This window comes from Mya arenaria, chromosome 13, assembly GCF_026914265.1.
Source record: "Mya arenaria isolate MELC-2E11 chromosome 13, ASM2691426v1".
In the NCBI taxonomy this organism is placed as follows: Eukaryota; Metazoa; Mollusca; class Bivalvia; order Myida; family Myidae; genus Mya; species Mya arenaria.
Window position 1 is genome coordinate 19,826,307 of NC_069134.1, and position 65,290 is coordinate 19,891,596.

General features: G+C 36.0%; 6 protein-coding genes across 7 annotated transcripts in view; all 6 read left to right on the top strand.

Moving 5' to 3' along the window:
• LOC128215514 (serine/threonine-protein kinase NIM1-like) overlaps positions 1-4,775 on the top strand; it is a 23,213-nt gene extending 18,438 nt beyond the window's left edge. The window contains exon 5 of the mRNA XM_052922197.1: positions 35-4,775. Coding sequence (XP_052778157.1) covers positions 35-799 — 765 coding nt within the window. The 3' untranslated portion in view covers positions 800-4,775. The remainder of the gene's footprint in view (positions 1-34) is intronic.
• Positions 4,776-12,816: 8,041 nt separating this feature from the next.
• LOC128214309 (deleted in malignant brain tumors 1 protein-like) lies at positions 12,817-20,638 on the top strand. The gene is made up of 7 exons (XM_052920704.1): positions 12,817-12,949; positions 15,115-15,141; positions 18,678-18,900; positions 19,156-19,280; positions 19,566-19,803; positions 20,172-20,297; positions 20,538-20,638. Coding segments are annotated over exons 1-7 (789 nt in total). The 5' UTR covers positions 12,817-12,900; the 3' UTR covers positions 20,539-20,638.
• Positions 20,639-27,646: 7,008 nt separating this feature from the next.
• On the top strand, positions 27,647-31,472 carry LOC128214308 (glucose dehydrogenase [FAD, quinone]-like). 2 transcript variants are annotated; one of them, XM_052920702.1, is made up of 2 exons: positions 27,647-27,754; positions 28,091-31,472. In XM_052920702.1, the coding sequence occupies exon 2, from the start codon at positions 28,123-28,125 to the stop codon at positions 29,908-29,910; it is 1,788 nt and encodes a 595-aa protein (XP_052776662.1). In that variant the 5' UTR covers positions 27,647-27,754; positions 28,091-28,122; the 3' UTR covers positions 29,911-31,472. The 2 variants fall into 2 exon arrangements, with proteins under 2 accessions (XP_052776662.1, XP_052776663.1); XM_052920703.1 differs by lacking the exon at positions 27,647-27,754 and adding an exon at positions 27,787-27,908.
• Positions 31,473-32,502: 1,030 nt separating this feature from the next.
• LOC128214178 (glucose dehydrogenase [FAD, quinone]-like) lies at positions 32,503-36,012 on the top strand. The gene is made up of 2 exons (XM_052920516.1): positions 32,503-32,582; positions 32,843-36,012. Exon 2 carries the CDS (start codon positions 32,875-32,877, stop codon positions 33,838-33,840), a length of 966 nt encoding a protein of 321 aa, XP_052776476.1. The 5' UTR covers positions 32,503-32,582; positions 32,843-32,874; the 3' UTR covers positions 33,841-36,012.
• LOC128215098 (ecdysone oxidase-like) lies at positions 34,451-43,708 on the top strand. Its single transcript, XM_052921820.1, has 2 exons — positions 34,451-34,650; positions 42,916-43,708. Exons 1-2 carry the CDS (start codon positions 34,451-34,453, stop codon positions 43,706-43,708), a joined length of 993 nt encoding a protein of 330 aa, XP_052777780.1.
• Positions 43,709-43,785: 77 nt separating this feature from the next.
• On the top strand, positions 43,786-59,715 carry LOC128215099 (oxygen-dependent choline dehydrogenase-like). Its single transcript, XM_052921822.1, has 5 exons — positions 43,786-43,905; positions 44,434-44,572; positions 53,145-53,614; positions 53,962-54,138; positions 59,428-59,715. The coding sequence occupies exons 1-5, from the start codon at positions 43,786-43,788 to the stop codon at positions 59,713-59,715; spliced, it is 1,194 nt and encodes a 397-aa protein (XP_052777782.1).
• The last annotated feature ends 5,575 nt before the right edge of the window (positions 59,716-65,290 follow it).

Genomic DNA, 65,290 nt, shown 5'->3' on the forward strand with positions numbered 1-65,290 from the left:
TTTTTTTCTAAATTCAATTTCATTTTATTTTTAGCACAGTCAAAACATCATCCATCGAGACTTAAAGGCTGAGAATGTGTTTTATGCAGGAAACAGGTCCGTGAAGATTGGTGACTTTGGTTTTAGCACATACACTATGCCAGACTCCTTGTTAAACACATTCTGTGGATCTCCACCCTATGCAGCCCCTGAACTCTTCAAGGATGAGAGTTACATTGGGGCGTATGTCGATATATGGGCCATGGGAATAATGTTGTACTTCATTGTGACAGGAATCATGCCGTTTAGGGCTGACACTGTGGCCAAGTTGAAAAAGTGCATTCTGGATGGCAGTTACATTATACCGTCCTATGTGTCGGACAGCTGTCAGTTTCTGATACGAAGTACTTTAAAGGCTGTGCCCCAGGATCGCTTTACAATCCAGGAGATAAAAGACTCGGAGTGGCTGGAATCCCAGGATTTCCCACAGGCCCTGGAACCATTCAGTGTGTACCCCAGTCTTTCCGGTGCTAATATCAGCGATGAAGAACGCGATGCTAGAAAAGTGCTCAATGACTTGGGAATCACAGACACCCATTTTAAACAGAACGGATCTCGTGACTCTCGATCTAGTGTTACAGGAACATACCGGATTGTGCTTCACCGGATACACAAGCGTAGGCTGGGAATTAGCGAGAGTAGCTCTTCAGAAAGCTTCAAGGCTACAGGAAACCAAACCTACTCTACGTCCGGCCGTGTCAATCATGCATCTGCTCCTCCCGTTTCCAAACAATCGTCTAAATTGTGTACTATTTTGTGATCAAACTTTCCTGTGATAGTATTATTTGTTTTTAATATGTTTTTTAGATAATATTTTTGTACTACTGGGGTTAATCAAAACTTAGACTAGCATTGTTTGTTTCGCCTTGTTTTTTATCATGTTTACTGGATAAACATATGGATTTTGTATGATCAAAGAATACTTTTTAAAAAGCAATAGCTGTTTGTTTTAATCACGTTATAACCATCTTGTTTTGATGGTGCAAGCTTGCGAAAAGGATATAATGGTTTTGATAGCTAGAACAAGATCAAAGTTATGCAGGATAATTCAATTTGCGTAGAAAGAATTGTGAATGCTGTATATTCTGGTTTTTACAGTCTATCTTTCTTTGTTGCATTTTTATATTAATGTAATCAGTTGTTAAAAGAACTATAGTTCATGGAACTTTGTCGATGTGATGAATACTCATATATATGCATATTGGTGAGTGATATTAATTTACCGGTGTGAATTTCACAATATGATATTTTTCGATGGTTTAAAATTTTGGCCCACTTTCACTTCCAAATCAAATGTCAGTGCCCACAGAGTTGGGATGCAAATTCAACAACATAATTGCCAAAAGTTATGTTGGCCCACAATATGGTACACTTTTCTGAAAAACTACAATTAACTGTCAATTTATTTCCTTAAGACATATTTTAAGTAGTAAAAAATTGTACGTTTGAGTGTAAGGTCGCAATATATTTCACCCCTCGAGGCTTGATAACGTCTAAAGTAAATACTTCATGTGGCTAATTGCTAACTGGGTGAATTTTATTCCAATCTTGCACAAAAACAAACAATTTATTGACAGGTTGAATGATATAGCACCTGCATTTGAACTATTACATCCTTGATGCCTGCTTGTCACTAGTTTTATCTTGTACTTGTACTATTTTATCAGTATTGAAAATATTGGACGTAAAGTTATCTTTATTATCAAGAAGATATGTCATAATAAGACAAAAGACTTATGTCTGCTTGTAAGAGAATCATGTTGAACTGCGTTTTAGCATTCATGTCTTTTTGTTTTGTTTTATATAAAATATATTATCATATTCTTGGTGTTGTTAATGATAAAAAGGATTGTACTTACAAAAGAAAATTAGTGTGCAAAGCCTGATCCTGTTAGAAGAAACTTATGATTGCTTGAGATTGGGGCTAGATTTTTTTTAAACATCAACATGGACCTTGGTAGCCATGCTCAATGCTACATTACATATACAGATGGGTGACGAGTCTCTTACCAAGGGTAACATATTTGATGAGTTAATTTAATGTCCTTTGAAAGACTCAGGAAGTCAGAGGAGTGTTGGCATTTGCTTGTGGTCTTCTTTTTTTCGTTTGTTATTCAATGCTTGTATCAGTTAATGTTTGTTAAACCTGCCAAACAGGTTATTGTTAAGTTTCATTTAAGTGAGTAATTAATATTCAATGTTTGTGACTCCATGTCTAAGAATGCTCATGCGAGACAATGAAGTTTGTGTTTGTTTTTTTCTGGTATATATTATTTGTTTTCTTTTATAACAGTTTTCAAGAAACATTGTGTGAAAGTAAGTTACTGATAATGTCCTTAAAAACAAATCCATTTAAGCTAGAAATAGGATATATATGCATCCATAAACAACTGTTAATGAACATTGCATTCAGGTGATGTTAGTAACATAATTGTGTTTTATGTTCTCAGTGTTTCTTGAAGATATTTAATCCAGGAATATGATATTTGTCTGATGTTTCAAATTGATTCCATTAACCATCATGTTATTATTGTGTTGATGCCCGAGAACCGGATATAATTTTGGTATCATTAAAAGGGTAGTGCATTCTGATTACTAATATTTAAAATACATTTCAGATAAATATATTGAATTCTGTTACTTTAACTGAAATCAGACAGAAAATGGCTTATTTGGCGCTTTTTTCAAAGCCGAAAAAGTTTCTTTGTAAAATTATTCTCACTTAAGTTTTTACATATTCTCTCTTTTTTAAACATTAACCCCCTTTAAATAATACCAGAATAATTTGTAATAATTGGGCATCAAATTTCATATGACTAATGATCTGTCCTGTTTTCAGGGATTTATTTTTTCGTATAATAATGAAATTCATAATAGATCCACACATAATGCCGTTAATAAAAATGATCTTAAAAAATGAACAAACACACTTAGTCATGAATAACAGTATTTTTTCAGATAATATATTTGTTTTACAATTTTGAGAATTGATGTGTATTAGGACTTTCATTTGTTTTTCTGCCTCCCAATTTTTATCTTTCTGTTAATTGTTATGAACAACGTCGTTATGTAATTGCATCTATTTAGAGCTTTAGATGTTTGATTAGAATGATGTGTGTTTTCAGTTTTGTTTTCATCCTAATACCGTATTCTTTCCTAGACATCAACTAAGCTAAGCATTTATTTGGCATGATCTTACCCTAATTTCTTGTAATTTCATAAGCATAATATAAGCTTACCTTGTTTTTAATGAATAAAAAACATTTTATTGTGGTTATCAAAAGGATTATTTCCTTTTAAAGTCTGAAAAACTCTTAAGATTGTAAACATTACACAAATTATACCAGAACAAACAAATAAACATAATGTGTCTGGCTTCATCTATTATTACAGACTTGAGATGTTTCGAGAAATAGGGACCTGAAGATAGTCCCCTATTTATCCTAACATCTGCAGCCTAACAAACTCATGTATATTATTTCAATTAGCCAAATTCTGTACTTAAATTTGATTACGAGTAAACATGCATATCCTTGCCTAGATATGAACTTTACAGAATGCTTTTAAGATAATCCAAACCGCGTGATTAGTCTAGAAGGTTCTATTCAAGCATGCTATTGATTAACTTTATTAAAGAAAAAAAACATGTTTAATTATAGAAAGTTTGTAAAACTTGGAGATTTTGACGTGAAAAATTGATAATACCCCCAAATGGAATGAATACAAAAATTGTTGCCTTGTACCAAATCATGGTCTTTGTCTCAGTTCTGTGCATAACACATTGGTATATTTAGTTATAAAAACAGCTATACATTGAATTTAAAACCATGTATATGTGCATCATTACTAGTTTGCCATGCAATGTAAGTGCTATTGTTTACAGAGTAATATTTCTACATTGTACAAGTCTTACATGTATCTAAGAGACAAACTACTTATCATTCTGCATGAGCCACCTGGAATTATGGCGTCAATGTTTATTTCATTAGCATCATGACACAATTTTCTTTAAGCTTACTACAATAGAAGTTATTATATGAAGTATAGTTGTGATGATAAAAAATTGATTGTTGACAATTCTGTAAACTAGATATCAGTCTAGAGCTGTATAACCTGGCTGTTATCTAGATATCAGTCTAGAGCTGTATAACCTAGCTGCCAACTAGATATCAGTCTATAGTTGTATTGCCTGGCTGTTATCTAGATTTCAATCTATAGCTGTATAACCTAGCTGCCAACTAGATATCAGTCTATAGTTGTATTGCCTGGCTGTTATCTAGATATCAGTCTATAGCTGTATAACCTGGCTGTTATCTAGATATCAGTCTATAGCTGTATAACCTAGCTGCCAACTAGATATCAGTCTATAGTTGTATTGCCTGGCTGTTATCTAGATATCAGTCAATAGTTGTATTGCCTGGCTGTTATCTAGATATCAGTCTATAGCTGTATCGCCAGGCTGCCAACTAGATATCAGTCTATAGCTATACCATCTGGCTTTGATTTTGATATCAGTCTAGCTGTATCACCTGGCTGTGATCTAGATATCAGTCTATAGCTGTATCGCCTGGACACAAATTATACCTTTTAATAAAGCATGTTAAGCATTAGCAATATGTTGTTAATAGCATCCAGCGATTTGCCATTTTTATTTATTTAGTATGTACTTTTGTTGATTATACATTACTTATATAGATGATTCGGATGATTATGTGTTCATTTCAGTGTTGACAAATAAAAAAATAACAATGAAAATACTTGACTTAAATTTTAATTTCCACATTGTAATAGAACATATCTCGTACCTCAAGTTCATGCATTTGAACTCATTTTCGCAAGGTCATAAGCCAACTCTAAAAAGGTATTCTCTTACGCAAGGTCCTAAACCACTCAAAGGGTGTACCCTTTTTCAGGGTCCTCAAACCATTCAAAAGGTATACCCTATTGCAAGGTTCTAAAACCACTCAGAGGGTACACCCTATTGCAAGGTCCTAAAACCACTCAGAGGGTATACCTAATTGCAAGGTCCTAAAACCAATCAGAGGGTATACCTAATTACAAGGCCCTAAAACCACTCAGAGGGTATACCTAATTGCAAGGTCCTAAAACCACTCGAAGAATATAACTTATTGCAAGGTCCTTAGACTACTCAAAGGGTATACCCTAATTCAGGGTCCTAAAACAACTCAGATGGAAAACTATTGCAAGGTCCTAAAACCACTCAAAATTGGAATATCATATTGAAAGGTCCTAAAACCACTCAGAGTGTACACCTTATTGTAAGGTCCTTTAACTTCTCAAAGGGTATACTTATTTCAGGGTCCTAAAACCACTCAGAGGGAATACCCTATTGTAAGGTCTTAAAACCACTTACAATGGGAATACCCTATTGCAAGGTCCTAAACCCCCTCAAAATGGGAATTCCCTTCTGCAAGGTCCTAAAACCACTCAAAAGGATATTTCTTATCACAAGGTCCTAAAACCACATAACAAAATATACCCTATATGGAGCTCCTGAAACCACTCATAAGGTATTCTCCATTGCATGGTCCTAAAACGTCTCAAAAAGTATTCCCTATCGAAAGGTCCAAAAATCACTTAAAAGGGTATTCGTTTTCGCATGGTCCTGAAATCACACAAGCAAGTTTCCCCCATCGCAAACCATGTTGAGGACAACGGTACTAGGCTCCCGAACAAAACTATACTGTACTAATAACAATACTAGAATACCAGTATATTGCGGATTTCAAAACAAGACGACCAATAACACATCGAACAACGGCTATAGACTTCCCTATCTTAGCCATTAACGGCACTAGACTTGCATATCGAAGCCAACAACGGTACTAGACTGGCTTATCGTATCCAACAACGGCACTGGACTGCCCAATTGAAGCCAGTAACGGCACTAGACTTCTTTATCGTAGCCAACAACGGCACTCGACTTGCATATCGAAGCCAATAGCGGCACTTGACTGGTTTATCGTATCCAACAACGGCACAAGACTTCCTTATCGTAGTCAACAACAACACTAGACATCCCTATCGCACTTTACTTCATTATCGTAACAAACAACGGGACTAGACTTCCCTAACGTAGGCAACAACGGAAATCGACTTGCATATCGAAACCAACAACGGCACTAGACTGGCTAATCGTACCCAACAACGGCACTAGACTGGCTAATCATACCCAACAACGGCACCAGACTGCGTAATCGAAGCCAGTAACGGCACTAGACTTCCATATCATAGTCAACAACGAAACAGTCATCCCTATCGCAGCCAACAACGGCACCAGACTTCAATAACGTAGCCAACAACGGCGCTAGACTGTCCTATCGTAGCCAACAACGGCACTAGACTGCCCAATTATAGCCACTAACAGCACTAGACTTCCCAATCGTAGCCAACAACGGAACTAGAATTCCCGTTGTATATCCTTAAGCAATGGCACTTAAATATCTTAACATAGCAAGGAACGGCACTTAACTATCCTACCATATCAAACAACGGCACTTGAATATCCTACCATAGCAAACAACGGCACTTAAATATCCTACCATAGCATACAACGGTACTAAAATATCCTACCATAGCAAACAACGGCACTAAAATACCTTACCATAGCAAACAAAGGCACTGAAATACCTTACCATAGCAAACAACGGCACTGAAATGCCTTACCTTAGCAAACAAAGGCGCTGAAATACCTTACCTTAGTAAACAAAGGCACTGAAATACCTTACAATAGCAAACAAAGGCACTGGAATACCTAACCATAGCAAACAACGGCACTGAAATACCTTACCATAGCAAACAACGGCACTGAAATACCTTACCTTAGCAAACAAAGGCATTGAAATACCTTACCATAGCAAACAACGGCACTTAAATATCCCACCATAGCAAACAACGGCACTTAAATATACCACCATAGCATACAACGGTACTAAAATATCCTACCATAGCAAACAACGGCACTAAAATACCTTACCATAGCAAACAACGGCACTGAAATACCTTACCATAGCAAACAACGGCACTGAAATGCCTTACCTTAGCAAACAAAGGCGCTGAAATACCTTACCTTAGTAAACAAAGGCACTGAAATACCTTACAATAGCAAACAAAGGCACTGGAATACCTAACCATAGCAAACAACGGCACTGAAATACCTTACCATAGCAAACAACGGCACTGAAATACCTTACCTTAGCAAACAAAGGCATTGAAATACCTTACCATAGCAAACAACGGCACTTAAATATCCCACCATAGCAAACAACGGCACTTAAATATACCACCATAGCCAACAACGGCACTGAAATACCTTACCATAGCAAACAACGGCACTTAAATATCCTACCTTAGCAAACAACGGCACTGAAATACCTTACCTTAGCAAACAAAGGCACTTAACTATCCTACCATAGCAAACAACGGCACTGAAATACCTTACCTTAGCAAACAACGGCACTGAAATACCTTACCATAGCAAACAACGGCACTTAAATATCCCACCATAGCAAACAACGGCACTGAAATACCTTACCTTAGCAAACAAAGGCACTTAAATATCCCACCATAGCAAACAACGGCACTGAAATACCTTACCATAGCAAACAACGGCACTGAAATAACTTACCTTAGCAAACAAAGGCACTTAAATATCCTACCATAGCAAACAACGGCACTTAAATATCCTACAATAGCATATAACGGTACTTAAATATCATACCATAGCAAATACTGGCACTTAAATATCTTACCATAGCAAACAACGGTACTTAAATATCTTACCATAGAAAAAAACGGCACTGAAATATCATACCCTAAAGCAAACAAAGGCACTTAAATATCCTACCATAGCAAACAACGACACTGAAATATCCTACCATAGCAAACAACGGCACTGAAATACCTTACCTTAGCAAACAACGGCACTGAAATATCCTACCATAGCAAACAACGGCACTGAAATATCCTACCATAGCAAACAACGGCACTGAAATACCTTACCTTAGCAAACAAAGGCACTTAATTCTTCCACCATAGCAAACAACGGCACTGAAATACCTTACCTTAGCAAACAAAGGCACTTAAATATCCCACCATAGCAAACAAAGGCACTTAAATATCCTACCATAGCAAACAACGGCACTTTAATATCCTACGTACCATAGCATACCATGGCACTATATTATCCTACAATAGCAAACAACGGCACTGAAATACCTTACCTTAGCAAACAACGGCACTGAAATTCCTTTCCATAGCAAACAACGGCACTGAAATACCTTACCTTAGCAAACAACGGCACTGAAATATCCTACCATAGCAAACAACGGCACTGAAATACCTTGCCTTAGCAAACAACGGCACTGAAATATACACCATAGCAAACAACGGCACTGAAATATCCTACCATAGCAAACAACGGCACTGGAATACCTTGCCTTAGCAAACAACGGCACTGAAATACCTTACCTTAGCAAACAACGGCACTGAAATATCCTACCATAGCAAACAACGGCACTGAAATATCCTACCATAGCAAACAACGGCACTGGAATACCTTACCATAGCAAACAACGGCACTGAAATATCTTACCTTAGCAAACAACGGCACTGAAATACCTTACCTTAGCAAACAACGGCACTGAAATACCTTACCATAGCAAACAAAGGCACTGAAATACCTTACCTTAGCAAACAAAGGCACTAAAATACCTTACCTTAGCAAACAACGGCACTGAAATACCTTACCATAGCAAACAACGGCACTTAAATATCCTACCATAGCAAACAACGGCACTGAAATACCTTACCATAGCAAACAACGGCACTTAAATATCCTACCTTAGCAAACAAAGGCACTGAAATATCATACCATAGCAAACAACGGCACTGAAATACCTTACCTTAGCAAACAACGGCACTGAAATACCTTACCTTAGCAAACAACGGCACTGAAATATCTTACCTTAGCAAACAACGGCACTGAAATATCTTACCTTAGCAAACAACGGCACTAAAATACCTTACCTTAGCAAACAACGGCACTGAAATACCTTACCATAGCAAACAACGGCACTTAAATATCCTACCATAGCAAACAACGGCACTGAAATACCTTACCATAGCAAACAACGGCACTTAAATATCCTACCTTAGCAAACAAAGGCACTGAAATATCATACCATAGCAAACAACGGCACTGAAATACCTTACCTTAGCAAACAACGGCACTGAAATACCTTACCTTAGCAAACAACGGCACTGAAATATCTTACCATAGCAAACAACGGCACTGAAATATCTTACCTTAGCAAACAACGGCACTGAAATACCTTACCTTAGCAAACAACGGCACTGAAATACCTTACCATAGCAAACAAAGGCACTGAAATACCTTACCATAGCAAACAACGGCACTGAAATACCTTACCTTAGCAAACAAAGGCACTAAAATACCTTACCTTAGCAAACAACGGCACTGAAATACCTTACCATAGCAAACAACGGCACTTAAATATCCTACCATAGCAAACAACGGCACTTAAATATCCTACCATAGCAAACAACGGCACTGAAATACCTTACCATAGCAAACAACGGCACTTAAATATCCTACCTTAGCAAACAACGGCACTGAAATATCATACCATAGCAAACAACGGCACTGAAATATCTTACCTTAGCAAACAACGGCACTGAAATACCTTACCATAGCAAACAACGGCACTTAAATATCCTACCATAGCAAACAACGGCACTGAAATACCTTACCATAGCAAACAACGGCACTTAAATATCCTACCATAGCAAACAACGGCACTTAAATATCCTACCATAGCAAACAACGGCACTTAAATATCCTACCATAGCAAACAACGGCACTGAAATACCTTACCATAGCAAACAACGGCACTTAAATATCCTACCTTAGCAAACAACGGCACTGAAATATCATACCATAGCAAACAACGGCACTGAAATATCTTACCTTAGCAAACAACGGCACTGAAATACCTTACCATAGCAAACAACGGCACTTAAATATCCTACCATAGCAAACAACGGCACTGAAATACCTCACCTTAGCAAACAACGGCACTGAAATATCATACCATAGCAAACAACGGCACTGAAATACCTTACCATAGCAAACAACGGCACTTAAATATCCAACCTTAGCAAACAACGGCACTGAAATATCCTACCATAGCAAACAACGGCACTGAAATACCTTACCTTAGCAAACAACGGCACTTAAATATCCTACCATAGCAAACAACGGCACTGAAATACCTCACCTTAGCAAACAACGGCACTGAAATACCTTACCATAGCAAACAACGGCACTGAAATACCTTACCATAGCAAACAAAGGCACTGAAATACCTTACCATAGCAAACAACGGCACTGAAATATCCTACCATAGCAAACAAAGGCACTGAAATACCTTACCATAGCAAACAAAGGCACTGAAATACCTTACCATAGCAAACAAAGGCACTTAAATATCCCACCATAGCAAACAAAGGCACTGAAATACCTTACCATAGCAAACAAAGGCACTTAAATATCCCACCTTAGCAAACAACGGCACTGAAATACCTTACCATAGCAAACAACGGCACTTAAATATCCCACCATAGCAAACAACGGCACTGAAATACCTTACCATAGCAAACAACGGCACTGAAATACCTTACCATAGCAAACAACGGCACTGAAATACCTTACCATAGCAAACAACGGCACTGAAATACCTTACCATAGCAAACAACGGCACTTAAATATCCCACCATAGCAAACAACGGCACTGAAATATCCTACCATAGCAAACAACGGCACTTAAATATCCTACCTTAGCAAACAACGGCACTTAAATATCCTACCTTAGCAAACAAAGGCACTGAAATATCTTACCTTAGCAAACAACGGCACTTAAATATCCTACCTTAGCAAACAAAGGCACTGAAATATCATACCATAGCAAACAACGGCACTGAAATACCTTACCTTAGCAAACAACGGCACTGAAATACCTTACCTTAGCAAACAACGGCACTGAAATATCTTACCATAGCAAACAACGGCACTGAAATATCTTACCTTAGCAAACAACGGCACTGAAATACCTTACCTTAGCAAACAACGGCACTGAAATACCTTACCATAGCAAACAAAGGCACTGAAATACCTTACCATAGCAAACAACGGCACTGAAATACCTTACCTTAGCAAACAAAGGCACTAAAATACCTTACCTTAGCAAACAACGGCACTGAAATACCTTACCATAGCAAACAACGGCACTTAAATATCCCACCATAGCAAACAACGGCACTGAAATACCTTACCATAGCAAACAACGGCACTGAAATATCTTACCTTAGCAAACAACGGCACTGAAATATCTTACCTTAGCAAACAACGGCACTGAAATACCTTACCATAGCAAACAAAGGCACTGAAATACCTTACCATAGCAAACAACGGCACTGAAATACCTTACCTTAGCAAACAAAGGCACTAAAATACCTTACCTTAGCAAACAACGGCACTGAAATACCTTACCATAGCAAACAACGGCACTTAAATATCCCACCATAGCAAACAACGGCACTGGAATACCTTACCATAGCAAACAACGGCACTGGAATACCTTACCATAGCAAACAACGGCACTGAAATACCTTACCATAGCAAACAACGGCACTTAAATATCCCACCATAGCAAACAACGGCACTGAAATATCCTACCATAGCAAACAACGGCACTTAAATATCCTACCTTAGCAAACAACGGCACTTAAATATCCTACCTTAGCAAACAACGGCACTTAAATATCCTACCATAGCAAACAACGGCACTAAACTATCCTACCATAGCAAACAACGGCACTTAAATATCCTACCATAGCAAACACTACCATAGCAAACAACGTCACTTAAATATCCTACCATAGCTAACAACGGCACTTTAATATCCTACCATAGCAAACAACGTCACTTAAATATCCTACCATAGCTAACAACGGCACTTTAATATCCTACCATAGCAAACAACGGCACTTAAATATCCTACCATAGCAAACAACGGCATTTAAATATCCTACCATAGCAAACAACGGCACTGAAATACCTTACCTTAGCAAACAAAGGCACTTAAATATCCTACCATAGCAAACAACGGCACTTAAATATCCTACTATTGCAAACAACGGCACTTAAATATCCTACCATAGCAAACAACGGCACTGAAATATCAGGACATATTATACAATGTGATTTTTTTTTAGGTATTAAGGTATAATGCTGGTTCCTTAATTGTGCTTTATGATATTATGAAAACTGACACCATCTCTTTTCAGGTAATAAATATTTGGAAATAATTATGTACATTTCAATAAAATGTGAAGAGTTTTACTTAACATATATTTGTATATAAATGATATGAAATACACTAATTCATATACAAATAGACATATTTGAGTTAATTACACCCGAAGATGTTAATAAAGAGTTTTACTTGACAAACATATTATTATATATATATAAAATAGTCTATTAAATATATAGGTATCTCACGCATTCAGCGGACCTGATACTCTCTAAAAATGCTTGCTCAATAACGCAGAAATAAAGTGTAACGCCGCCGAAATTAAAATCGTATGTATATATATACAATTAGGTATTTATCATTTTTCAACAATTCATCATCCGCGTAACGTAACTGTTTGCGCAATTACATATTGCTTTGAGGGGTTATAATTCATTTTACTCAACCAGATCGACGTTACAGCTGTTGAAAATATAGTTTTCTAAAATGGGTTCAAAGGACTAAGATGTTTCTTGGATTTCTAATTGCGTGTTTGACCATGAACATGGTGACAGGTACGTCTGCTGCCTTTTTTCTTTAAACTTTTTTGTAAGTAATAATTATTCCGGAAGTTTACCGAACCATGTCCAGGACAACGGTACTAGGCTACCATATCATAATCGATAATCGTACTATACTTTGTAAACAATACTATGGTGGCACATTACTGCCGTTAGATAACACGTTAACGTTCGCGAATTCTTTTGTGCTAAACACTTAATTTTCGCGATAATTTAACTAATTTTGAGAAAATTTAATAATTATCAAGGGAGGGAACTCTTTCTCAGCGCCGAATGTTTAATTGTCCGCCCTTCTTTATATTGGCGCCTTTCTCACTTGTTCTCTAGTTTAAATCCGGACGTGTGTTTTCCAATTATTGTTAAACAATTATTATGGTACTTAATTAGTGAAATTCGCAAACCATATATAGTGAACGAGTTACTGCTAGAAGCCAAAAGCGCATTTATAGATAAGTGGAAATACGACTAGTTAACAAGTTATTATGTTACTTATTAAGTGGAATTCGCAAAGCATAACTAGCTGGCCTGTTAGTGTTGTATAGTTCAAAACAGGAAATAGGTGGCAGTTCTGGGCACTTTCAACCCTGTTTTCAGTCTTATGACATTTATCGTTCCAAAAAGTAACGCGAATATTAACTAGATGCTAGATAATTATCGCGAAAATTAAGTGGTTAACACGAAACAATTCGCGAACGCTATCAGGTTATCATACGGCAGTAAGATGCCACCATACAATTCTAGAATACAAGTACATAACGAGATAAGACATTACACTACACTACTATAGTGAACAACGGCGCAAGACTTCCCTATCATAGCGTAAATCGGCGAAAATACCCTATCGTAGCGAGCAAAGACATAATAATACCCTATCATAGCGAGCAACCCCAACAGGCTATTCTAACATGGCAAACATGGGCACAAGACTAGCCTATCGTAACCAACAATTACCTCATCATAGCAAACATCGGTACAAGACAACTCTATTATAACGAATAACGGCACTAGGCTATCATACCATCGCGAACAACGACAAAAGACTGCCCTATCTAGACAGACAGTGACACTTTACTACTGCACTCTATTATAGCGAAAAACGGAACAAGGATACTCTGCCATACTGAAAAACAGTACGATTCTACCCTACCGTACCGAACAACGTCATAAGACTTCCATATCATAACGTACAACGACAGAAGTCTAACCTATCGTAGCGAACAAGGGTTTTAATTATGTTATACTACCATAGCAAACTTCGGCGCGATACCGCTCTATCGAAGCAATTAAAAGCATCTGACTGCACTCAACGGCAGAATACTACCAGGCACAAGACTACCATAGCATATCGAAAACGGCACAAGATTTCCATAGCAGAGCGAAAACGGCACAAGACTTCCATAGCAGAGCGAAAACGGCACAAGACTACCATAGCATATCGAAAACGACACAAGACTTCCATAGCAGAGCGAAAACGGCACAATACTTCCATAGCATATCGAAAACGGCACAAGACTTCCATAGCAGAGCGAAAACGGCACGATACTACAAGATAATACCGAAAACGGCAGAAGACTACCACATCAAAGCGAAAACGGCACAAGACTTCCATATAATAGCGAAAATGACAGAAGACTTCCATATCATAGCGAAAATGGCAGAAGACTACCATAGCATGGCGAAAACGTAACAACACTACCATATAATAGGCATTTGGTTGATAGTTGAACAAACATCTAATATTGAAACGAATTCGAAGCCAACCGGCCGTTAAAGTGTCCTCTCACTGTACCACATACACCGATTTTCGAAAAATGTCCGTTTAAAATTAGCATATGAAATAAAATTCATACTCATGTGTGTAGAAGTAAACACAAGGCACACTTGCACCACGTAAGTGTGGACAGCTCATTTTCTTTGCACTACCGATAAGTTGTGGAGCTGCCGTTTAGTGGCCACGTAGATAGCCACTTTATTAGAAATCATACGTTTTAACTGACTACGACAAGCTTGCTACACCAACATTTACCAATGCGGATATTTTGATAATGATTGATGTGTGTGTTGAAGTCAATGACAATATTTAATACCCAAGCACAACCTTGCCTTTGACAACTTTGTTTCGACTCACTACGATTTTCAATGAGCATTATCTATTTCAGGTTGGAAGTGGTGGGAAGATCTTGTCGGTAAGTGGCAGAACGCCTTTAACTTATAGAATCACGCTCGTGTCCGTTTCACATCGGAACACCTCGGCCATTTTCCATAGAAAACAACGTCGGATGTGTACGGACGGTTTACAATGTCAGAATTCTTTATATTTAACTACGCTGCAAGTAGATCGCGTAGTAATTTACGTTGAGCAGTTAAACCTAAGGACTATACTCGTAGGAATTTTAATTAGTTATGCAATAATATACTTTGAAATCAAATTGAACTTAGTAATACAATTTACAAGTTAAAACACTACAATTAATTAACATTATTATACATCCGTTGTTGTTTTCGATGGAAAATGGCCGAGGTGCTCCGATTGGTCAGTTGCAATAGCGGTTTCCATTCTGAGAGAAAGTTCCCTAGGCAGGGATTGAACCCTGTTGTAGTAATATTTTACATGCATTATTTCAAAGTTCAACAAGTACTAAACAATAGTTAAAGGACAGGAGCGTACGCAGGGGGTCCAACGTGAAATGTGTTCGCCTTTACAAAAAAGTTATTGAATGTATAAGCTAAACGATTGATTGTTTACAAAGTGAAAATAGAAAATTGTGTGACTTGAAACTGTGTTTTCGGTCCAAGTAAACCATTCTTGTACCTGTTTAAGCTATTTGTTATTTAATATTTGCATTATTTATCTTTTCGACCGCTACTGCACTAGGTATTATACGGCCGATTTTTTCATGTTTAAACACCTTTTATATTGGGCGACGAAGTTTTAGGCAGATTTTGTGTGAAGCAGAATCAGAATAAGCGTGCTTTAAAGCTGCATTTTCACAGATTAAACAGTTTGACAACTTTTTAATTTAAGTCCTGGAACGAGCCATTTTTGCGAAAATCCATGGAAACCCGCTTTATAAGACTGCCGTCAATTTTTTTTATTTAAATTCCAAAATTTATGTTTTATGCATTTTTTTTTTAAAATCGTTAGTAACGGTTTAAGCTATAAAACATTATTATTTTAACGGAAATATGAAAATCTGCGATCTGATCTTTGATTAATAATCTTTTAATATCAGTTTACTATTACTTACGCAAATAATTGTTCTTACCAAGACAAAAAATAAAATAAAAAGTTGTAAAAACGGAATATCTGTGTGAGTGCAACATTAATAGCGTTCTTAAGACACATTTTAATTAGGGATGCAAACGGATGGCAAAATTGATATTCGAATATTCGATCACCGAAATACATATTTTGGAAAATGTAGTAAACTACTATTATTATTCGCTTAAGTAATAGCCCGGGCAATTTTACCCTACTTTGTCGCGCGGTGGACCCTGATTTTCCCTAAATGAGCCTTTGAAATTCGATATTTTCAGGAATAAAGAAAAACAGTACATTATAAACAGACAAACAACAAAATCAAATATTTTCAATTCCGCTGCCTTTATATTTGTAAACAATGTGAAATAGGATGCATTCCTAGTCAAATAGCGTTTTGCGCCAATGGAGGGTCTTTCCGTAGGACAAGCGGCCTCGTTCTGAGATTGACCTCTAATTTGACGAAATATAACTTTGGAAAACTCAAACCAACTCGGGAACTAGTAAAATAATAAAACGAAAACATATCTGGATTTGACTCATCTATTGAATAACAATAGAGAAAAATTATCCTAAAACGCTATACTATATGTTTACATTTCAAAGCACGAACATTGTATCGAAACATGGAAAACAATTTAAAGCACATATATGTAACAACATTATTGTAGCACATGACATTCATATCATCACGGCAATTTGAGCTATGTTGCACAGCTTAATTTCCAGCCAAGACAAAACATTAGTGTTAAAGCCGATTCCTAGTCAGATAATGTAACAGTAGGGGGACTTTTTACAATACCCGACGATATGTCCCTAAATGACATATGACGCGTGGTTAGTGTATTGTCATCACATTCACACCTCTGGCATTAGGGGCCAGTCGTTGTAAAAACAAAACAAACGAACTTTATAAACAACAACAGTTTTGTAGGCAAAAGGTTTTTTTATTCTCTTTATTGAGAATTAGTATTATTACTTTTTTTCGAATATTCGAATACCGATTTTGACATTCGAATACCAAACGTTTGATCGAATATTCGAATATTCGTTTGCATCCCAAATTTTAATATTAATAATAAAAGAAAATGTGGTACGGTAACCCGATAAAAACATACCACGTGTTTTTAATGCAAAATTACATACCAGATACACCTGTGTACTATTTTAGCAAAATTGTATACACTAAAATTCACCATTTTACACTGACCGAAGATACATTTATCGTATGGGAAGACCCCACAGCCTCTTTTAATTCACTTCACTGCGGTCAATAACTTAAGTTCACTGAAATACGTGTACCAATGTTAAGGTAGTCTTAAAGGGTCTAGAATAAATAGTTGAGTGGGTTATACATTTGCGTGAAATTCCACTATCTATAATCCTGCATTGATAAGAATACCATATACTCTTAACAAATTATTTTAGACCAGATTAGACAACATAAATATCAGTACATTTCAGTGAAAGTAGGTCATTGTGCTTTATTATTATATCATAACATTTATTTCATACATATATTTTGTTATTTATGTACCCAAAGATCCATTGCAAGACAACTGCCGGGGTTGGTGGGGTTGGGTATGGGTATGGGTAGACTTAAACTGCTTTAAAACGTATTTTCCTTGGTTAGATAAAATTAGACTAATAATATTGCATTCATTGTATTTGCCGTATTGCGGGACGTTCGTGTTACATCAAGAGTTCTTACATTTATTTACCGAGTAATAATTTCATTTCCGAGTTCATATAGATGAATTGCTGGAAAACTATACAAGTAATTTTGCATAACAAATACACGGTACGTTCAAATTTCCTTTTGTTATAATTATTAACATGTGTTACAGCTCAGCTTAATTAAACTATTATTAACGCATGCATATTCTGATTCTGCTTCACACAAAAACTGCATAAAACTTCGTCGCCCAACATAAAAGGTGTTTAAACATGAAAAAATCGGCATTATAATACCTATGTAAGTGCAGTAGCGGTCGAAAAGATAAATAATGCAAATATTAAATAACAAATAGCTTAAACAGGTACAAGAATGGTTAACTTGGACCGAAAACACAGTTTCAAGTCACGCAATTTTCTATTTTCACTTTGTAAACAATCAATCGTTCAGCTTATACATTCAATAACTTTTTTTGTAAAGGCCTCTTGAAACATAGGTTAAAAAAACCGAGAGACGCTTACACGTGTGGTCTCCGGGTAGGCGTATTTATATTGCGAGAAAGGTGATATAACTTACTTACCAGGTGAAAATACACCCTTGAAACACCGAAATTCCTTTCAACCCCGCCATTTTATTCGGCTTCACACAATTTCCCTCACTTAAAATTCGGCGAACACATTTCACATTGGACCCCCTGGTACGTGTATCTGTAGTTACCGTTCGGACCATTTACAAGAACTTATTTATTGTTTATTAATTGCTTCCGATATGCTGTTGTATCTTTGAAGCTAGTGGACGCCTCGGTTGTCAGGACGAACACATTTTGTTGACAAACACTTCCGGACATCTGCGGCCGATGTTTTCACCGTACGGACCGCCGATTACGTGCATGAAATACTTTTTCGCTCCACACGGTCGATACATATGCATACAGCCAATAGGTTCATCAGTCCTCTATAATATGAACGTATTTGACGTCGGGGAAAACCAGACTTCCGTCTTAATAGCAAGGTTAGGGCTACTCATAATTTTAGACTATAACATTTATACCACAGGTTATACTATATTGAGTCGATTGGAAACTATTTATGATGATGATGATGATGATGATGATGATGATGATGATGATGATGATGATGATGATGACGATGGTTAATGCCGCTGCTCATGTTGTTGTTGTTGTTGATGATGATGATGATGATGATGATGATGATGATGATGATGATGATGATGATGATGATGACATGTTTCTGTTTTTCATCTCAGTTTACTAGATATCTCGTCTTCGAGAGTAGGCGACCCCCCTGGGATCTGCTCGGAATCCAATACAATGGTGGTTGAATTTGTTGTCGCAGGTCAACTGTCTGTCTCATACTTCACCCAGGCAGCAGGTATGAGGATAGTAGTGGACGATTTGTCATGTCGAGGTCCCGACAGAGTTAAGGACCGATATATTTTTATTGCCTTAATAGTATAATTATATTTAGCCTCAAAGATCAAACAGATGAAGTTGAATGGCAATGGGGAGGGAGGATGCTTACATGTATTACTGAATTTAGATGTCTATTTTGTACCGTTGAAAAGCAGCGCTATAAGTTTCTTTTTAAAGGCGTCTGGAAAGCGATTATTTTATTCAAATCTTCAACAAAACTTCTTACTGGTCAATTTTGTCACAGCTACAGACAATCAGCCAAGCTGTGGAGGAACGTTTGTCGAACCTAGCGGGAGTTGTAGTTCTCCAAACTACCCGTCGTCCTACAACAAAAACCAGGCGTGCCTGTACAACATTTCCGTGCCCGGGGTGCGGTCAGTTTGTTTGGACATAAATCACGTGGACATGCATAACCCGTCGCAACTCATTATAGAACTGACAGAACTGGTGGGTTCCGACTCGACTGGAACAAACGTGACTAGGTGGGTATAACATGGAGGAAATATGACCATACCTGTTCATCCTAGGGAAAATATGTGTTTTAACTTTATGTATATCTTGAAATATAAAATAATGTTATACCCTCGCATAAAAATATATTTTTAAGGCACGGTATAAACTTAATTTCAACGATAAAATATGGCCATATCCGTGTATAAACTACATTTTCATGGGAAACATATACTGACTTCTGGCTTAGAAATTCTTAATTAAAACTATTTATGTACACTTCTTAGGGTTAGGGTTCGTGTTTGTTTTAGGTAAAAATGCAGATGCATTTGTGTTTTATATTTTATCTAATGAACACTCAGAATAGAACAAAACAAACTGTAATATAACTTCGTTTCAGAAATCCCATCCGATCCAAGGGTACATTGTGTTCCAAGAATAACAAGATGGTAGTCTACCTATTGTCCGGGTCAGGCAATATTTCCACGCATCAAGGATTCCGGGCAACTTACAGATCGCTACTTTGGTAAATTCGTTTGTCCAGTTTGTCTTTATGTATGTTCGTCCGTTGTTACAACATGTAGTGTAACCTCGGTTATTACATGAAGTATTACCACGGTTAGTACACGTAGTGTTACCATGGTTATTTCATGTAGTGTAACTACCTGTATTCGATTACTGTTACCAAATGTAGAGTAATAATAATTCATCCCCATATACTTCTATAAATAAAATATAAATTGCAAAGATATATTATACATTTCAGATAAAAATGACACTCGGGCAGTCGATAAAGAAATAAAAATAATGATACAGCGACATTTTGAAGAAGGCAATACAACAAAATCTGATTAAAATGAATCCATGTACGTTATTATCTATAAATGAAAAAATAATAATCAAAATAGAAAAAGACTTCGTTTAAACATTTTACATAAATCATATATTAATTCTCATTCATACTGGGAAATAACTTAGACCCTTTTAAAAGCAACTGTTTGCTGCAGTATTTATACGCCCAGTGCATGCATTGTAGTTGAGAATAAGTGAGGGATTCATGGAGAAAGCTTGGTTCTATAAACAGTTCGATATTGTGTTTTGTTTTCATTGCGTATACGTGAACATCGTGGGTATCATTGTTTGCTTCTGACTTTACTTGTAACTGGGTTATCGGCCGTTCGGAATGATACAAGGAACTAAATCATTGCTAACTTCTGTAGACACACAATGGCATCCCTACTGTAAGGTCCAAAAACTACACAATGGTATTCCATTTTATAAGGTCCTACAACCACACAAAATGGTGTCCCCTTTATGGTATCGCAGTGTCCTAGAACCACACACACGGGTTTTTCCTTTTGCAGTGTCATAGAACCACACACACGGGTTTTCCTATCGCAATGTCCTAGAACCACACACAAGGGTTTTCCCTTTTGCAATGTCATAGAACCACACACAAGGGTTTTTCCCTTTTGCAATGTCCTAGAACAACACACAAGGGTTTTCCTATCGCAATGTCTTAGAACCATACACAAGGGGTTTCCTATCGAAATGTCCCAGAACCACACACAAGGGTTTTCCCTTTTGCAATGTCCTAGAACCACACACAAGGGTTTTTCTATCGCAGTGTCCCAGAATCACACACAAGGGTTTTCCCTTTTGCAATGTCCTAGAACAACACACAAGGGTTTTCCTATCGCAATGTCCCAGAACCATACACAAGGGTTTTCCTATCGAAATGTCCCAGAACCACACACAAGGGTTTTCCCTTTTGCAATGTCCTAGAACCACACACAAGGGTTTTTCTATCGCAATGTCCCAGAATCACACACAATGGTTTTCCATTTTGCAATGTTCTAGAACCACACACAAGTGTTTTTCTATCGCAATGTCCCAGAACCACACATAAGGGGTTTCCTATCGCAATGTTCCAGAACCACACACAAAGGTTTTCCATGTTGCAATGTCCTAGAACCACACACAAGGGGTTTCCTATCACAATGTCCTAGAACCACACACAATGTGTTTCCCTTTTGCAATGTCCTAGAACCACACACAAGGGTTTTCCTATCACAATGTCCCAGAACCACACACACGGGTTTTCCCCTTTGCAATGTCCTACAACCACACACGAGGGTTTCCCTATCGAAATGCCCTAGAACCACACACAAGGGTTTTCCCTTTTGCAATGTCATAGAACCACACACAAGGGTTTTCCTATCACAATGTCCTAGAACCACACATAAGGTTTTTCCCTTTTGCAATGTCCTAGAACTACACACAAGGGTTTTCCCTTTTGCAGTGTCATAGAACCACACACAAGGGTTTTCCTATCGCAATGTCCTAGAACCACACACACGGGTTTTCCCTTTTGCAGTGTCCTAGAACCACATACAAGGGTTTCCCTATCGCAATGTCCTAGAACCACACACAAGGGTTTTCCCCTTTGCAATGTCCTAGAACCACACACACGTGTTTTCCTATCACAATGTCCTAGAAGCACACACAACGGTTTTCCCATTTGCAATGGCCTAGAACCACACACAAGGGTTTCCCCTTTTGCAATATCCTAGAACCACACACAAGGGTTTTTCTATCGCAGTGTCTTAGAACCACACACAAGGGTTTCCCCTTTTGCAATGTCCTAGAACCACACACAAGGGTTTTCCTATCGCAATGTTCCAGAACCTCACACAAGGGTTTACCTATCGTAATGTCCCAGAACCTCACACAAGGGTTTACCTATCGCAATCTCCTAGAACCTCACACAAGGGTTTACCTATCGTAATGTCCCAGAACCACACACAAGGGTTTTCCTATCGCAATGTCCCAGAACCTCACACAAGGGTTTTCCTATCGCAATATCCCAGAACCACACACAAGGGTTTTCCTATCGCAATGTCCCAGAACCACACACAAGGATTTTCCTATCGCAATGACCCAGAACCACACACATAGGGTTTTCCTATCGCAATTAATGTTCTAAAAACACACAAGGGAAACTGTATTATGTGTACAACCGCTTCGGGTGATTTGGTACTTTATAAAATTAAATGTTTTCTCAGCAAGTATGATTATTATATCAGGGAAAAAGTTCTCAAACCTCTTTGTCGGCATGAACATAAATGGTCACTTCAAGTGGGTTTTCATGAATGGTGTTATGACTAAGGTAAATGATTCTGTAGACCATTTTTTGGTTGGTGCTTTCATTGAATTATTAAACAAACAATGCCACAGAAAATGAATTTGAATGTAACTTCGTAGAAATGCATTTTCTGTTATAGGGACCATCTGATTGTTATCATTGTGTGCCATGATTTTTCGTGCTATATATCAATACTTGGTTTACAGAAAATTACAACACTTGATAGCATTCAAGGATATTTTTAGAAGGTACCATTAACCGGCCAGTGTTTGGGATATTCAGAAAAAAAAAAGCTTTCATTGGTAGAAAATGATATGTAAACAATATACCAAACAAACTTGGAGGATTGAAACTCTATCAGTGTTTTATGAACTGCCCTTTCGAATAGTACCAAATGTACATGGTATATACCAGACATCAAACACTTTTACCTCCATAGGCTCCATAAAACCTGATCAAATATGTTGTACATCGGATACCTGAATACAAGATTTACGAAACAAATCAAAGCACATAAAGCGTTGAAGGGCTGTCGGCCTGTTATGTTTCGTGTGTAGTCATGTAATACCGAATGGAGCGGAATGTGCGTTAAGATTTCTCAGTTCGTCTCAGTTCGTGAGTTAATGGAAAAAGATTTTAATAAGCACGGGTTTGTCACAGATATTTGCACAACACGGCCCAAAAGCAGAGGTTCAATAAAACTGAGGTCAGCGGACCCATTTGACTACCCCTTAATACATGCGTATTACTATTCCGATTTCGAAGACATCAAAACAGTACTAGGCGGAATCAGAATTTGGGAAAAGCTTATGGAAACAGACACTTTCAGAGAAGTTGGTGTGGATACAAGTAAAACCAAAATATCATTTTGATCCCAGTTTGAATACAGGTCGGATGCTTACTGGGAATGCTACATTCGACAAATCAGCACCACCGAGTATCACCCGTGCTGTACCGCTCTGATGGGACCTGATGACGACAATAGTGCAGTGCTTGATCTAAAGCTCAGGGTTCGAGGCATCGCAAACTTGCGAGTGGTCGATGCTTCAGTGTTCCCTAACATAACATCAGGCAACATTAACGCCCCGACAGTCATGGTGGCCGAGAAAGCTGCAGACATGATTCGTGGAATTGACACTGTTGGGGAGTTCAAAAATCAAGTGTAGCTTTAACTCTTTATATTTTCCTAATATATATTTTCTCTTGACTTAAATTACATGTTTTATTATATCTTAATTATTGCTTAAGTATGTCTTATTATTTTTCCAATCGTTGATGCTTTGTTCGGGAACACATCTTGTTTTTGGAATGCCTTGGTTGCAATAGATGCAAAAAAATGATTAACAGAACCCGTCAGACCAGTCGTGTTTAATGGTAATGTGAAACACAGTTGCATGATATCAGCAACAAGATTAATGGCATTCCATCTATTATAAGCCCCGGTCGAACCAACATTGCTACCGCGATGCGACCTCCTCGCGACAAAATCAATTGACAATCGCAAATAAGTTTCACAGGTCTATGGAAATTTTAAAGGGGATTCAACATTAGAAAAGCCTTGAAAAAACGATTTTTAGGTGGTCAACCAGATCAGTTTTGTGACACACAACATCTTTTTGAGCAATGCCTCTCGTTTCCGAAAATTGTTATTGGACGTTGATCTGATCTTGCTAAAGTTTTTATTTTTTATGGTGTCCATGGATACCGTGTGGACCAGATGTAAATTCTGGAAAAAAACAACATCGGTGCATATATACTTTACATCTGATGGACATATGCTATATTGTCAAATATTTATAGCCTTCAATTAGTTGTGTTACATTTCCTGTCCATTTTTGTTGATCTGTCTTTCCAATTAAGGTCATGGTCAAGGTCAAAATGCCAATTAATTTTCACTTAAAGCTAATTTGTTGTCCTTAATTAGATTATGCTTTTTAAAATTAGCAAAATCACGCTTATGGCATTATGCTATTGCATTTAACAAAAATTAGTAAATGAAGACACATTTTTAAAATATCGACTTGTATATAGGATAAATATGACAACTATTTTAAGAAAATAAGCTTTTTCATAAATTCACTCAACACACGGAATAATAAAGTAATTTGTAAAAGTTAATGTGTTTGTGATTTGTTTTGACATCAAATTACATTTATTTATTTATTTTCACTGCAAACTAGCATTAGATTAGATATGGAACTTTTCTTTCTAATGATGTAATATTTACGTTAAAATTCTAAAATGATATTTTTTTAATTATATATATTGAGTAATTGAACAGATAAGTAAACTGTGTATCATCATTTTTTTCTTATTTCATGTATATTTTAGCAAATTAAAGCATAAGCATTCAATAATGTGATCAAAATGGTGCATTTTCTGATGCATTAATATGCCAAAGATTTTGCTCATACATTATATAATGGGATACTGAACACAACCCTTCCAATTGCAGTAAATTATTCGGCGGATATTTGAGTTATTTTTCAAGTAGAGTATCACTATCTTTTAGTTAAGTATGTAATCCTTTAATTAATAATGTTAATATACAAATGGTTGCCATGGAAACCAACATTTTCAATCCTTAAGTGTTTGTGTTTTCTGTTACTTTAAATTTTAAATATGATTGTTAAGTATATCAAATTATTTCTTTCAATATAATTTCAGAATATGAGATTAGTTGCTTATTTTAATTAAATTTCAAGATGTAAAAAGAAGCATATTACGAACAAACAATAATTTAAATAAAGTTTTCTCGAATTCTGCTTTCATTTTTAGTAGATGTTTCCTGGTTTCAGTATTTAAAAAGTATAAGTATTCAGTGCAATAATGTTCCCAGATTGTGTTTATTTTTCCAATAAATATGCAAAAAGCTAAAGAAACATGCTCAGTAGCAAAAAGTTTAAACATAAACCCGGTTTATACACACATATATATATATATATATATATATATATATATATATATATATATATATATATATATAATTGGTATGTTTAACAAGAATTGTTAGGTACCGCCTTGGAACGGTCAGTAAAATGTAAATTTACTGGGGGTTTAAACCAGTTTATGTGCACAAACCTCACTCTTATCCCAACAATTCTTAATAAAGATAAAACGCAAAAGGTAAATCTTATCAAAGTATGCATTAACTTGAGGAAACTTATCAATAAAACAAATAATAATAAAAAACGGAAAGGTAAACCCCAAGTACTTCAATGATTAGAGATCCCAACTCTATCTGCAGACGGAGGGAAACAATTCAGAGCACATGTATTCCAAGTATTTACCCAAGCCCATATTTCATAGAACTGTTTGAATACTACTTGTTCGTTTTAAATAACCCATTTTATTTTTCTATGTTTTACATGTAGTATGAAATAAATAATAATGATAACAATAGCTTATGTTATCATTCATTTGAAATTTGTCTTTGCTCATAGAGTATATATCAATAAAGGCATAAAAATACACCGTTTATGTTTTTTACTTTTCCATGGCCAACAAATTTGATAAAAAAACACAAACTTTTCCCCGACTTTCGTTTCTTATTCATCTTAAAACATAAGACGTAAGCTATGGTGGCATATAACTGCCGTAAGATAAACAGTTAACCTTCGCGAATTGTTTCGTGTTAACCACTTAAATGAAAAAAATAGTATTGTAAACACTTACATTATATTAACGTTTCAAACAAACAACTGAGACTCTTGAAATCTCAATGTTAACTTGTTCATATTTGATAAAGATTCACGTTTTCTTGGACACCCCTTAACTAAACAAGGACACAAAAGGACTACTCCAATACACCCAAGAATATTCCTTTGCCACACTTAAACATCCAATGACTACACGAGGAAACCGCACAACTACCTACAGACACCCCGGATCTACCCCAAGAAACCTTAAAGCTACACAAAAACACGGTAGAACCACCCGAGAACGCATTGAAACAACACAAAGACACTCTCGAACTACTCAATGACACTCAAGCACTACCAAGAAGTACTCGCGTTTTCATCATCATATTGTCTCATTTTCGTTATCGCGTTTCAGATCAACACATTTACTAGTTCTGGCTTCCATAACTTTAATGTTGATATTTATTTTTTTGATGTTTACAACACATTAAATTATGGCCTAACCCCCATAGTAAAGTCAACCAGAATCAATTGAGTGTGATGATGCAATGCAATCACATGACCATGATGACGTCGATGGATTCTATGTATAGCATCGGATTCACATTGTTCATTTAGTTGAATCCAATTGCAGTAAGGCTGTAAATACCTTTTGATAAGTAAAAACAATTTATTTATTCCAAATTTGTTATAAGTTATTTATTAATTATTCGAAATAGAAAAAATAACAGCAAAATAAACACTAGGTCACATGTGTATTTTCTGAAAATCTTGGTGTCACGTGATTAAATTTGAACACAACTATGACCTAGATAAGGAATGCTTGTAATAGGATTTATTAAAATGCTAAATCAAATGTCTTTAAAGCGTTTTTTGGTTTTGAAAATGAGTTTGTGAACTACATTTTACTTCATTAACCTAAGGATACAGCTATTTTGTCTGTACAATGCATACAAGTGAAATAAAAGCGTGACATAAAAATGTCAGCGAACACATCCAAAAAGGTAATATATATCGCTGAAGTTCTTTAGCTACACATTTACAGAATGGCCCTAACGGCATTCCGTAATATTCTGGTTTGAGTCATCACTGTGATTGTGTTATCTATCATATTCAAGCGCATGCATACATACTTAAAAGCTCTTGGCCTTGACCTAAACTGATAGTGTTTTTTTCAAAAGGATTGAGTGTTTTAAGGTTTGTCATGCCTTTTTATTTTATTTATTTGTAAATTTATGAGTACATATGTATGGCATGCATGTAATGCATTCAATTTACACTCAAGCGGTAATCAATCACGCGGCTTGTGCGCACATATAACAAAGTATACAAACGCAAAACAAAGAGCAAAGTAAATATAGACTCGCTAGTAATATGCATACAGTATAACACATATCTTATCTTTTTAAGTGTATTTATTTGAATGATTTCAATGTAATAAGCATGTGCATAATTTTGTTGACGCGCATCATAAGTATTTTCCACTTTCGCTTTTAAAACGTCAAACAATTGCTGTATATGTGTATATTTCAGGTGATCGGTAATCGTAAATGTAACCAAGTGCAATGTTTCTGAAGCTACTGCTGGTCGGGATTCTCACCGCTTATTTCTGGCGATATTTCTACTACCCGGAGCCGGAAAGCATTATTTCTGACACGTTCAAGGAAGAGTATGATTATGTTGTCGTCGGAGCCGGAACTGCAGGTTCCGTGGTCGCCGCAAGGCTGGCAGAGGATGCCGGAGCCTCCATACTCCTTCTTGAGGCCGGGGGACATTTTGATGAGTCAAAATTGACAAGCTGGGCTTCTGGCTGGATTGCATTGTTTACGTCCTCGTTTGATTGGGGATATTACACGGAGAGTGAAAAAGATGTCTTCAAGGGACTAGCTGGGAAAAGATCTTACTGGCCAAGGGGAAAAGCCCTCGGCGGTACCGGAGTTCTAAACGGGATGCAGTATACAAGAGGAAGTAGATTTGATTACGACGGATGGGCTGAAAATGGGTGCGTTGGGTGGGATTATAAAAGTGTTTTGCCGTATTTCCTTAAATCTGAAGACATACAGATTCCTGAACTATATTCCTCATCAATATACCACCGTCGGGGCGGGCCCATAGCTGTAACTTACAGTCCGCCGTCTGACCTAACCCCACTTGTGCTAAAAGCGGGATCAGAACTCGGCTATAACGTCACTGATTACAACGGAGAGTTACAGGAAGGGTTCAGTGTTGTGCAAAGCACACTACGAAATGGTATTCGAAGCAGCACAGCGCATGAATTTATTGCTAAAGAAAAAAGACATAATTTGGATATTGTCACACGCTCATTTGTAACTAAAATATTTATTCAAGATAAGAAGGCGAATGGTGTTTTCTTTATTCGAAACGGTCGGAAACAGTATGTTAAAGCAAGGAAGGAGATTATTGTATCCACTGGTGCCGTAAATACTCCCCAGTTGTTAATGTTGTCGGGGATTGGTCCTAGTAAGGACTTGCAGAAGTTGGACATCGAGGTAGTTCAAGATCTACCGGTAGGGAAGAATTTACAGGATCATCAAATCACCATACTTCCTACGCCAGTGAAAGAGAATGTTGGACCAACTTGGGCAGATCTTATGAGTAAGTGGAGTGAGCTAATGTACGACTATCTGAAAACTGGACCTTTAGCTCGAACGGGACTGGACGGTTCGGCGTTCCTACACATCGATAAGGCTAAGATAGGGAAATCAGCCCCAGATATTCAAATCATATTTTTCAATTTTCTCTTTGGTGAAAATTTCTTGAATTTTGAAGACAGAATTGCCCAAGAGCTAATGGAAAAAGATTTTAATAAGCACGGATTTGTCACAGACATTTGCACAACACGGCCAAAAAGCAGAGGTTCAATAAAACTGAGGTCGGCGGACCCATTTGACTACCCCTTAATACACGCAAATTACTATTCCAATTACGAAGACATCAAAACAGTACTAGGCGGAATAAGAATTTGGGAAAAGCTTATGGAAACAGACACTTTCAGAGAAATTGGTGTGGATACAAGTAAAACTAAGGTATCATTTTGTTCCCAGTTTGAGTACAGGTCGGATGCTTATTGGGAATGCTACATTCGACACATCAGCACCACCGAGTATCACCCGTGCTGTACCGCTCCGATGGGACCTGATAACGACAATAGTGCCGTGCTTGATCTAAAGCTCAGGGTTCGAGGCATCGCCAACTTGCGAGTGGTCGATGCATCAGTGTTCCCTAACATAACATCAGGCAACATTAACGCCCCGACAGTCATGGTGGCCGAGAAAGCTGCAGACATGATTCGTGGAATTGACACTGTTGGGGAGTTCAAGAATCGAGTGTAGCTTTATTTCTTTATATTTTCCTGATATATATTTTCTCTTGACTTAAATTACATGTTTTATTATATCTTAATTATTGCTTAAGTATGTCTTATTATTTTTCCATTCGTTGATGCTTTGTCCGGTAACAAATCTTGTTTTTGGAATGCCATGGTTACAATAGATGAAAAAAAAGATTAACAGAACTCGTCAGACCAGTCGTGTTTAATGGTAATGTGAAACACAGTTGCATGATTTCAACAACGAGATTAATGTCATTCCGTCTATTATAAGCCCCAGTCGAACCAACATTGCCACCGCGATGCTCCTTGCGACAAAATCAATTGACAATCGCAAATAAGTTTCACGGTCGGTGGAAATTTTGTAGGGGATCCAACATTAGAAAAGCCTTGAAAAAACGATTTTTAGGTGGTCAACCAGATCAGTTTTGTGACACACATCATCTTTCTGAGCAATGTTTCTTGTTTCTGAAAAACAGTGATTGGACGTTGATCTGGTCTTGCTTAAGTTCTTACTTTTTATGGTTTCCATGGATGCCGTGTGGACCAGACGTAAATTCTGGAAAACAACAACATCGGGGCGTATATCTTACATCTGATGAAACTAAGCTATAGTGTGAAATATTTATAGCCTTTTATTAGTTGTGTTATATTTCCTTTCCATTTTTGTTGATCTGTCTTTTCAATCAAGGTCATGGTCAAGGTCAAAATGCCAATTAATTTTCAATGAAGTGTGTTGTCTTTAATTGGATTATGCTTTTGTATAATTACCAAAATCACGCTTATGGCATTATGTTATAGCATTTAACATAAACTAATAAATGAAGACACATTTTTTTTTTAATATCGGCTTGTATATAGGGTAAAAACGACAACCATTTTAAGAAAATATGTTGTTTTTTTCATAAATTCACTCAAAACATGGAATAATTAAGTAATATGTAAAAGTTAATGTATTTGTGATTTGTTTTGACATCGAATCACATTTATTGATTTCTTTTCACTGCAAACTAGCATACGGTTAGATATGGAACATGTTTTTCTTATTATGAAATATTTACGTCAAAATTGTAAAATGCTAGGACATATTTGGTACAAATTACCTCTCCCAGCAATGTTATTTTTTAATCTTATATGAACAGATAGGTAAGCTGTGTATCATCATACTTTTCTTATTCCATGTATTGTTTAGCAAATTAGAGCATAAGCATGTTTGTGCTTTCAATTTTGTGACCAAAAATGGTGCATTTTCTGTAAATGTATTAATATGCCAAAAATTTTGCTCATACATAATATATACTGGAATACTCAACATAACTCTTTCACTTGCAGCAAATTGTTCGGATGATATTTGCATTATTATTCAAGTAAATTATCAATATCTTTTAGTTCCGTATGTAATCCTTTAATTAATAATGTTTATATACAAATGGTTGCCAACATTTTCAATCCTTAAGTGTTTATTTTGTCAGTTGTTTTAATTTTTTTAATTTTAGATTATGTTATCATTCATTTATATTTTTTCTTTGCTCATAGAGTATATTTCAATAAAGGCAAAAAAATACACAGTTGATGTTGTTTTTTTACTTTTCGATGGCCAACAAATTTGATAAAAAGACACACTTTCCCCGACTTTCGTTTCTTATTCATCTTAAAACATTCATACGAGCGTTATGATCACTTTAACTGTTATCAAGATTTCACGAACATAAGACGTAAGCTATGGTGGCATATAACTGCCGTAAGATAACCAGCTAACGTTCGCGAATTGTTTGTGTTAACCACTTAATTTTCGCGATAATTATGTAGCTAACTAGTTAATATTCGCGTTACTTTTTTGGTAAGATAAATATGATCAGACTAAAAACAGGCTTGAAACTGCCCAGAATTGCAACCTATTACCTTTTAAAAAATATATAAACAGCTGTACAATATTAACATGTTATCGAGTTATGGTTTGGGAATTCTAATAAATAAGTAAGATACTAACTAGTTAACGTGAGTAAGCCTTTATAACAAAGTTAATGACAAAAGGCAGAAGGCCACTATGTCAAATATTAGAAATAGAACATTGTAAATGTAAGCGCTTATTGATTATAAATGGTCAGACCATTTATTATCCTTTCAAATTCGAATAGCTGCATCTCAAATAAATAGTCAAATGTTTGAAAATTGGCCTCATATTCTAATAAATGGAAATAACAGTTCGTAATGAGTTTTCTTTTTGTGAGATCAAGTTCAAAGTCAAGCAGATCACTGCCTTTAATGAAAAAAAACGGTATTGTAGACACTAAAATGATATTAACTAAACAAAGACACAAAAGGACTACTCCAATACACCCAAGAATATCCCTTGGCCACACTTAAACATCCAATGACTACACGAGGAAACCGCACAGCTACCTACAGACACCCCGGATCTACCCCAAGAACACCTTAAAACTACACAAAAACACAATAACCGCGTTTTCATCATCATACTGTCGCATTTTTTTTATCGCGTTTCAGATCAACACATTTACAGAATGGACCTAACGGCATTCCGTAATATTCAGGTTTGAATCAACACTGTGATTGTGTTTATCTATGATATTCAAGCACATGCATACAGACTTAAAAGCTCTTGGCCTTGACCTAAATTGATATTGTGTTTTCAAAAGGATTGAGTGTTTTAAGGTTTGTAATGCCTTTTTATTTTACATATTTGTAAATTTATGAAAATATAGATATGGCATGCATGTAATGCATTCAATTTACACTCAAGCGGTAATCAATCACGCGACATGTGCGCAAGTATACAGACGCAAAAAAGAGCAAGTAAATATAGACTCGCTAGTAATATGCATATTATATTACACTTATATTATCTCTTTTAATGGTATTTATTTTATTGCCTTAAAAACGTCAAACAAATGCTTTATATGTGTATATTTTAGGTAGTTGGTAATCGTAAATATAACCAAGTGCAATGTTTCTGAAGCTACTGCTGGTCGGGATTCTCACCGCTTATTTCTTGCGATATTTCTACTACCCGGAGCCGGAAAGCATTATTTCTGATACGGTAAAGGAAGAGTATGATTATGTTGTTGTTGGAGCCGGAACTGCAGGTTCCGTGGTCGCCGCAAGGCTGGCAGAGAATGCCGGAACCTCCATACTCCTTCTTGAGGCCGGGGGACATTTTGATGAGTCAAAATTGACAAGCTGTGCTTCTGGCTGGATCTCATTGTTTACGTCCTCGTTTGATTGGGGATATTACACGGAGTGTGAAAAAGATGTCTTCAAGGGACTAGCTGGGAAAAGATCTTACTGGCCAAGGGGAAAAGCCCTCGGCGGTACCGGAGTTCTAAACGGGATGCAGTATACAAGAGGAAGTAGTTTTGATTACGACGGATGGGCTGAAAATGGGTGCGTTGGGTGGGATTATAAAAGTGTTTTGCCGTATTTCCTTAAATCTGAAGACATACAGATTCCTGAACTATATTCCTCATCAATATACCACCGTCGGGGCGGGCCTATAGCTGTAACTTACAGTCCGCCGTCTGGCCTAACCCCACTAGTGCTAAAAGCGGGATCAGAACTCGGCTATAACGTCACTGATTACAACGGAGAGTTACAGGAAGGGTTCAGTGTTGTGCAAAGCACACTACGAAATGGTATTCGAAGCAGCACAGCGCATGAATATATTGCTAAAGAAAAACGACAAAATTTGGATATTGTCACACGCTCATTTGTAACTAAAATATTTATTCAAGATAAGAAGGCGAATGGTGTTTTCTTTATTCGAAACGGTCGGAAACAGTATGTTAAAGCAAGGAAGGAAATTATTGTATCCACTGGTGCCGTAAATACTCCCCAGCTGTTAATGTTGTCGGGGATTGGTCCTAGTAAGGAAGTTGAACATCGAGGTAGTTCAAGATCTACCGGTAGGAAATAATTTACAGGATCATCAAATCACCATACTTCCTACGCCAGTGAAAGAGAATGTTGGACCAACTTGGGCAGATCTTATGAGTAAGTGGAGTGAGCTAATGTACGACTATCTGAAAACTGGACCTTTAGCTCGAACGGGACTGGACGGTTCGGCGTTCCTACATATCGATAAGGCTAAGATAGGGAAATCAGCCCCAGATATTCAAATCATATTTTTCAATTTTCTCTTTGGTGAAAATTTCTTGAATTTTGAAGACAGAATTGCCCAAGAGCTAATGGAAAAAGATTTTAATAAGCACGGATTTGTCACAGACATTTGCACAACACGGCCAAAAAGCAGAGGTTCAATAAAACTGAGGTCGGCGGACCCATTTGACTACCCCTTAATACACGCAAATTACTATTCCAATTACGAAGACATCAAAACAGTACTAGGCGGAATCAGAATTTGGGAAAAGCTTATGGAAATAGACACTTTCAGAGAAATTGGTGTGGATACAAGTAAAACTAAGGTATCATTTTGTTCCCAGTTTGAGTACAGGTCGGATGCTTATTGGGAATGCTACATTCGACACATCAGCACCACCGAGTATCACCCGTGCTGTACCGCTCCGATGGGACCTGATAACGACAATAGTGCCGTGCTTGATCTAAACCTCAGGGTTCGAGGTATTGCAAACTTGCGAGTGGTCGATGCATCAGTGTTCCCTAACATAACATCAGGCAACATTAACGCCCCGACAGTCATGGTGGCCGAGAAAGCTGCAGACATGATTCGTGGAATTGACACTGTTGGGGAGTTCAAGAATCGCGTGTAGCTTTATTTCTTTATATTTTTATAATGTATGTTTTCTCTTGACTCAAATTACATGTTTAAGTACACCTTTATTATTGCTTAATTATATATTATTATTTTTTCCATTCGTTGATGCTTTGTCCGGTAACAAATCTTGTTTTTGGAATGCCGTGGTTACAATATATGCGGAAAAATGATTAACAGATCCCGTCAGACCAGTCGTGTTTAAAGATAATGTGAAACAGAGTTGCATGATTTGAAGGGATTCAACATTAGAAAAGCCTTGAAAAAACGATTTTTAGGTGGTCAAACAGATTGGTTTTGTGGCACACATCATTTTTTTGAGCAATGCCTCTCGTTTCTGAAAATAGTTATTGGACTTTGATCAGATCTTGTTTAAATTCTTATTTTATGGTTTCCATGGATACCGTGTGGACCAGACGTAAATTTTGGAAAACAACATCGGGGTGTATATCTTACATCTGATGGAAATATGCTATATTGTCAAATGTTTACAGCCTTTAATTTATTGTGTTATATTTCCTGTCCATTTTTATTGATGTCTTTCCAAAAATTCACTCAAAACACCGAATAATTAAGTAATATGTAAAAGTTAATGTAATTGTGTTTTGTTTTGACATCGAATCACATTTATTGATTTCTTTTCACTGCAAACTAGCATACGGTTAGATATGGAACATGTTTTTTCTAATTTTGAAATATTTACGTTAAAATTGTAAAATGCTAGAAAATATTTGGGTATAAATTACCTCACCCACCAATGTTATTTTTTTTATTTTATTTATTGAGTAATTGAACAAAAAAGTAAACTGTGTAACATCATATGTTTCTTATTTCATGTATTTTTTAGCAAATTAAATCATAAGGATGCTTGTGCTTGCAATATTGTGACCAAAATGGTGCATTTTTCTGATGTATTAAAATGCCAAACATTTCGCTTATACATAATATATACTGGAATATTCAACATAACCCTTCCAATTGAAGCAAATTGTTCAGAGGATATATTTTAGTTAAGTATATAATCCTTTAAATAATAATGTTGATATACAAATGGTTGCCATGGCAACCAATATTTTCAATCCTTAAGGGTCAGTGTTGTCAGTTACTTTAAATTTTAAATCCGATTTTTAAATATTTCAAATGAATTTTTTTTTAATATAATTTCAGAATATGAGATTGGTTGCTTATTTAAAAAATCAACATGTTAAAAGAAGCAATACAACGAATAAACAATAATTTATATAAAGTCAGAACTCTCGAATTCTCCTTTCATTTTTAGAAGATGTTTCCTGGATTTAATATTTAAAAAAAATACATGTATATAAGTTTTGAGTGCAATAAAGTTTCCAGATTGTGTTTATTTTTCCAAGAACTTACCCAAGCCCATGTCAAAGTTACCTCCTCTTTGCGCGAGCAGTCCGTCCACAAAATGTTTTTTTATGGAAATGGTTGTTGGAATTGAAATTATTTTAAGATAAAACCCTACTTCCATCAACGAAATCATTTTTAACATTTATTGAGGCTCAAAACAAGTATTTAAACAAAAGCATTTCGGAAATAAAAAAAGATGTATCGCGTAGAAATACAATTCAATGAAACTTGAGCATGTGACATTTTTGTACATTCAAAAACAATTCCAACAGATTTAAATAAACAGTGTTGGACTTATACAAGTGTGTATTCGTAAAAGCAATGGAAGTCTGTGTTTAGTGTTTTCGTAGTGTATATCTAGTCACTGTCGCTCTCAGACTCTGGATCTTACGGTATTTTTTCGCGGTGAATTCATACTCAGTGCAGCCGAAGGATATTTTATTGTTAATACAGCGAATTAGTTTCATATATATTAAAGTTGAATGTCACGTTTCCGTGTGTTTACGAAGACCCCAGAGGAAATGTCGAGGGTGTGCTCGAAGATGCTTTTGAGAGGGATGGAGCGCAGACTTTGAAAGTTTTTAAAAAGAAAAATGAATTGTTGAACTGATGAATGTAAACTGGAAATTGGTCAAATTCAAAATGCTTGTGCATACATGTACGCGGTTAGAGTTTGTAGGAAGAAATGATCTATCAACTCTACTACTAGCACATGTGGCCAAGTGAATATTCAACCGATACCTACCAAGCGGGTTAATTGTAACAGTATGTTCCATGAAATAGTTCATACATAAATTGGTAAGCTTGTTCTTTTTTAATAGTTATAATCAATCGCAAAAAAAAATGTTTGTTTTATTAAAGCTATTGCATAATTTGGTTTTGACAATTCAATACGATTCGGTCAATGTGTATATTACTGCACTACAGACGACAACAAACATGTACTTGTGACATACATGTAGTTTTTCAAAGTCAAGGGAAGCAAATTTTAAAAATAGTCCCGAGTTGTCTGTACAGAGTGGAATGAGCAAGAGTTATCATTTCACTCGAGCCAATATTTTTCACTCTTTCACCGGTATGCATGAAATAAAACAATAGCTTATGTTATCATTCATTTATATTTTTTCTTTGCTCATAGCGTATATATCAATAAAGACATAAAATACACAGTTTATGATTTTACTTTTCGATGGCCAACAAATTTGATAAAAAACACACTTTTCCCGACTTTCGTTTCTTACTTATCTTAAAACAATCATACGAGCGTTGTAATCACTGGTATCAATAGTTTACGAACATAAGACATAAGCTATGATGGCATATAACTGCCAAAAGATAACCAGTTTACGTTCGCGAATTGTTTCGTGTTAACCACAACTTTCGCGATAATTATCTAGCTAACTTGTTTATATTCGCGTTACTTTTGTGATAAGATAAATATCATCAGAATAAAAACAGGCTTGAAAGTGGCCTGAACTGCCACCTATTACCTTTTTAAGCTGTACAACATTAACAGGTTATCTAGATATGGTTTGCGAATTCCATTTAATAAGTAAGATACTAACTGGTTAACGTTATAAGATTCGTGTTACCACTTAGCTATAAGTGCACTTTTGGCTCCAAGCAGTGACTGGTTAACTAGTTATGGTTTGCGAATTTCACTAAATAAATAACATACTAACTGGTTAACGTAATAAGATTCGTGTTACCACCTAGCTATAAATGCATTCCAGAATCTTATCTTGAATTTATACAATCTATTTATAGATAAGTGGTTACACGACTCTTATAAAGTTAACCAGTTAGTATGATACTCAAGGACACTAGCCTATGATAGCGAACAACAGCTGCAGACTAGCATAACATAATTATGAATCACTGCAGAAAATCTCGAAATTATGGTGGCATATAACTACCGAAAGATAACCTGTTAACGTTCGCGAATTCTTTATCCGATCAGTGTACATACATTTATATAGTGCTGGTAATTGTATTTATGATTGTTTTATCTCCTAAACTGGCTAAGGTCGCCAGGCAAGTATCTCTCTCTCTCTCTCTCTCTCTCTCTCTCTCTCTCTCTCTCTCTCTCTCTCTCTCTCTCTCTCTATATATATATATATATATATATATATATATATATATATATATATATATATATATATATATATATGTTGCCCCTGCAAAACGAATTGGGAACATAATTATTATGGTTCAATATAGTGGTCCGTATGCCTATCCGTCCGACCCAAACTACATCTGTATGTCGTTATTGAATGACTGTATCTAATAGCAATTTTTTAATATTTTTTAATTCATATCTACTACTTAATCTCATTGAAGTCAAGAACGGCTGACTGCTGATTTACTGAAATAAATGTATTTGAAAACTGGAGAAATACTGCCTTCTCATTGGACAATTATAATGTTGACCTCTGAGTTACCTACCGGTGTTTTGGGGCCTTTTACGGAATACTCGGGACTCCATATGTTGGTCATCGTCGGCGACCCCGGTACTTTATTATGTTTACACCACATTAGTATTTCGTGAAGAAGAGCGTAACATAGTGTATCGTAGGTATCCGACGATGTAAGTTGGGGTACTAAAAATATATACTTTTTGACAGTATTTGTTACGCAGGGTTCGAGAAGAAAATACATGAGAAATCGGTACTCAATTGTTAGCACGGCGGGGAATCCACGTGACCAAATGGTAGGTTTCAGTGCAAGATGGTGTCACCAAAACGCTCGACTCGAGCCGAAAATCAAGGCAATACATATAATTATAAAAGTTTCTTTATTTTTTAACATAGCCTATCATATGCCCACCTACCTAGTGTGTATTAGCATATCCATGTTTTCCTTGAAACTTTAACCGTTCTCGAGAACACTTCTGCAATGATTCCAAAATGTACGAAATCCGACCGGTAGGTTACAGTTCCATTTATCATTTTGGCTCGGATTTAGCAGAAAATGAGGTTGTAATTTGGGAAAATCGCAAAAAACACTTAAGTTTTGTTTAAACATAATAGGCATATGCATTTGGCAACGAATATTTTAATAATTTTAAAAGATATGAGCACGAAAAGAAAATGATAGGTTGCAGCTCCGATTTTTGAAGAGATAGGTTGCAGTTCCATATAAAGGTTGCCGTCTGGACTGCAAATTATGTAATGTGATTGTATCACTGATATTGTATACAAGCATGGAGGAATTGAAATGTGACAAACTGTTTTTATTTTTATGAATTAAAGATATATATATATATATAGGATTATTGAATAATTTACGTTTAATATATAAATAAATGTTAAACATCCTGATATTATATACACGTCGTGTATATAATATCAGGATGTTTAACATTTTTAACATTTTTATTTATTTACTGCCAATATATTATTATGTGAAGTATAATGGATACAACTTTTCTCCCACCTCAGATAAGTACATCCAATAATTTAACCATGCTAGATATTCTTATCTTGCCCACGGGCAAAGATAAAATGCCCGTATGGAACTCCTTTTTAATGGTCACCACATTGTAATTACCTCCCTTGTTGAAGACTGTCGTCTGTAGCATCATGGAAACCTTGTCTTGTGGCAATATTTAGAATGCTAGTTAATTATTTCTCGCTTCGAATGTCACCATAAAACAGTTTCACGCACCCTTCAAGAAATAATCGTTCACTCCCCTTAGGACTATTTAAAGACCGATTTTACTATTGATTTAATCGGAATCACTGCGCGCATATCCATGACAACCACGAATTATCTCATATCCATACGCAATTATTTTTACTATGCACAAAAGAGTTCCAGCAAAAAACTCATTTTTACTTAATTATTTTTCACGCACCATTCAAGAAATAATCGTTCACTCTCCTTAGGACTATTTAAAGACCGATTTTACTATTGATTTAATCGGAATCACAGCGTGCATATCCATGACAACCACGAATTATCTCATATCCATACGCAATTATTTTCACTATGCACAAAAGAGTTCCAGCAAAAAACTCATTTTTACTTAATTATTTTTAACTGAGGTGGGAGAAAAAGCATCTACCATAGCCGCTCGCGTAAGAAAGGGTAAACCTCGTTTCTGCAAAACACCCTACGCTCGGGTCAGAATGAACCTATGTTACACTCTCGGCCATGGAAGAAACTTATAATCTTTATCATGATCAAGTGTTAAAGATTTCTTTAGTTGAAGTTACCTTTAGGTTAACACAAGGTTTAATAAATAAAAAATACCAATCACTTGTTTGGTATTTGTTCATTTAAACAAAGGTGGTCTCAATTGGTCCGAAGTTGTTCAACACGGCGCATTAATCGAAAGCTAACTCTTCAATATCTTACATCATATTTTTTCTAGTACTGATATTAAGTCAGGTAATGCATGTTCATGACACGGAAGGATTATAACAGCGACGAATGTTGTTTTATAATTAAACAATGGAGGAATAAGCTAGGTTTAAACCACATCATCCTGCGATTAAACAATATTTTTACATATGAAATACATGTTGACATTGAAAACCAGTTTAATTCGTTGATCTTGTTCAAACGCAAGTAACAAAGTTAAACGTTATACTTAACAAAAATGACAAACATTGCCTTTCATGAGTTCTGCTTACATGAACTGGTGACCAAATATGTATTACATGTTATATGTAAGGAGCGATTTAAAAGTTCAAACGTAAATGGGTAATAAATATACAAGCTCATATAGGAAGTTGCTTTTGACATGCACCAATCGGCATTCTACAACAATTAACACAAAATGTTGATTGATTAATATTATAACACACACACACACACACATATATATATATATATATATATTAAAGCTAAAATATCAAATGTAAGAACGGCATCAGCATAACATGAACTTTTTATTATGATATTTACAGTGAAAATGGATATATTTGTCGTGCTTTTTTTGTTATGAGAATGGCACATGAGTCTTTTCCGATGATCTTTGTTGGAAGCTGTTTCGACAAATTTCATCTAGCCTTTTCCCAACGTACACCTAAAGTTTCCCTTTGTATTGCATTTCTGTCTGTGGGTGCTGTCGCTTTCTTTCTGCGTGAGGCCAGTCTAGACCTCACCTTGTGATCAAACGAATGCTCACTGAACACTTCTTTTGTTTTGTTGTATTGCTGCCATTTTTTTTGGTTGGCTGTTTAGATATCCTGCATTCATTTCGTTTAGGTTGATGAAGGGAAAGACTCTCTTATTCGTGTCATTGGTCTAAAAGATAAAAATGCATTCCATATGATATATCGAAAATTGCAAAACATCGATTGACACGTCATACAATAAAAGTATACTGGTGTGCATATTTTATCACAGATAATTGTTTAACAATTCAATTCTAAACGTGTAATACATCAATTTGTCACAGAAAACAAATCATTAATGATGGTAACCTTATAAATTTGTAAGCAGAAAAATCAAAAGTATAGTAACAGCAGTCTTGATGTGATTTTCAATGATTTTATAATTTTAGATGATGTTATAACTATGTAAAAAGAACAATGGTATAGAAAAATATCAGTTGAGTTTTATGGGAACCTATATGTTTGGCTTGAACACTAAAACTAAGTCAAAGAATCTGCAGTCCGGACGGCAACCTAAATATGGAACTGCAACCTATCTCTTCAAAAATCGGAGCTGCAACCTATCATTTTCTTTTCGTTCTCATATCTTTTAAAATCATTAAAATATTCGTTCCCAAATGCATGTGCCTGTTATGTTTATACAAAACTTAAGTGTTTTATGCGATTTTCCCAAATTATAACCTCATTTTCCGCTAAATCCGAGCCAAAATGATAAATGGAACTGTAACCTACCGGTCGGATTTCGTACATTTTGGAATCATTGCCGAAGTGTTCTCGAGAACGGTTAAAGTTTCAAGGAAAACATGGATATGCTAATACAAACTAGGTAGGTGGGCATATGATAGGCTATGTTAAAAATTAAAGAAACTATTATAATTATATGTATAACCTTCATTTTCGGCTCGAGTCGAGCGTTTTGGTGACACCATCTTGCACTGAAACCTACCATTTGGTCACGTGGATTCCCCGCCGTGGCGACATTACGATGGCGAAAACACGATGGTATATCACATTATCATCATCGTATTGCCTTATAATCGCGTTTTCATAATCATACTCTCGCATTTTCTTTATCGCGTTTCAGATCAACACATTTACAGAATGGTCCTAACGGCATTCCGTATTATTCTGGTTTGAGTCAACACTGTTATTGTGTTTATCTATGACATTCAAGCACATGCATACATACTTAAAAGCTCTTGTATTTGAACTAAATTGATATTGTTGTTTTTTTTTCAAAAGGATTGAGTGTTTTAAGGTTTGTAATGTCTTTTTATTTTACTAATTTAATTAGTAATTTATTACTAATTAACGTTTATAAATATATATATATATATATATATATATAAATATATATATATATATATATATATATATATATATATATATATATATATATATATATATATATATATATATATATATATATTTATATGGCATGCATGTTATGCATTAAATTTACACACAAACAGTAATCAATCACGCGGCATGTGCGCACATATCAAAAGTACACAAAGGCAAAAGAAAAACCAAAGTAAATATGAAAAATGAGGGGGTGAAAGCGAAAAGGTTCTATCGTCTTCTTTATTTAATGTCACTTAGAACCTTTTCGCGATTCACCCCTCAATAAAGACTCGCTAGTTATATGCATATAGTAAAACACTTATCTTATCTCTTTTAAGTGTATTTATTTTACTAATTTCAAGATAAGTTACTCTTTTATTTTTAAAGCGTCAAACAATTTGTGTATATGTGTATATTTCAGGTGGTCGGTAATCCTAAATATAACCAAGTGCAATGTTTCTGAAGCTACTGCTGGTCGGTATTCTTACCGGTTTTTCTGGCGGTATTTCTACTACCTGGAGCCGGAAAGCATTATTTCTGACACGGTTAAGGAAGAGTATGATTATGTTGTTGTCGGAGCCGGAACTGCAGGTTCCGTGGTCGCCGCAAGGCTGGCAGAGGATGCCGGAACCTCCATACTCCTTCTTGAGGCCGGGGGACATTTTGATGAGTCAAAATTGACAAGCTGGGGTTCCGGCTGGATCGCATTGTATACGTACTCGTTTGATTGGGGATATTACACGGAGAGTGAAAAAGATGTCTTCAAGGGACTAGCTGGGAAAAGATCTTACTGGCCAAGGGGAAAAGCCCTCGGCGGTACCGGAGTTCTAAACGGGATGCAGTATACAAGAGAAAGTAGATTTGATTACGACAGATGGGCTGTAAATGGGTGCGTTGGGTGGGATTATAAAAGTGTTTTACCGTATTTCCTTAAATCTGAAGACATACATATTTCTGAACTATATTCCTCCTCATACCACAGTCGGGGCGGGCCCATAGCTGTAACTTACAGTCCGCCGTCTGGCCTAACCCCACTAGTGCTAAAAGCGGGATTTGAACTCGGCTACAACGTCACTGATTACAACGGAGAGTTACAGGAAGGGTTCAGTGTTGTGCAAAGCACACTACGAAATGGTATTCGAAGCAGCACAGCGCATGAATTTATTGCTAAAGAAAAACGACAAAATTTGGATATTGTCACAGCTCTTTGGTAACTAAAATAGATATTCAGGATAAAAAGGCAAATGGTGTTTTCTTTATTCGAAACGGTCGGAAGCAGTATGTAAAAGCGATGAAGGAAATTATTGTATCCACGGGTGTCGTGAACACTCCCCAGTTGTTAATGTTGTCGGGGATTGGTCCTAGTAAGGACCTGCAGAAGTTGGACATCGAGGTTGTTCAAGATCTACCGGTAGGGAACAATTTACAGGATCATCAAATCACCATCATGCCTACGCCAGTGAAAGAGAATACTGGACCAACTTGGGCAGATCTTGAGTAAGTGGAGTGAGCTAATGTACGACTATCTGAAAACTGGACCTTTAGCTCAAACGGGACTGGACGGTTCGGCGTTCCTACACATCGATAAGGCTAAGATAGGGAAATCAGCCCCAGATATTCAAATCATATTTTTCAATTTTCTCTTTGGTGAAAATTTCTTGAATTTTGAAGACAAAAAGTGTTAATTGAAAGAGATTTCAATAGGCACGGGTTTGTCACAGATATTTACACAACATGGCCTAAAAGCAGAGGTTCAATAAAACTGAGGTCGGCGGACCCATTTGACTACCCCTTAATACACGCAAATTACTACTCCAATTACGAAGACATCAAAACCGTCTTAGGCGGAATCAGAGTTTGAGAAAAGCTTATGGAAACAGACACTTTCAAAAATGTTGGTGTGGATACAAGTAAAACGAAGATATCATTTTGTTCCCAGTTTGAGTACAGGTCGGATGCTTACTGGGAATGCTACATTCGACACATCAGCACCACCGAGTATCACCCGTGCTGTACCGCTCCGATGGGACCTGATAACGACAATAGTGCAGTGCTTGATCTAAACCTCAGGGTTCGAGGTATTGCAAACTTGCGAGTGGTCGATGCTTCAGTGTTCCCTAACATAACATCGGGCAACATAAATGCCCCCGACAGTCATGGTGGCCGAGAAAGCTGCAGAAATGATTCGTGGAATTGACACTGTTGAGGAGTTCAAGAATCGGGTGTAGCTTTATGTCTTTGTATTTTCCTAATGAATAGTTTCTCTTGATCTAAATTACATTTTTTTAGTTCTTAATTATTGCCTAAGTATGTCTTATCATATTTACATTTGTTGATGATTTGTTCTGTAACAAATCTTGGTTGGGAATGCCGTGGTTATAATGGATGCGGAACAATGATTAACAGAACCCGTCAGACCAGTCGTGTTTAATGATAGTGTTAAAACAGAATTGCATGATGTTGTAAGTGGCAGAAATTAATCAATAATAATATAAATGGACCTTGTTTCAAACTTAAAGTTAATATGTACAAGAACATACAATCCAAAGTTATGACTTCAGAGGGTGTTTCTCAAACCTGTATGTTTATCAGGTGTTAGTCAAGGGGAAAACTTATCTCATTTTCTCTTTTCTATGTTTGAAATTATGTTGAATCATGGCTTGATCAAAATGATATTCAAGGTGATGTGAACATACAATTGATTACATAGGCTTTACCTTAATTATTCATACTTTTATATGGAGATGATAATTCGATCATAGATCTCCAAAATGCTTTAAATGATTTCCAAAATCATTGTTAAAGTTGAAAGTTAGTACAGGAAAAACAAAGGTATTAATTATAATAGGGAGGGCTAGAAATCCCCTGGTATTTATGTTAGGTGACAATGTATTACAACATGTCGATGAATATAAACATCTTGGAATATATTTCACACAGACGTTCATTATTGCATGATATTCAAGTTGATTAATTTGATGATTTTTTTACCAATTTTACTTTACGGAAATGAAATATGGGGATACGGTAATATTGACATTTTTAGAACGATTTCGATTATAATTTTATAAATATATATTCCGAATGAAAAAATCGACCATTTCATAATGGACATGGATAATTAAAAATACTAATGACAATGAAACTACTACTTAGTTAAACTCTAAAATGTATTCATTTCTTAATGACTTGGTTTCAAAAGGTTCGGTAAAATCTGTCTGGATTGAAAATATTAAGTCTACTTTATGTGAACTAGATTTTTCTGGCGTATGGTAAAGTCAAAGCTTTCAAAATAGTAACAGGCTAATTAAGGCTTCACATCAAAAAAACCTAAAAGATGTATAGACTCAGCAATGGCATTCTACCTTAGAAATATCATCTGTTAACAACTTTTATAAAATATATAAGAGTAAATTTTCCTCGGTGAAAATATGTTCAATCATGACCGTCTTACAAAATATTTGATACTTTTTATATCACGAAACCATAAACTGCCGATTGGGCTTGGTCGATGGCGGAATTTGCCAATTTATGAAAGGAAATGTCTTGTTTGTTCAGATATAGGTGATGAATTTCACTTCCTTTTTGTATGTCCTTTATTTGATAATAAAAAATAGATAGTTAAATCGTAACTACAGTATACGCCCAAATATGATTAAGCTTAAAGAACATTTTTGTACCAACAATCAGTCTCAACTTCAAAATCTTCGTATTTTTTGCAAAATGATTATAAACATTTTTCTTGATGCTGCTAATGGTACAATTCTTGACCTTGTTATTTACTATTGTCATTATGTATCATGACTTGTTTTATGTATTGTTCTTTTTCTTTTCCGTTTTGTGATTATTATCAATACGTTCGTTATACATATGTACCGTTAATTTACTGTTATTTGAAAAATATGAAGTTTTCCTATCATAAATCATGTATTAGAAGTAACACTGTCAAGCTATTTGCCATGTTAAGATTACCCAATCTCTTACAATAATGATACTAAGTTGTTTTATACTAAACAATGGTGGAAATCTGCCTAGTAATTTTGCAAAATAATTATGAAACTTTTATCTTATTTTGGTTTTATATTTTATTCTCAAGTTATACATGCACTTGATGCTAATGATACAATACTTATTTTTTTCTATGTCTTGTTTTATGCCTTTTTCGTTTTGTGATTAATGTTAATAAGTTTATTATACATATATGCTGTTTCAAATTTACAGTAACCTGAAGTATTTGAAGATTTTTTGTATAAGTACTAGTATTAAAAGTATGCATTCCAAAATACACCAAGTTCAACATTTGTAGATAACTGAATCTCTTTCAATAATGCTACTGAATTCTTTAAAACTCAACTAAACTGTTTTTTTGGATTAAGTTAGTTATACGTAGTTAGCCGTTTTCCATTGTTCATTTTTTTTATTTAATCTGCTTATGTATCATGTATTGCATGCAGGGCTTAGCAAAAAATATTTATAAAGTTTCAAAGTTTTAGCAACGAAATTGATGGCATTCCCAGGGATTCAGGATTTCGCGTTAGAGGGGGCGCACTTTGGAAGTGCGACAGAGAACGTACGGTCGCTTCCCAAAGAATACGAACAATACATGGTTTTCATGCGTTAATTGGGGCTCGAAAGCACCCCCTAGTAAAGACTGAGACATTTTAGGCTTAAATATTGCATTCAAGTGCATTATTGTCATATTGTTCCTCGGATATTGATATGGATAATAAGCGTTTACACTTTTATAGGGGGCGTGTGCCGGGTGCGCCCCCGTCTTCATCCTCTTGTGATTCCATCTATTATAAGCCCCGGTCGAAACATCATTGCGACCGCGATGCGATTTTTTCGCGACGAAATGAAATGAGAATCACAAACATACGTCTCTGGACATTTCGTAAGGTCTTTACAAACATAAAGAGCTGTCGCAAAACCACATCTGTCGCAAGCAGTCTTTTGTGCATGTTCAAACTGCTATTTTGCAAAATCAATTTGTCACAAATATTGACAGAGTTCACATCAACGATTATGTATCAGATCAACTATTCCCATTTATCATTTTGGTCCGTAAAGGCAAAACAAGTATTACACCATTACCAGCTGTAGCATTTTCATTTCGTCTGCACGCGCAGCAAATGCAAATGTTCTGCTGTTAACAAATTCATGACTTTCAACGGAATTATTTAATTCTGAAAAGCAATTTTTATATGCATGATGTTTTGATCTGTGAACGATCGACATCGAGTCACCGTCCAGTATCGGTTCAGTCGCAGTCAGTCACAAAAGACTCGCTGAATATTCACCAATCTGTCTCAAGCAGTTTCCAGCCTGTCATCGTATCTGTGGTAAACACTTGCGGTATACACTGGACAAGTTACACCTTACGGTAGAGGTACCATAATTCCTAATATGTAGTTACAGCGGTCGCCAGTCTCTTGCAAGTAGAATCAGTCTCCAAGAGGTCACACCTCGGTGGCAACATTGGTGTGTCCGGGGCTTTAGGTAAAAATGAGGTGGCGTTTCTGATGGTGATAATATATGTTGTGTAACATAAATAACTTCAGGTATAATTTTCAACTAAAGATTAGGCATGCAAACATGAAGTTTAATTGCAGTGTTCGTCGAACACATGGACTTCATTGTAGCATGTCCTGCAATGAAGTTCACATGGTGGTTAAAAGGTGTCTTAATGAAACACATGTTGCAATGAAGTCCGCGTGGTGGTGGAAAGTGACTGAATGAAACACATGCTGCAACGAACTCCACGTGGTGGTGAACCAGCAATTTAATGACACACATGCTGCAATGAAGTCTATGTGGTGGTGGAACGTGACTTAATGAAACACATGTTGCAATAAAGTCAACGTGGTGGTAGAAAGTGACTTACAGAAACAGATGTTGCACACTGAAGTACACGCAATGAAGTCCACGTGGTGTTGGAAAAGTGACTTTATGAAACGCATGATGCAGTGATGTTCATGTGGTGGTGGAAAAGTGACTTAATGAAACACATGCAGCACTCAAGTCCACGTGGTGGTGGGAAAAAACTACTGCAGCAAAGAAATAAAACACATACTGCAATGAAATACACGTGGTGATGAACCAGTTATTTAATGAAACACATGCTGCAATGAAGTACACGTGGTGGTGAACCAGTCAATTAATGACACATGCTGCAATGAAAAACACATGGTGGCGAACCAGTAATTTAATGAAACACATACTGCAATGAAGTCCACGTGGAGGTGGAAAAGTGACTTAATGAAACTCATGCTGCAATGAAGTCCACGTGGTGGTAAAAAAGTAATTTAATTAAACACATACTGCAATGAAGTACACGTGTTGGCGAAACAGTAATTTAATGAAAGACATGCTCTAATGAGGTACACGTGGTGGTGAAACAGTAATTTACAAAACCCCATATGCTTTAATGAAGTACACATGGTGGTAAACCAGCAATTTAATGAAACACATGCTGCAATGAAAAACACAAGGTGGAGAACCAGTAATTTAATGAAACACATTATCTAATGAAGTACACGTGGTGGTGAACCAGTAATTTAATGAAACACATGCTCTAATGAAGTACACGTGGTGGCGAAACAGTAATTTTATGAAACACATGCTCTACTGAAGTACATGAGTTGACGAAACAATAATTTAATGAAAGACATGCTCTTATGAAGTACACGTGGTGGTGAAATAGAAATTTACAAAACCCCATATGCTTTAATGAAGCACAAATGGTGGTGAACCAGTAATTTAATGAACCACATGCTGCAATGAAAAACACAAGGTGGAGAACCAGTAATTTAATGAAACACATTATCTAATGAAGTACACGTGGTGGTGAACCAGTAATTTAATGAAACACATGCTCTAATGAAGTACACGTGGTGGCGAAACAGTAATTTTATGAAACACATGCTCTACTGAAGTACATGAGTTGACGAAACAATAATTTAATGAAAGACATGCTCTTATGAAGTACACGTGGTGGTGAAATAGTAATTTACAAAACCCCATATGCTTTAATGAAGCACACATGGTGGTGAACCAGTAATTTAATGTAACACATGCTGCAATGAAATACACGTGGTGGTGAACCACATGCTGCAATGAAGTACACATGGTGGTGAATCAGTAATTTAATGTAACACATGCTGCAATGAAGTACACATGGTGGTGAACCAGTAATTTAATGTAATACATGCTGCAATAAAGTACACGTGGTGATGAACCAGTAATTTAATGTAACACATGCTGCTATGAAGTACACGTGGTGGTGAACCAGTAATTTAATGTAACACATGCTGCTACGAAGTACACGTGGTGGTGAATCAGTAATTCAATGTAACACATGCTCTAATAAAGTGCACATGGTGGTGAAACAGTAATTTAATAAAACACATGCAGCAATGAAGTACACATGGTGGTGAACCAGTAATTCAATGTAACACATGCTGCAATGAAGTCCACGTGGTAGTACACCAGTAATTGTATGTAACACATGCTGCAATGAAGTACACATGGTAGTGAAACAGTAATTGAATGTAACACATACTGCAATGAAGTACACATAGTGGTGAAACAGTAATTTAATAAACTCATGCTGCAATGACGTATTTAGGGGAATTTAGATAGCAGATGGCTTGAAAGACAGGATTTTGACAAGCCCGCTTTCAGACAACCACCAAAGAAACAAACCTTTTGAAAGTATTTTTGATGCCCGGATCTTCCCCGACTCCATGTTTTTTTACAGAATTTTCTCCAGTGTAGAGATTTAGACAATACATTTTGTTGTTTGTCTAAATCCCATGTGTGTATCTGACGAACAGAATACAAGAGGTCGGAGTGAGCTTATATCCCGTTGCCTAAGGGCGCTCTTTCTACCAGCCCAGTTCGTAGATAAAGTGTTAAACTACTGTTGTTTATAGATATGAATTATAAAGCATTATATTGAATATGTTCAGCATTGCGTTCTTCTAAAGAAATTCCAAAACCATGTCGTAAGTTGCATGCATAGTGGTATAGAATTCACCAAGTATTAGGCCTAAAAGATTGCACGAACTAGCACCAGGTTAACATTAAGATGTTTAAACCAATAATGTTTCTAATCAAATCCAATCCATGTTAGATTGTTTACAGCAATTAAATTTATATGTATTTGAAAACAACAACACGTTACGTACATTAAATGAGAAAATATTGAAAATGGTATGTATTTTGAGCGAAAACGGCACTTAAAGTCTCTTGAAAAGAGTGCCCTATAGACAGTAGTGCCGAAGGAGCGTCATCACTTATGGGAATATATATAGTACTGCTAGAAGAGTATTGTAATAGGTGGAAACTTAGTGTTAATATAAATAAAACAAAGGTGATGATATTTAAACAAGGCGGCAATATTAGAAGAAATATTAAATTTATGTACAAAGAACAAGAACTAGAGATTGTAAAAAGGTTCACTTATCTAGGCATTGTATTAACACCTGGTGGTTCATTCAGTAGAACTTTTAAAACCTTATCAGGATAAGCTATGAATGCTGTATATAAGCTTAATTAAGATCTTATTAAGTTTCCAGGTATATCAATAAGCCACTATTTGTCATTATTTGATAAACTTATATACCCAGTGTTAAATTATGGCTGTGAAGTATGGGGGTTAAACGATAAAACGAGTTCATTTATAATTTTGTAAAGAGATTCTAGGTGTTAAAACTCAAATACAGACAAATTTTGTTCATGGAGAACTTGGAAGAACACCATTAGTCACTAAAACAGTTGTAAGCGTTATAAAGTACTGGTTAAAATTTTTGCATTGTGACGATATCATATAAATAAGTAAGAGCAGTTTATAAAATATTATATAGGGACTTAGAGAGAATGCCTAATTGTAAATCATGGGCAAAGAATGTAAGAGATATTTTACAAACGTAAGTATTTAATGAAGTTTGGTTATTTCAAACTGTTGGTGATGTTGGTAAATTGATATATGAATTGAAGCAGAGACTGCAAGATGTTTATGTACAAAACTGGTTTGCAGAAATTAATAACTCATCCAGAGCAAAATCATATGTGCTGTTTAAAGATTTTAAGTTACAATTTTATTTGTGTGATGTAAATAAATTGCCAAATTTCGGAAAGCTCTTACGAGGATAAGACTTTTATCACATAGACTAGAATCGAGGCCGGTAGATGGCATAAACCTGACTCTATACCTGTTAACGAATGAAAATGTCAAATTTGTAATATTCTCGAAGATGAGTTTCATTTCTTGTTAGAATGTTCATAATATAATGAATTAAGAAAACAATACATCAGTAAATATTATTGGAAAAGACCAAATGTACTGAAATTTGTTGAATTTATTGCCAGCGATAGGAAAGCTACATGTACACAATTATCGATGTATGTACAAAAAGCTTTTGAATTCAGAAATACGTTTGTTTATATTTAACATATCTAACAAGTTTTTATCTATATAGCAACCTCTGTCTCCTCACTGTGCTAATAGTATAGTATAATTTATATATGAGTTTGAATTATATAATAATATAGTGTTAGTAATTGTAAAAAAATGTATATATGAAATTGTATTTGACCACTGATCTATGAATTGTCATGATATGTGTATATATGCATAATTCTTGTATGCTCATGGGCCTATGTTCTTTATTCATTTGGAATAAACTATGAAACTATATAACTAGTGCCACTTACTAGTACTACATTTTGGCCACCGTTTTAGAAAGAAGAATAGAAACTCTCGCTTTAACTGCCGTAGACTCACTTTACGTGTACGTCCCGGTTTAAGCCTACACTATTATTGAGTCTACCTATGATATTCATGCAATTGCATACATACTTCAATACTCCATGACCTAGATTTATATTGTTTATTCCAAAGGATTAAGTGTTTTAAGGTTTGAAAGGCCTTTTTATTTTACTAGTTTGTACATTTATGAACATATACATGGCATGCTAGTAGTGTCCATGCAGTATAACACATTTTACCATCTTTAAGTGTATCAATTTATCTTGTTTCAATGTCAACAATTTTATAGGCGCACATCATAGAAAGTTTACTCTTTTACTTTTAAAACGTCAATTGTTGTAGATGAGTGTATTTCAGGTGGTCGGTAATCGTAAATATAACCAATTACAATATTTCTGAAGCTAGTGCTGGTTGGTATTTTCACCGCTTATTTCTTGCGCTGTTTCTACTACCGGAGCCGGTAAGCATTATTTCTGACACTGTCAAGGAAAAGTATGATTATGTTGTCGTCGGAGCCGGAACTGCAGGTTCTGTGGTCGCCGCAAGGCTGGCAGAGGATGCCGGAACCTCCATTCTTCTTCTTGAGGCCGGGGGACATTTTAATGAATCAAAATTTACAAGCTGGGCTTCCGGCTGGATCGCATTGTATACGTCCTCGTTTGATTAGGGATATTACACGGAGAGTGAAAAAGATGTCTTCAAGGGACTAGCTGGGAAAAGATCTTACTGGTAAAGGGGAAGGGCCCTCGGCAGTACCGGAGTTCTAAATGGGATGCAGTATACAAGAGGAAGTAGATTTGATTACGACGGATGGGCTGAAAATGGGTTCGTTGGGTGAGATTATAAAAGTGTTTTACCGTATTTCCTTTAATCTGAAGACATACAAATTCCTGAACTACATTCCTCCTCATACCACCGTCGGGGCGGGCCCATAGCTGTAACTTACAGTCCGCCGTCTGGCCTAACCCCACTAGGGCTAAAAGCGGGATCAGAACTCGGCTATAACGTCACTGATTACAACGGAGAAATACCGGAAGGGTTCAGTGTTGTGCAAAGCACACTACGAAATGGTATTCGAAGCAGCACAACGGATGAATTTATTGCTAAAGAAAAAAGACAAAATTTGGATATTGTCACACGCTCTTTTGTAACTAAAATAAATATTCAAGATAAGAAGGCGAATGGTGTTTTCTTTATTCGAAACGGTCGGAAACAGTATGTTAAAGCAAGGAAGGAGATTATCGTTTCCACTGGTGCCGTAAATACTCCCCAGTTGTTAATGTTGTCGGGGATTGGTCCTAGTAAGGACCTGCAGAAGTTGGACATCGAGGTAGTTCAAGATCTACCGGTAGGAAATAATTTACAGTATCATCAAATCACCAGCATGCCTTCGCCAGTGAAATAGAATGTTTGACCAACTAAGGCAGATCTTATAAGTAAGTGGAGTGAGCTAAAGTACGACTTTTTTAAAACTGGACCTTTAGCTCGAACGGGAGTGGACGGTTCGGCAATCCTACACATCGACAAAGCTAAGATAGGGAAATCAGCCCCAGATATTCAAGTCGCATTTTTTAATTTTCTCTTTGGTGAAAATTTCTTCAATTTCGAAGACAAAATTGCTCAAGAGTTAATTGAAAAAGATTTCAATAAGCACGCATTTGTCACAGGTATTTACACAACACGGCCCAAAAGCAGAGGCTCAATAAAACTGAAGTCAGCGGACAGGACCCATATGACCACCCCTCAATACACGCAAATTACTACTCCAATTGCGAAGACATCAACGCCGTCCTAGGCGGAATCAGAATTTGGGAACAGCTTATGGAAACAGACACTTTCAGAGAAGTTGGTGTGGATACAAGTAAAACCAAGGTATCATTTTGTTCCCAGTTTGAGTACAGGTCGGATGCTTACTGGGAATGCTACATTCGACACATCAGTACCACCCGTGCTGTACCGCCCCGATTGGACCTGATAACGACAATAGTGCCGTGCTTGATCTAAAGCTCAGGGTTTGAGGCATCGCAAACTTGCGAGTGATCGATGCATCCGTGTTCCCTAACATAACATCGGGCAACATTAACGCCTTCACAGTCATGGTGGCCGAGAAAGCTGCAGACATGATTCGTGGAATTGACACTGTTGGGGAGTTCAAGAATCGAGTGTAGCTTTATGTCTTTGTGTTTTCCTAATGAATATTTTCTCTTGACTTAAATTACATTTTTTCAGTTCTTAATTATTGCGTTATTATGTCTTATTATTTGTCCATTCTTTTATGATTTGTTCGGTAGCACATCTTAGTTTTAGAATGCCGTGGTTACAATAGATGCGGAAAAATGATTAACAGATCCCGTCAGACCAGTCGTGTTTAATGATAATGTGAATCACAGTTGCATGATTTCAGCAACGAGATTAATGGCATTCCATCTATTATAACACCGGTTCAACCAGATCAGTTTTGTGACACACACCATCTTTTTGAGTATTGCCTCTTTTTCTGAAAATATTTATTGCACGTTGATCTGACCTTGCTAAAGTTCTTAAATTTTATGGTTTCCATGGATACCGTGTGGACCAGATGTAAATTCTGGAAAGAATCATTGGGGCGTATATTTTACATCTGGTTGAAATATGCTATATTGTCAAATATTTATAGCCTTTAATTAGTTGTGTTATATTCCTGTCCATTTTTGTTGATCTGTCTTTCCAATCAAGGTCATGATCAAGGTCAAAATGCCAAGTAATTTTCAATTAAAGCTAGTTTTGTCCTTAATTATATTATGTTTTTTTTTAAATTACCAAAATCACGCTTTTGGCATTATGTTATAGCATTTAACACAAATTAGTAAATGAAGACACATTTTTAAAATACACAATTTGTATATAGGATTAATATGACAACGATTTTAAGAAAAATGTTTTTTTCATAAATTCACTCAAAACACAGAATAATTAAGTAATATGTAAAAGTTAATGTATTTGTGATTTGTTATGACATCGAATCACATTTATTGATTTCTTTTCACTGCAAACTAGCATACGGTTAGATATGGAACATGTTGTTCTAATCATGAAATATTTGCGTTAAAATTGTGAAATGCTAGTACATATTTGGGTACAAATAACCTCACCCACTACTGTTTTTTTTTAATTCTATGTATTGAGTAATTGAACATGTAAGTAAGCTGTGTATCATCATATTTTTCTTATTTCGTGTTTTGTTTAGCAAATAAAAGCATAAGCATGCTTGTGCTTTCAATTTTGTGCCAAAAAAGAGCATTTTTCTGTAAAAGTATTTATTTGCCAAAAATTTGCTCATACATAATATATATATACTGGAATACCCAACATAATCATTCCAATTGAAGAAAATTGTTCGAAGGTTATTTGCGTTTTTATTCAAGTAGATTATCATTATCTTTTAGTTAAGTATGTAATCCTTTAATTAAAAATGTTTATATACAAATGGTTGCCATGGCAACCAATATTTTCAATTCTTAAGTGTTTATGTTGTCAGTTACTTTGATTTTCAAATCTGATTGTTAAATATATCAAATGGTTTCTGTCAATATAATTTCAGAATATGAGATTAGTTGCTTATTTTAATCAAATTTCAAAATGTGAAAAGAAGCAGCACAACGAACAAACAATAATTTAAATAAAGTCAGTTCTCTCGAATTCTGCTTTCATTTTTATTAAATGTTTTCTGGTTTCAATATTTAAAAACTATCATTTTTGAGTACAATATAGTTCGCAGATTGTGTTTATTTTCCCAAGTATTAACCCAATCCCATATTTCATAAATCTATTTGATTACTACTTGTTCGTTTTAAATAACCAATTTTACTTTTCTAAAATGTTCTACATGTTGTATGAAATAGATAATAAATGATAACATTCGTGAATAAATAAATAATAATGATGTTATCATTCATTTAAATGTGTCTTCCGCTCATATAATATATATCAATAATACGTGTTTACGAAAAGGCATAACATACAAAGTTTATGGGTTATTTTTCCTTTTCGATGGCCAACAAATTTGATAAAAACCGTACACTTTTACCCGACTTTCGTTTCTTATTCATCTGAAAAACTTCAACGAGCGTTGTTATCACTTTAACTGTTATCAAGATTGCACGAATATAAGACGTAAGCCTTTATAACAAAGTTAATGACGAAAGGGAGAAAGTCACGACGTCAAATATTGGAAATAGAACATTGAAAATCTTAGAAGCGACTATTGATGATAAATGGTCAGACCTTTCCTTTCAAACTGTATTAGCTGCATCTCAAAAAAATTAAGTCAAATGTTTTGAAATTGGTCTCATGTGCTAATCAATGACAATAACAGTTCGTAATGAGGTTTGTTTTTGTCAGATCACGTTCAAGTTCATGTTAAGTCAAGGAGGTCACTGCCTTAAATGATAAAACAGTAATGTAAACACTTAGATAATATTAACGTTTCAACCAAATGTTCACGACACTTGAAAGCTCAATGTTATCTTGGTCATATTTGATAAAGATTCACGTTTTTAGGACACCCCTTAACTAAACAAGAATACATAAAGACTTCTCAAATACACCCAAGAAGATTCATTGGCCACACTTAACATTCAATGACTACACGAGGAAACCGCACAACTACCTAAAGACATACCGGATCTACCCCTAGAGCACCTTAAAACTACACAAAAACACTTCAGAACCACCCGATAACAGATTGAAACAAAACAAAGACACTCTCAAACTACTCAATGGCACTCCAGCACTATCGAAAAGTACTTCTAAAGGATACACCAGAACAACACCCATGATACCCTAAGGACAAGTCAAGGACATTAGCGCACAACAGCTGTAGACTAGCATAAAATAATTATGAATCACTGCAGAAAATCTCGAAATGCCTAAATATCAGACATTGTTAAACTTACACTGACATTGTTTAACTGCAGTTAATTCATAGCTATGCTAGATTGTTGGTAGAAGTGACCCCTTTGATAAATCTTAAGAAAAAAAGAAATGTTTTAGGTCAATTGTTATGAAATTTTGTACAGGTCATATGACACCAAAGCATAAATTCATTCCCATCAAGCCACAGTGGAAAAGAAATTATCAAAGAAGCATTATGGACAAAGCTTTTTGAACAAAACATGTGTAAATGATCCAATCAGTGTACATAAATGTATTTAAAGCTGGTACTTGTATTTATGATTTTTTTCTCATAAACTGGCTGAAGTCGCCAGAAAAGCGTACTTATGTTTTGCCCCTGCAAAACAAATTGGAAACATATGGGTCAATATAATGGTCCGTATGCCTATCCGTCCGTCCGTATAATACCACTATAAGTGACCCAAACTACATCTTAATGTCGTCTTGATCTTGTATCTAATAGCAATTTTTAATATTTTTGAATTCATATCTACTACTTAATCTCATTGAAGTCAAGAACGGCTGACTGCTGATTTACTGAAATAAATGTATTTGAAAACTGGAGAAATACTGCCTTCTCATTGGACAAAACATAATAGAAGCTGTAGATATAAATAGTGGCTGGTCCAGTGAGCGGGTTGTTTAGATACTTTAATATAGGACACTAAAAACTTTTAAGCGCATACTAAAAAATTTAACCATTACTTAAAAAGTTAAAATCAATAACAGCTGACTGACTGATGATTTACTGATATAAATGTATTGGAAAACTGGATAAAAATTGAATAAATATTGACCTTTGGGTTAGACTTACCGGTGTTTTGGGGCCTTTAACGGAATACTCGGGACTCCATATGTTGGTCATCGTCGGCGACCCCGGTGCTTTTACACTACATTAGTATTTCATGAAGCAGAGCGTAATATAGTGTATCGTAGGAATCGAACGATGTAAGTTTGTGTATTAAAAATATAGACAGTTTAACAGTATTTGTTACGCAGGGTTCGAGTAAAAAATACAGGAGAAATCGGTACGCAATAGTGAAGGCGTCACACCCTCCTACAATGGGTGCACGGCTCGGATGGACTTTACTCTGGATCCCTTCCGATATAACCGCCACACCGTTTGGTTTGTCTATTAAACATGGGTGAATACAAACATATGAGGAATATGCGGCAGTACGATACTACGATAACAAAAACGCGAAATCACGATATAACGATGGTGTAAACGCGACATTACGATGGCGAAAACACGATGTTATATCACATTATCATCATCGTATTGTCTTATAATCGCGTTTTCATCATCATACTGTCGCAATTTCGTTATCGCGTTTCAGATCAACACCTTTACAGAATGGCCCTAACGGCATTCCGTAATATTTTAGTTTGTGTAAACACTATGATTGCGTTTATCTTCGACATTCAAGCACATGCATACATACGTCTTGTGCTTGACCTAAATTGATTTTTTTTTTCAAAAGGATTGAGTGTTTCAAGGTTTGTAATGCCTTTTTATATCTAATCTCTTTAAGTGCATTACTTTTACTCATTTCAATGTAACCAGTATGTCAACAATTTTGTAGACGTACATCATAAATATATAGTTTGCACTTTTGCTTTTTGTTGTCGGGGATTGGTCCTAGTAAGGACCTGCAGAAGTTGGGCATCGAGGTAGTTCAAGATCTACCGATAGGGAACAATTTACAAGATCATCAAATCACCATCATGCCTACGCCAGTGAAAGAGAATGTTGGACCAACTTGGGCAGATCTTATAAGTAAGTTGAGTGAGCTAATGTACGACTATCTGAAAACTGGACCTTTAGCTCAAACGGGACTGGACGGTTCGGCGTTCCTTAACATTAATAAGGCTAAGATAGGAAAATCATCACCAGGTAATCAAATAATATTTTTGAATTTTCTCTTTGGTGAAAATTTCTTGAACTTTGAAGACAAAATTGCTCAAGAGTTAATGGAAAAAGATTTCAATAAGCACGGCTTCGTCACAGACATTTGCACAACGCGGCCCAAAAGCAGAGGCTCAATAAAGCTGAGGTCGGCGGACCCATTTGACTACCCCTCAATACGCGCAAATTACTACTCCAATTACGAAGACATTAAAACTGTCCTAGGCGGAATCAGAATTTGGGAAAAGCTTATGGAAACAGGCACTTTCAGAAAAGTCGGTGTTGATACAAGTAAAACCAATGTATCATTTTGTTCCCAGTTTGAGTACAGGTTGGATGCTTACTGGGAATGCTACATTCGACACATCAGCACCACCCAATATCATCCGTGCTGTACCGCTCCGATGGGACTCGCTTCCGATAATAGTGCCGTGCTTGATCTGAACCTCAGGGTTCGAGGCATCGCAAACTTGCAAGTGATCGATTCTTCAGTGTTCCCTAACATAACATCGGGCAATCTTAACGCCCCGACAGTCACGGTTGCCGATAAAGCTTCAAATATGATTCGTGGAATTGGCACTGTTGAGGAGTTCAAGAATCGAGTGTAGCTTTATTTCTTTATATTTTTATAATGTACGTTTTCTTTTTACTTAAATTACATGTTTTGTTGTATCGTAATTATTGCTTAAGTGTGTCGTATTATTTTTCCATTCGTTGATGATTTTTTCGGTAACACACCTTGGTTTTAAAATGCCGTGGTTACAATAGATGCGGAGAAATGATTAACAGAACCCGTCAGACCAGTCGTGTTTAATGAAAGTGTTTAAACAAAATTGCATGATGTTGTCATTGGCAGAAATTAATCAATAATCCTATAAATGGCCCTTGTTTCAAACTTATACCTTATATGTAATAGAATATAAAACCCAACGTTATGACCTACAGAAGGTGTTATTCAAACCTGAATGTTTATCAGGGGCTAAGCAAGGAGAAAACCTACCTCCTTTTCTTTTTTCTGTGTTTTGAAATGATGCTGAATCATGTCTGGATAAAAAAGATATTCAAGGTGATGTGAATAAAAAATGTACAAGTGATGGAATATGTTTTAAATACCTTAAATTATTTATACTTTATATGGAGATGATACGGTTATCATTAGTAATTCGATCATAGATCTCCTAAATGCTTTAAATACTGTTAAGTTGACAATGTATAAGAACATGTCGATGCATATAAAAAGCTTGAAATATATTTCACCAGAAGAGCGAATGAAAAGTTAAAACAAAAATAAAATCCTTGCTAATCCGGTTACAACGGCTATATTTGCGCTCTTAAAAAATAAAGAGACGTTCATTATTGCACGTTATTCAAGTTGATTTTTTGATGATTTTTTTGCCAATTTTACTTTACGGAAATGAAATATGGGTATACGGTTATAATGACATTTTAGAACGCGTTCGATTATAATTTACAAGATTACAAAACTTTGTTTCATTCACTATATATAAGTACACGTATAGATGCATAGTTATCATACAGTGTTACTATATGTATTGTATTTATAGTTATCCTTCTTACCTGATATATGTGTTTGTTGTATATGATTTATGTCTTTTGTTCTACATGTTTCTTTGTATTACGTTCTGTTTAAAATGTGTCATGTCTCTTCATATCGGAGGAAATAAAGACTCTCTCTCTGGTAAAATCTGTCTGGATTGAAAATATTAAGTCTAGTTTATGTGAACTTGATTTTTCTGTCAGAGCTTTCAAAATAGTAACAGGTTAATCAAGGCTTCATATTAAAAAACCTAAAAGATGAATAAACTCAACAATGGCATTCTACCTTAGAAGTATCATCTGTTAACAACTTTAATAAAATATTTCAGAGTAAATTTTCCTCAGTCACATATTCAATCATTACGGTCTCACTTGACAAATTATTTGATACTTTTTATATCACGAAACCATGAACCGCCGATTGAACTTGGTCGATGGCGGAATTTGCCACTTTATGAAAGAAAATGTCCTGTTTGTTCAGATATAGGTGATGAATTTCACTTTCTTTGCATCAAATCATGCATTTGAAATAACACTAACAAGCTATTTACCATGATAAGATTACCCAACTCTAAATACAATATTGAAACTAAATTAGTTTAATATACTAAACCATTGTGGATTATTTATTTTAGTACTTTTGCAAAATAATTATGAACAATTTCTCTTAACATTTTTCTATTTTCTACTGAAGTTTTACATGTACATGATGCTAATGGTACAATACCTAATCTTTTTATGTCTTGTTACTCATGTGTATGCCTTTTACGTGTTGTGATTAATGTTAAAAAGTTTATTATACATATATACTGAACATTACAAAATTACAGTAACCTGAAGTATTTGACGATGTTTTCATTAGTACTAGTATCAAAATTATGCATTCCAAAATACACCAAGTTCAACATGTGTAGATAACCGAATGTCTTTCAATAATGCTACTGAATTATTTTGAACTCAACTAAACTGTTTGTTTTGTTTGGATTTGTAAGTTATAGTAAGCCGTTTTCCATTGTTCATCTGTTGTTTATTTGATCTGCTTATGTATACTGTATTGTATTATTGATAAAGTTTCAAAGTTTCAGCAACGAAATTGGTGGCATCCCCAGGAATTCAGGAGTTCGCGTTAGAGGGGGCGCAATTTGGAAGTGCGACAGAGTACGCCGGAATGCTTCTGAATTCTTTTAAACTATTTTGGGGATTAAGTTTGTTATGGTTAGCCGTTTCCATTGTTCATTCGTTGTATATTTAATCTGTTGATGTATCATGTATTGCATTCAGGGCTTTGCAAAAATTACTAATAAAGTTTAAAGTTTAAGCAACGGAATTGATGGTATTTCCAGGGAATCAGGATTTCGCGTTAGAGGGGCGCACTTTGGAAGTGCGACAGAGAACGTACGGTCCCTTTACAAAGAATACGAACAATACATGGTTTTAATGCGTTAATTGGGGATTGAAGTCGTCCCCAAGTAAAGAATGAAACATTTTAGTCTGAAATATTGCATTCAAGTGCATTATTGTCATATTGTTCCTCGGATATTGATTTGAAAAGTAAACTTTTAGAGGGGGTGTGCGGCGGGTGCGCCCCACCTAAATCCTCCTGTGATTTCATCTATTATAAGCCCCGGTCGAAACATCATTGCGACTGCAATGCGATCTCTTCGCGACGAAATGAAATGACAATCACAAACAAGTTTCAAACATTTCTGGAAATTTCGTAAGGTCTTTACAAACAAAAAGAGCGGTCGCAAACTCACATCAGTCGCAAGCAGTGCATGTTCAAAATGCTCTTTTGCAAAATCCTTTTGTCACAAGTATTTACAGTTCACATCAACGATTATATATCAGATCAACTATTCACATTCATCATTATGGTTCGTAAAGGCAAACAAGTATTACACCATTACCAGCTGTAGCATTTTCATTTAGTCTGCACGCGCAGCAAATGCAACTGTTCTGCTGTTAACATATTCATACACTGGACAAGTTACACCTTACAGTAGAGATACTATAATTCCAAATTCGCCAGTCTCTTGCAAGTAGAATCAGTCGCCAAGAGATCACATCTCGGTTGCAACATTGGTGTGACTTCATGAAACACATGCTGCAATCAAGTCCATGTGGTGGTGGAAAGTGACTCAATGAAACACATGCTGCAATCAAGTCCATGTGGTGGTGGAAAAGTGACTTAATAAAATACACACTGCAATGCAATGAAACACATGCTACAATGAAGTTCAAGTGGTGGTGAAAAGTGACTTAATGAAACAACTGCAGCAAAGAAATGAAACACATGCTGCAATGAAATACACGTGGTGGTGAACTAGTATTTTTATATAACACATGCTCTGATTAAGTACACGTGATGGTGGTCCAGCAATTTAATGAAACGCATGCTCTAATGAAGTTTATGTTGTGGTGATCCAGTAATATAAAGAAACACATGCTGTGATGAAGTAAACAATGTCATGGTGGTGAAACAGTAATTTAATGAAAAACAGGCTACAATAAAGTCAACGTGGTGGTGAAACAGAAATTTAATGAAAAACAGGCTGCATAAAGTCAACGTGGTGGTGAAACAGTAATTTATTGAAACACATACTGCAATAAGTCCAGGTGTAGGTTAAACAGTAATTTAATGAAAAACATGCTGCAATGAATTCCAGGTGTAGGTTAAACAGTAATTTAATGAAAAACATGCTGCAATGAAGTCCAGGTGTAGGTTAAACAGTTATTTAATGAAAAACAGGCTGCAATGAAGTCCAGGTGTAGGTTAAACAGTAATTTAATAAAAAAACATGCTGCAATGAAGTCCAGGTGTAGGTTAAATAGTAATTTAATGAAAAACATGCTGCAATGACGTCTAGGTGTAGGTAAAACAGTAATTTAATGAAGAACATGCTGCAATGAAGTCCACGTGGTGGAGAACCAGTTATTTAATGAAACACATACTGCAATAAAGTCCAGGTGGTGTTGAAACAGTAGTTTAATGAAACACATGCTGCAATAAAGTCTATGTGGTGGTGGAAAAAATGACTTCATAAAACACATGCCGCAATGAAGTCCACGTGTTGGTGAACCAGTAGTTTAATGAAACACATTCTACAATGATGTCAACGTGGCGGTGAACCAGAAATGTAATGAAACACATGCTGCAATGAAGTCCACGTGGCGGTGAACCAGAAGTTTAATTAAACACATGCTGCAATGAAGTCCACGTGGTGGTTGCATAATGGCATAATGAAACACCACATGCTACAATGAAGTACACGTGGCGGTGAACAAGAAATGTAATGAAAGACATGCTGCAATGCAGTCCACGTGGCAGTAAAACAGTAATTTAATGATACACATGCTGCAATGCAGTCCACGTGGTGGTGAAACAGAAATTTAATGAAACAAATGCTGCAATGAAGTCCACGTGGTGGTGAACCAGAAATGTATTGACACCCACGCTGTAATGCAATCCATGTGGCGGTGAACCAGAACTTTAATGGCACACATGCTGCAATGAAGTCCACGTGGCGATGAATTAGTAATGTAATAAAACACATGCTGCAATGAAGTCCATGTGGTGGTGAAACAGTAATTTAATGAAAGTTATGAAACACATGCTGCAATGGAGTCCACGTGGTGGTGAACCAATAATGTAATAAATCACATGCTGCAGTACAGTCCACGTGGTGGTGAACAGGTAGTTTAATGAAACATGCTGCAATGAAGTCCATGTAATTGTGAAACAGTAATGTAATGACACATATGTTGCAATGAAGTACACGTGGTGGTGTAACAGTAATTTAATGAACTACATGCTGCAACGAAGTCCACGTGGTTGTGGAAAAGTGGCTTAATGAAACACATACTGCAATGAAGTCAACGTGGTGGTAAGCCAGAAATGTAATGAACCACATGCTGCAACGAAGTCCACGTGAAGGTGGAAAGTGACTTAATGAAACACATGCTGCAATGAAGTCCATGTGGTGGTGAACGAATTGACTATGAAACACATGCTGCAATGAAGTCCACGTGGTGGTGCAGAAGTGAACTTATGAAACACATGCTTCAGTGAAGTCCACGTGGTGTGCAGATGTGACTTAATGAAACACATGCTGCAATGAATTCCACGTGGCGGTAAAAAGTGACTTAATGAAACACATGCTGCAATGCAGTCCACGTGCTGGTGCAGAAATGACTTAATGAAACACATGCTGCAATGAAGTCCACGTGGTGGTGGAAAAGTGACTTAATAAAACAACTTCAGCAAAGAAGTGAAACACATACTGCAATGAAATACTCGTGGTGGTGCACAAGTGACTTAATGAAACACATGCTGCAGTGAAGTCCACGTGGTGGTGCAGAAGTGACTTAATGAAACGCACGCTGCAGTGAAGTTCACGTGGTGGTGAGGAAGTGACTTAATGAAACGCATGCTGCAATGAAGTCCACCTGGTGGTGAAGAAGTGACTTAATAAAATGCATGCTGCAATAAAGTCCACGTGGTGTCGAATAAGTGACTTAATGAACCACATGCTGCAATGAAGTCCACCTGGTGGTGCCGAAATGACTTAATGAAACGCATGCTGCAGTGAAGTCTATGTGATGGTGAAAAGAGACTTAATGAAACAC

Bases quoted from the DNA above. Each gene is read 5' to 3' on its own strand.
- LOC128215099 (XM_052921822.1), top strand. From the start codon at position 43,786: ATGAAGGAAATTATTGTATCCACGGGTGTCGTGAACACTCCCCAGTTG. The intron at 44,573-53,144 runs GTATTGCAAACT...TTTAATCTGAAG, and splicing joins TCTAAACCTCAGGGTTCGAG to ACATACAAATTCCTGAACTA. The intron at 53,615-53,961 runs GTAGGAAATAAT...GCCCAAAAGCAG, and splicing joins AGGTAGTTCAAGATCTACCG to AGGCTCAATAAAACTGAAGT.
- LOC128214309 (XM_052920704.1), top strand. From the start codon at position 12,901: ATGTTTCTTGGATTTCTAATTGCGTGTTTGACCATGAACATGGTGACA. The intron at 12,950-15,114 runs GTACGTCTGCTG...TATCTATTTCAG, and splicing joins GACCATGAACATGGTGACAG to GTTGGAAGTGGTGGGAAGAT. The intron at 18,901-19,155 runs GTTAGGGCTACT...TTTTCATCTCAG, and splicing joins ACTTCCGTCTTAATAGCAAG to TTTACTAGATATCTCGTCTT.
- LOC128214308 (XM_052920702.1), top strand. From the start codon at position 28,123: ATGTTTCTGAAGCTACTGCTGGTCGGGATTCTCACCGCTTATTTCTGG.
- LOC128214178 (XM_052920516.1), top strand. From the start codon at position 32,875: ATGTTTCTGAAGCTACTGCTGGTCGGGATTCTCACCGCTTATTTCTTG.
- LOC128215098 (XM_052921820.1), top strand. From the start codon at position 34,451: ATGGGACCTGATAACGACAATAGTGCCGTGCTTGATCTAAACCTCAGG. The intron at 34,651-42,915 runs GTAGCTTTATTT...TGTATATTTCAG, and splicing joins GGGGAGTTCAAGAATCGCGT to GTGGTCGGTAATCCTAAATA.